This window comes from Hyperolius riggenbachi, chromosome 2 (assembly GCF_040937935.1).
Source record: "Hyperolius riggenbachi isolate aHypRig1 chromosome 2, aHypRig1.pri, whole genome shotgun sequence".
Lineage (NCBI taxonomy): Eukaryota > Metazoa > Chordata > Amphibia > Anura > Hyperoliidae > Hyperolius > Hyperolius riggenbachi.
The window spans coordinates 500410123-500471070 of NC_090647.1; the positions used below are offsets into that span (position 1 = coordinate 500410123).

Below are 60948 nucleotides of genomic sequence, written 5' to 3' on the forward strand. Positions count from 1 at the left end.
TGCAAGCGCCAAGGCACTCTGGAGAAGCTGTGGGTGTGGCTTTATTAGTGTATAGGAAATTAGAGTATTAAAACAAAACAAAACAAGTATTTGGCTTGAGGAATGCCCTATAAACTATATGTAAGGAACACAATTATGCAAGGAGTAAAAGTTCATCTCGGATCCACTTTAAGTATGGATCACACTTATTTGAACTGCATGAGTTCTGCCACATAGTGGAAAATGCATGTGAAATCTCATAAAATGTGTTTCAAATCAAAATGCGATTTTATGTGCAATTTGAAATCCCACAGCAAATTCCTTTTTCCCACATACTGTATGCAAATCGCATAGGATTCACAAACAATACTTTCCTATAGAGAAGACATGTTACACTTACAAGATTATTAAAAATACCAAATGCAAACGCATACAAAATGCATGAAAGATGCCAATACAACCACAAACTCATCCAAAAACGCAAATCCAGAAATGATGAGAAAATCAAAGGAATTGACACATGCCTGAAAACCAGAGCCCCAGGGTCCTAAACTCCTAATCACTTAAAGCGGCCCAAACCAAACATTTTTTTAATTAAAAAATATTTAGTTGCACCACTCTGACACATACAAAGATAAATAAACACTCCTTCAAACCTATGAGCATTTCAGTGCATGCTTTTCACCCTTCTCTTTTCATAGCTAGGGTTATACTGGGGGCAGCCATTAGCAATTCCTCCATTGCCGGATACCATCTACTCCACCAGTTTGCCGGAAAAATCCCGGCAATTTGAAAGGAAGGGAGGAGTTCCTCCAATAAATGTAAAATATTTTATATTTGTCATCATGCAGCTGAAAAAAGGTTGCTATTTATTATTATAATTTAGAAAATAGATTTTATTTCTGAAATCTTGTATTTTTAATTTGGGTCCACTTTAATCTCTAGTTATCTGGCTTGCATTCACTGCCATATATCCCCTTTGCTTATTTCTCTCTGCTTCAAACACAATAGGGGAATGGTAGCTGAACGAGTTGTGTGCCCCCTCCTACACTGTGCCCCGAGGCTGGAGCCTCTCTCGCCTGTGGCTTGTCCTGGCCTTGCTGAAAATGCATGTTTTTCTGCACATACTGCATTCTGCACATTGGCCTAGTGCACACCAGAGCAGTTCGGTCGCGTTTTCAGATCCGATTGCGGACGTGGAAACGCTAGGGTAATGTATTTCAATGGGGTGGTGCACACAAGAGCGGGAGGCGTTTTAAACGCATACTCCCGGGCTGCTGCAAATTTTGGATTGCGGAGGCGTTTCTGCCTCCAATGTAAAGTATAGGAAAAGTGCAAACCGCTCTGAAAAACGGCAGTTCAGAGCGGTTTTGCAGGTGTTTTTGTTACAGAAGCTGTTCAGTAACAGCTTTACTGTAACAATATCAGAAATCTACTACACCAAAAACGCTTCCCGAAACCGCAAAATGCTAGCTGAAACGCTACAGAAAAATAAGAAAAAGCGTTTCAAAATCTGCTAGCATTTTGCGGATCTGCTAGCGGTTTTTGGTGTGCACCGGGCCATTCTGCACATTCTGCACAAGTGTTCTCCCAGCATCAGGCTTTCAGATGAGGCATTAGTAAAGTGAGCAATATCTTGATGCCCCCCTCCCCCCAAGGTTTACACCCTTTCGTTTGCCATCCCCTTGTGGCCCCTCACAGTCTGGGGCCCATCTTGCAAGGGTCATAAAACCAGTGTGGCCATCATGATTTTCATACCCATAACAAGTGTAACCATAAAAATATCTGATCTAAAGGATGGACCCCTTTATCAGGGGAAGCGAAGTAGTAGAGTGGCCACCCTACAGCTCTGAGCCCCCCTGCAGTCTCAGGGACTGCTCCCCTAGTTAGGCCCCTGTTCCTAAGGTTTGCTGTTGTTGGGTGAGTCGGAGAAGGTGTACTTACTGTATGATATGGGATTCAGTTCAGGGGATGGTTCTGATTTTTCGGACATCTCATGTGGTGTAGAGCTCTGCACTCTCGCGGTGTAATCTGAGAAGATTTCTGTGAACTCTTTGCTGAGGTCACAGTGGCGGCTTGTGATATTGGAACAGCTAGTGACAGGGTGATACTCGCCACTGTCTCAGGAAAGAGAGGAGAGAAAGTCAGTCACTTAACTGGGAGTTCAAAATTACAGTAGGAAATCTCCAAATTTTAAAGCTGCCCATTTATATTGAGCGCTGTATGTTAAGGGACAGCTGAAGCGAGAAGCATATAGAAACTGCCATACAGTATATCTTTCCTTTGAAACAATACTAGTTGCCTGGTGTTTCTTGCATCAGTAGTGATTAACCCTTTCCTATCCAATTTTGAGATCACTCATGTTCTCACAGCATTTATTTTTCATTCCCTGTGTGGGGAGGGGGACGTGGGTGATCTTTTCGCTCTATGTCTGGGGAAGCCAGTGGGGTCTCCAACTCCTCACACTAGTACGAGGAGGTGACCCATCTACCATGGGGGGCAGGACCAACATCATCTTGCATGCCTTAGCTCCGCCTCACAATGCAGCACGCGTCATATTTAAGTTACGTGGTGCAGTGTGGTGCTGAAGGGCATCAAGGCGGCACCTTGATCAGAAGGTCCTAGATCCAGTGGTGGCATGGCCAAGAGTAGCAGCCATATTGCTCCTTGTCGGACATAGTACGACATCAGGAGCTGGGGGGCACCGTCCACTGTCGGACCAAGTCCAACACTGGGGTCAGAAAGGGTTAAAGTGTCCCTTATTCAATTAAAGTGTGAACAGTTGTTGCCCAAAATGATCTTTGTTATTGTTTCAAGCAGTTTGTTCTGTTCTCCAGTCCAACTGAGAAAGGGTTGAGGGAGGATGAACAGGATGGGTTCACTAGGATACGTAAAGAGGAACTGTAACCAAGGATTGAACCTCATCCCAATTAGTAGCTGATACCCCCCTTTTCTCAAATAGATAATCAGTGGGAGTCTGTATGGCTGATATCACATTAAACCCCTCCCACAGTGCGATGTCAGGACCTAGGATCTGACAGTTTCCTGTCTGTGAACCTTGTTGCATTGTGGCAAAAAACAACTGTTTCCAACTGCCAAGCAACCAGTATGTCCCTCTGTGCATATGTATATCTATAAAAACAACAACCTTTTAGCCTGTTAGTGGGCGTGGTTATAAATAATGGCAGTTGATACTGTCTAGTTTACTTGTCTGCCAGTAATACAAATGATGACTTGCAGGCTCATTGTGGATCAAACATAATGATTAATGAACGAAGTACATGGTGAATATCAATAATTTCTTGATCACTCTTCTATTTTTTAACTTCTCACTTTGCAATGTATTCATTTATTTGTTCCTCCTAATAGCAAGCTGGCCTGGCATGGATTCTCCAACTCAGCAGACTGCTGAAGAGGAAGCCTGCAAAATCAGGCAACATTTGTACACAAAGGGCCATATCCTATTCAAGGTGATAAGTAGCTTGCAGATGCGAGCTACTTATCACCTTGCCATCGCGCGAGGATTACCGGCAAATCCTATTGCCCATATCCTTCGCGCGATGGCCGATCGTTAGGGAGCATTACTCAGGCGAAAGCCTGAGCGATGCTCCCTGTTACCGAGCGATGGGGAGTGAGGTTTACGCTGTGGTGCTGTCCATCAGCACCACGGCCTCACTCCCCACACATGCACACTCGTCCGCCGAACATCGCCGACATCTTCCGCCGCAGCATCTGGGGGGTCTCCTTTAATAAGGAGACCCCCAGAGCTCCCCGTCGGGTCGCCGCACAGTTTAGAAGCCAGCGCGCAGCTCTGCCGGGCTCCTCTGTCATACGTACCGCCGCCGATATCCCGCCGCCTCTCGCCGCAAAATCCGTCACGTAATTACAGTGTATCTAACACTGTAATTACTGTGCGCATAGAAGGAGCCCGGACAAAGCATCTTTGAATCTGCAGCCGGGCTCCCCATTGGTCTGCTGTCTGAACCAATAAAATGGCTCACACAGCAGACCAATGGGGAGCCCGGCTGCAGATTCAAAGATGCTTTGCCCGGGCTCCTTCTATGCGCACAGTAATTACAGTGTTAGATATACTGTAATTACGTGACGGATTTTGCGGCGAGAGGCGGCGGGTGATCGGCGGCGGTACGTATGACAGAGGAGCCCGGCAGAGCTGCGCGCTGGCTTCTAAACTGTGCGGCGACCCGACGGGGAGCTCTGGGGGTCTCCTTATTAAAGGAGACCCCCAGATGCTGCGGCGACGACGTGCGTTAGCTAGTTTAGACCTGCTTTTTGCAGGTCTAAGCTAACGCTCATGTCTGCCGGGAAGCATCGCTTCCCGGAGACATGATAAGGGTAATTGGATTCCGTGTTAAGAACTCGCTGGGCGATTATATCGCCCAAGCGAGTTCTTTTCCGCCTGGGGGGGTCTAAAGTTTAATTAGATTAGGCGATGCCCCCATCGCCTAAGTTAAGAACTCGCCAGTGCTTAGCGCTGGCGAGTTCAGCAATAGAATATGGCCCAAAGTCACCTAACTTGATCATGTTGGACTACAGGATGAGTGTAAAGTAAGTAAAGTAAGTAAAATAGACATACTGTACCTGTCTGCTTGGTATTCCACCTTGTAGTAGATGACAGATTCATTGTTTGGCTCCTCCCACGTTAGGATGTGTTTGAAATTTTGGGATGTAAATGTGAGATTTTTCGGTGGAAGCAGAACAGCTGACACTGCAGACACAAGGACAAAGTCACGTACAGTTTACTAGAGAACCAGGCAACACACCCAAGTCAGAAAGTAGACAGCAAACCAATATTTCCATATATATTTTGCAAACATTTTACGGCCTTATTAGTTCAATTGTTGCTGGTGAAATACGTATTAACCACTTAGCCATTTCTGTCTTTACAAATGGGACCATATTTAGGTTAAACCCCTTAAAAGGGAACTGAAGTAAGAGGTATACGGAGGCTGCCATATTTATTTCCTTTTAATCAATACCAGTTGCCTGGCAGCGCTGCTGGCCTATTTCTCTGCAGTAGTATCTGAATAACACCAGAAACAAGCATGCAGCTAGTCTTGTCAGATCTGACTTTAAAGTCTGAAACACCTGATCTGCTGCATGCTTATTCAGGGGCTATGGCTAATAGTATTAGAGGCAGAGGATCAGCAGGGCTGCCAGGCAACTGGTATTGCTTAAAAGGAAATAACGATATATAGAGAAGAAAGCGGGTTGGCACTATGGATGTGGCAAGTGTGCTTGAGTAGTCTTTCAGGTGCCCTATTGCAGCTGAGCGTGCTCTGGTATAAGATTATGCAGAGTGGCAGGGAGGATAGGCAGGCAAAGGAAACCGGCACTGCAAATAAGTTGCGTTTATTCTTGGCTTCATGCATAGAAAAATATAGGCATACATGTAAAAGCGTGGCTGGTTTGCACAATAGGAGAATAAAGGTTGAAGTGGGGTACCTGGTGGTGCGGTGGGTGCTGGGTGGTTAAGCCTGACGGCTGTTTCGCGCACGTCTGCGCATCTACGGAGCTAGCATAGTGGAGCCGCTGGAGCGCACATGCAGGAGGCGGGGGAGTGTCTGTACTTCTGGCGTCATGATGCGACGCCAGAAGCGAAGATTACAGGACATACTGCGCATGCGCGGCGCAGTATGTCCGGGTCAGGGGTCAGGAGAGTCGGCCAGTACCGGGAGCTGTGGCTGACGAGCGGGACCCGATGGCAGGGAGCGAGGGAAGCAGTGAGTATGTCCTTTTCTTTCCCTACACAGTCCAGGTTTTATCTCTCCGCAGCCTTTCGGCTGCAGTATCCTTTAAAGTATACTGAGCACCTGGGTGCTCCAAGGATCTATGGACGTAACAATCACCCCTGCAACCCCTGCCATCGCAGGGGGGGCCTGGAGGCTTTGAGGGGCCCTCCTCTTCCCTCTCCCCAACCGCAAGTGCAGCCAATTAGCAAAAATCCCCTCCTCCCGCCATGCAGAAAAGCAAGAAGCGGGAGCAACTAATTTTTCCCTGCTTCCAGGTGCTGCTTCATAGCAGAACACTCTGTGCTGCGATTCGCCGACTCCCGATCAAGTGACCCGCAAGGGGTTTGAGGACTAAGGTGGACTTATGCTATCATTTTTGCAGGGGGACTCTTTAAAGTCTAGTTACACCCCTGCAAGGGGCTAAAATCTTTTCAAACGAACCGCCCCATAAGGGAGGTGTGTTATTTGTGTGTTCTTTTAGGGGGCAGCGTGCATGTACTTAACTATGGGGGCTGTAGCTAATTAAGTTCAGGGTCACCATGAGCTGTCCGGGTATTCCTTAGTACTGGTCCAAGTCCTATACCACCATATCAATCCATACCAAGCAGTATTGAGGACCAAAAAGCCCAAAACAGGCTGTATGCATGCTGAATTGATGTGGCTCTGTAAAATCTGTTTGCTACAGGCTCACTATACACCAGGGGTCCTTATTTTCAGGGACCTAAAGAGATGATTTGAATATTCAGTGATGCATCAAGGGAAATCACAGTTGCTCACTTAAAGCTGAATTACTACAATTACTCCTTTTAAAGAATACCAGTTGCCTGACTGTCCTGCTGATTCCCTGCTTCTAATACTTTTAGTCGTAGCCCCTGCACAAGCATGCAGATCAGATGTTTGACTGCATTTGACGCATGTTTGTTTCAGGTATGTGATTCAGACGCTAATGAAGCCAGAAATATCAACAGGACACCAGGCAACTGGTATTGTTTAAAAGGAAATAAAATGGCTGCCTCTGTATCCCTCTTACTTCAGGTGTCCTTTTAAATGTTTTTGTGTGTAGCCAACATTAATTCTCATACACAGACACTAACCTAGCAGTGGCAGATGGCAGAACTGCAGTACAGTGTGTAGTCGGCTCATTCCTGACTCCTCTCGAGGAGAATCTGCGTCTTCAGGAAAAACATGGCACGAAAACATTTTATGAATGTATAGGAAGGCAATAAAAACACAAATGTATTCATCGTTATAAAATATGTCAGTTAAAATAAAACAAAAAATTCCAACTAGAGTTTCAAAGACAAAAAAAAGGGCAAGTAGGAAATATTGACCAACATTTACAGCCAATCACCTTTTACTAGTTCCATGCTTGGTTTTTTTAAACTAAAAGTGTGTACACACTTGAAAGATAAATGAAAGATCTTAGACCAATTTTACTCACTTCCATGTAGTATGAGAGCCATACCTACACAGTCTATTCTATGGAGCTGAACTCCCCATCAGATAAAATTATTTGCAGCACACACAGATGCTGTACACATTTAACAGATCAGTATCTGCAAAAGATCTGTTCCTGCAAAAGATTCGTTCCTGCAAAATGGATTCATAGTCTATGATATCTGCAGATCCTCATACACACCTTGTTTAACAGACATTCATCTGCATATCTGACAATCATCTGCAGATCTAAAAATCCATCCTGGTGGATCTGATCTGCAGATGATCTGCAGATGAATGACTGTTAAACAAGGTGAGTATGAGGATCTGCAGATATCATAGACTATTAATGCATTTGCAGGAACGGATCTTTTGCAGGAACGGATCGTTTGCAGGAACGGATCTTTTGCAGATACTGATCTTTTGAATGTGTACAGCGGTCTTTGTGTGCAGCATCTTGCAAAGACTTTTATCTGATGGGGAGTTCAGCTCCATAGAATAGACTGTGCAGAGTATGGCTCTCATACTACATGGAAGGGGGTAAAATTGGTCTAAGATCTTTCATTTATCTTTCAAGTGAGTACACACCATGGTTGCTTACACACATCCAATTTTCATTGGCCAATCACTGACTGATTTTACCACCTCCATGTAGCATGAGTGCCTACAGATTTCGAATACTATGAACAGACTGTGTAGGCAAGCTCTCATATTGCATGGGAGTGGTAAAATTGGCCAATCATTGGGCAATCAAAATTGGATTTGTGTATGCACCCTAAAGCCTGGTACGCACATACAATTTTGTTTGGCCATTAATTGGCCAAATTTATCCACTCCATGTAGTATGAGAGCTTACCTACATAACCTGTTTAGAGTATTCAATATGTGTTAATCCTCATACTACATGAAGGAGGTAAAAATGTTCAGTGATTGGCCAATCAAAATTGGATGTGTTTACCATGGCTTAAAGTATACTTTAGCCCTTAAAGAATTCTGTAATTGACACCATGTCTGTGTGTGTGTGTGTGTGTGTGTGGGGGGGGGGGGGGGGGGGGTGGAGGAGCGCATAGGCTTACCGCATCTCCCGTGGCCCGGCGTCTGTCTTCGTTCATCTGCAAAATGTCCCAGTCCAAAGTAGTGGTCGATGGGGTCAGCACAGGGGCAGTATGTCTCCTGCAGAAAGATGTAGCCAGCGTGGGTGCCCTCTGACCCGGACACACTGCACTCTCCCTGACACCCTCTGGAGGACATAGACGCCGGGCCACGAGAGGTGCGGTAAGCCTATGTGCACCTCCACACACACAGACATGGCATCAATTACAGTATTCTTTAAGGGCCAAGGTATCCTTTAAAGCCCAAGTCAGGTGGGGGTCACAGGCACGGACACTGGTGCACAGGTGCGCCACTGTTCTCTAGCACCCGTTGTGTAACGGGCTAAATTACTAGTAGGCTATACACATAAACATCGGTACTGGACCATGGAGCAATGGAAGAAGATCACTTGGTACATGAATCCTGTTTTCTTTGATGTTCCAACTCTCTAATTGTCATTCTGAATGAGAATCTGTGTGATGAGCTATGAAAACAAGTCTGATCAATCAAGGCCCTAAATTAGACCAAGAAATAGATCCCTCTCTGATCGTGATCTGACCAGCGTCAATGCGCTCCTCCTGTGTCCTGTCTCCATACCCACTAGCTGCCCCTTTTCCTGTGACCCCGTGGCAAGTACATTATGTGACTATATACATGCTGCAGGGTTACTGGGGGAACAGGCAGCTGGTGGGGATGGATTCAGAACACAGAAGCGCACTGGCAGACAGGTTAGTCTGCTTCACTGCCAACACTGTACGGGGCAAGGGAAATAACTATTTTAGATGAAAGAGACCTAAGGGCGGAGTCCGTTGATTGGATGTAAATCTACCGCCTCTGCTGCAACGCACGTGTGGCCTTTTTGAGCATGGCCCTGTTTGGGCATCAATATCTGGCAAATTTGATTACAGTAATTGAATCTGCTGAGGAAAACCAATAAATGGGCTTCCTTATGCTATAGTCTAACTAGGTCTGACCAGGGCAGGATTTCTAAAAAGGCCACAAAGGCCCGCGACTTGGGCTGCAGCTGGCTGAGGGGCGGCTGGACATGGAAGAGGGGTGCTGAAAATGGAATACAGAGGTTGCAAATAAGGAGCAACAGACAGAAATAGGAAGCTGCAGCCCAAGGGATTTGTATATATTAAAAGGGGGCTGCTGTACTGGAATGTTAGACATAAAGGGGTCTGCACAAAGAATAGGAGGAGGGTGCTGCACATGGAAGGGAAGCTGCAAGGAAGTTGTCCCAGAGGCACAAAAAGTATAAGTCCGGCCTTGGGTCTGACGTGAGAGAAACGGATTCCATCAACTTTTTGTGTCATGGAAGTTCTAAAAAAAATCTGATCATTATGCTACATTTGAGTCACTGTTACTACTACCAATTCTGTACCAATGTCTACATTTTGTGTATACCATTGTCAGTATTATCATGTATCCCATATTTGTTTCTTACGCTGTACACCGCCACGGAATATGTTGCGTTAGAAATCAATAATAATAATTTGCATAACTTTTTGCATAACTGAATTCTGAACCCTTACAGCAAAATATAAAGCGGAACGTAGCCTAGTTATATGTATGCTTGGCACTGTATATGTTTATCTCATCATGACACATGTCATTTCAGGTAGCTTTTAAAATGTGAGTTAAAACAGGTGGTAATTGCACCAGAAAAGTATGCAAAATTGTACAAAAAGCCTAAAAAAGGGAGAAGTTGTGGAGGAAAGTGTGACAAGGAATTTGACTTCTGACAGTCTTTGCAAAACATTTGGATCTATGGACTCCTGATTGCTGGTGGGCTGTACTGCGTGGTAACAATGCAATACAACCCTTCATCTGACACATTATTTACATACATTTAGATGGACTTTATACCTACATCATACTGCATTGTACCTACAGTGACAGCTGTATGCATTGCATTGTACATACAGTGACAGCTGTATGCATTGCATTGTACCTACAGTGACAGCTGTATGCATTGCATTGTACCTACAGTGACAGCTGTATGCATTGCATTGTACCTACAGTGACAGCTGTATGCATTGCATTGTGCCTACAGTGACAGCTGTATGCATTGCATTGTACCTACAGCGACAGCTGTATGCATTGCATTGTACCTACAGTGACAGCTGTATGCATTGCATTGTACCTACAGTGACAGCTGTATGCATTGCATTGTACCTACAGCGACAGCTGTATGCATTGCATTGTACCTACAGTGACAGCTGTATGCATTACATTGTACCTACAGTGACAGCTGTATGCATTGCATTGTACATACAGTGACAGCTGTATGCATTGCATTGTACCTACAGTGACAGCTGTATGCATTGCATTGTACCTACAGTGACAGCTGTATGCATTGCATTGTACCTACAGTGACAGCTGTATGCATTGCATTGTACCTACAGTGACAGCTGTATGCATTGCATTGTACCTACAGTGACAGCTGTATGCATTGCATTGTACCTACAGTGACAGCTGTATGCATTGCATTGTACCTACAGTGACAGCTGTATGCATTGCATTGTACCTACAGTGACAGCTGTATGCATTCTCTCTTTCTGCCAGGACCCATTTTATACTTTTTGATCTTATAGGTCAATTATCCTGTGCCACCCACTTCTCTTGTGTTGCCCCCCATCTTCCATGTACAATAATCACTTTCTTCCATGTGCAGCAACTTCCAATGATGTGTGTGCATCAGAAGAGGTTTCCAACTGAAGACAATGACCAATAAAAGAGGTAACAAAGGGTCAAAGTGTTCAAAACCGGAAGTGACTGCTGTGAATGAATGACGAGATCACCAACCCTTAAGGCTCTTAGATTAAACCCACAAACATTAAATTGGAGTGGCAGCATTTATCACTGGCCCTATCACTGGCTATTGGGGCATTGAGGCATGTTCCCGACAGGTAGGGGAGTAACTAGAGGGGAGCAGTCCCTGTGACTCCCTCTGATAAGTGGTCCATCCTTCAGATCCTTCAGATCAGGTGATATTGTGGCTACACTTGTTATGGGTGTGAAAATCATGGTGGTCACCTGTGTTTTATGATCCTTCCAAGATGGGCCTCCAGGCTCTGAGGATCTCGAGGGGTGGGCAAGTGAAAGAGTGTAAACATTGGGGGGCCCCATCAAAGTTTTGCTGGGGGCCTTAGAATTTATAGTTACCCCCCCCCCCCCCCCTACCTACAGGCATAAAAAGTGCAAGCTAATAATTTTCCGGGATAAAGAATCATGGGCTGGCATGGGTCTTGAGGCACGATTTCTACCCTTATATAACAAACTGAAAACACAAACTGAAAACTGAAAGTCCGCTGTCAAGAGAAATAATGACTCACCTCTCTGATTACTGCTGCAGTTGATGCTCAGGGTGACACCCACTCAGTATGCAGTTCTCTGCTGCGATACGTCTCTGTCAAAAAGGAGTTCTGTATATTGGTACCTGCCAACAGCCAAAGGATCCTCTACAGGGTTCTAGGACACAATCATAGCAGGGAAACCAGCTACTTGGTCGCAGCAAGCAACACCTGTCTTCAAGTCCAGATGCAGTCTGATTTCTCTTTCTATTCCTCTCTCTTTCTCTTTACCCTCCTTCTTCCAAGCTGACTCATTACCATCCAGTTCCTGAGCTTGAACTCTCTTAACTTCCTCATACCTCCACAAGTCCCCCAGGCTCTGACACCCAGCCCAAGACATCAGTCACTGTCCTAGTACCAACAACAAGCATTCGTAAAGCTCTTTTCTTCAGTAGGACTCAGAGCACTTAGCATCTCTCAGTGCTGTCTTTGCTGGTAGAATGAATTTTGTCACATAGTAGAAACCTATGTTTTTAAGTGCCAGACTGAACAAGCGGGTTTTAAGTCTGGATGGATGTACACACGTTCAGAGATGGAGCAATCCTAACTGAGTGTGGTAAGGTGTTCTGCAGTGTAGGAGCTGCATGGCAGAACCCTCTGGTTACATAGGCTTGGAAGTGGGGCTAATTAGATTATTGGACCCTGATGATCTTTAGTGCAGCTACAACAGTTCCAGCAAATTGTTTCATTGCAACAGTGGCGTAGCTAAGGAGCTGTGGGCCCCGATGCAAGTTTTACATGGGGCCCCCCAAGCACTGTATACATGACAATTGATACGGCGCACCAAAACCTGCCAATGGCAACTACAGTGTCAGAGATGCAAGAAGGGGATGGGGAACAGTTTGTTAGCGACTACCACGATTCAATGTATCTATAGAAGTGATTATTATGAGCACAGGACCAATAGAGAGCTAATACTGTAGTTGAGGGTGGGCCCTTCGGGGCCCCTCTGGCCCAAGGGCCCTGATGCGGTCGCTACCCCTGCACCCCCTATTGCTACGCCCCTGCATTGCAAATAGTCTGTTGAAATTAAACCAGAAAGATGGTTGCAGCTTACTTACTACTTCTATGTAATGGTGCAGAAAAACTGGTTTGGTAGCTAAGTTGTGCCATCTAGGAAAAGAAAAAAAAATCAATGAACAAATCCCACATTTGGCATCAGGTGTGGTATGTAAGAGGTGTACATTCAGCAGCGTTAATTAGTATTCCCCCTCCGAGTTATAGCAACCTGAATTACATTGCTGCCCGGCCATAGACATAGTAACATTATATAAGAACAGCTTGGGGAAGAACGCATGCCGAAATGCCTCGGTGTGAGAGGGACTTTGCTGCCTTGTCCTCACCTGCCCTTTACATGTGCTGTTTATTATCTCCATGGATATGTACAGGGCCGGAGCTTCCATAAAGGAGGCAACTGCCCCAGGGATCCAGAGCCTTTAGGGGCCCCAAAGGTGTGTGTCCCCTCCAGCTATGGTGACCTCATACATGCCTGCAGGGAATAGAGTGTAGAGTAGAGATGGCTCAAACCTCCGATTTTCAGTTCGCAAACCGCGAACGCGAACGTCTGCAAAAGTTCGCGAACATGCGAACTTCCGCGAACTGCAATAGACTTCAATGGGGAGGCGAACTTTGAAAACTAGAAAATGGCCACATGCTGGCCACAAAAATTATGTAAAAGATGTTTCAAGGGGTCTAACACCTGGAGGGGGGCATGGCGGAGTGGGATACACACCAAAAGTCCCCAGGAAAAATCAGGATTTGACGCACAGCAGCGTTTTAAGGGCAGAAATCGCATTTTATTGCTAAATTGGAGGCCTAAAGTGCTTTAAAACATCTTGCATGTGTATACATCAATCAGGTAGTGTAATTAGCGTTCTGCTTCACACTGACACACCAAACTCACTGTGTAACGCACCGCAAACAGCTGTTTGTGTAGTGACGGCCATGCTGGACTAGTGCGCACCATGGCCAGAGTGCAGGCCATGGCGGTTTTCAAGCCCATATGGTCGGGCTGAGGTAGCTCAATGATAGAACAACAGTGACTGAGTGTCCAGCTGATCGAATTTGGTCTGTCCACAATGAAGCAACGACCTTAATATCTATCTTCTTGGATCAGGAGGTGTGCCCCCCATGAACCTACAAACCCCCACCGAACCGCACTGCAAGTGTGCTGGCTGGCCCAGCTGCCACTTCTCCCTTACTTCCTTTGCCCTTTATAGGCAGTTACAGGTGCCCCTTAGCATGAAGTAGCCAGAGTTACCCTCAGTATTAAGTGGTAGCTACTAGTGCCTCAGACTGGAGGGGGATCCCATCAGTGGAATGCCGAGAGCTGGGCACCTAACCTTTCATGTAAGCTCTGCTCGGGACTTTGCATAGGGAAAGAGGGAGGGAGGCACTCAAGGAGGGGACTGAGCCGCCTTTCCATCATCAGGTGCCTGTAGGCATGTGCCTACAGTACCTTATGATAAATCCAGCACTGATCAAAAAGATCATATTTATTGAACAACCTTAAAGAGACTCTGTAACAAAATTTTCAGCCTTATTTCTTCTGTCCTATAAGTTCCTATACATGTTCTACTGTGGTCTGTCTTACTTCAGCCTTTCCTAGTTGCACAGTGGCTATATTATCTCTGTTATATAGTCTAATCTTCTTTCCTTTGACGGCTCTGTCGGGCTCAGGCACTCAGGCAGGAATGTGCTACTTTGTTTGTGATTAGATAGAAGCTATACACACCCTCTCCAGGCCCCCTGCAGGCTCTGTATGAGTCACAGTCTGAGCTCCTCTCAGCCTATCACATGCCATGTCTTTTGGTTGTAAACAAGCCAGGATTGCAGCAGGGAGTGTCAGAAACAGCACAGAGGGGCCCAGGAGAACATAATGAATAGAATTGTATGCTTTTTATTGTAAGAATTTTAGAGTACAGATTCTCTTTAAAAATAAATGTAGAGGTGCTGGTAAAGCAACCCAATGGAGTCAATTCGCAAAACTTCTCATAAAATGACTTGTTTTTTAGAGATGGCTCGAACCTCCGATTTTCGGTTCGCGAACCTCGAACGCGAACCTTCGCCAAAACCGCAATAGACTTCAATGTGGAGGCGTACTTTGAAAACTAGAAACATTTATGCTGGCCAGAAAAGTGATGGAAAAGATGTTTCAATGAGTCTAACATCTGAGTTTTTGCATGGAGGAGTGGGATACGCACCAAAAGTCCCGGGGAAAAAACTGGATTTGACGCACAGCAGCGTTTTAAGGGCAGAAATCACATTGCATGCTAAATTGGAGGCCTAAGGTGCTTTAAAACATATTGCATGTGTATACATCAATCAGGGAGTGTAATTAGAGTACTGCTTCACACTGACAGAACAAACTCACTGTGTAACACACCGCAAACAGCTGTTTGTGTAGTGACGGCCGTGCTGGACTGGTGCGCACCATGGCGAGAGTGCAGGCCATGGCTGCTTTCAAGCCAATATGGTCGCCGGGCTGAGGTAGCTCAATGACAGAACAACAGTGTCTGTCCAGCTGATCGAATTTGGTCTGTCCACAATGAAGCAACGACCTTATTATCTTTGGTGTGCCATCCCCCGAGACACTCATATAGCTAGCGGTCATTGCTTCATTGTGATACGCAAGCCCCTTCAATTGACACATGTACATGCCTTTTGTTTTGTAGTTGCAGCTGCAGTGCAGGCAGAAAAATTAGGCAGGCATGTACACGCACCAGAAAAATTATTATAGCGGCCACTGCTAGCAGCCGCCTTAAAAATTCAGGAATCCGCCTGAAGTCCTGGACCCTGTTGGTGGTGGCGGAGAAGGTAGCCAAGTGGCCTGCAGGCAGAGAAGCTGCGTGTGGGGACTGACTTAGTCTTCGGGCAGGCCTGACCGTGCTTTGCAGACCACGTGGTCAGATGCACCATTGACCCAACGCTGTGTGCCAGAGAGGACACCACTTGACTTACAACATCATGGTACAGTTTGGGTATCACCTTTTTTGAGAAATAATTGTGGCCTGGTATCTTCCGCTGCGTTGTGTGGCTTTGCTTTTGTGTGGCTTTGCTTTTGTGTGCTGCTTTTCCTCAGGTGGTCATCCCATTGCAGTTTGTGCTTTGTCATCATGTGCCTTCGTAAGGAAGTTGTCCCTACGCGGGTATTGGTCTTTCCATGGCTCAATTTTTGGTGGTAGAGAGTACAGATGGCATTGCTCTCATCTGAGGCAGACACACAAAAACATTTCCACACCGCTGAGCCCCGGGGTGATGGCACTTTGATGGTGGCGGCCGACTGAGTGTTAAGTGGGGTGCCAGAATCAGAGCAGGAGAAGGAAGATATGTTACGCTTCTGTGCGGAAGCTTAGGAAGATGAGGTGTTCTGTGTTAAATAGTCAACTACGGCCTGACAATCTTGGGGGTTGATGGCACGCGCCTTCTGAGCACTGTACTTTGGTCCAGGGCTGCACGAAATTACGACATCACAACCTCGAACAGACCTGCCGGGTGGCCTGCCTCTGGGTCTACCTATGCCTCTGCCTCTACCTGTTTTGTCCATATCGGGGGGGGGGGGGGGGGATGAAGTGAAAGCTATGCACTGACTTGACTAATACAATGTGCAGTAACACAGGAGCAGTTAACAGGTTTGCACGGACTGCTATACTAAACAGCATGCGGTCGCGCAGGTGCAGTGAACAGGTATGCAGGGATTGGTATTACAAATGTGCACCTGTCACACACACACACACACAGGTACCGTGCAATGACTGGTGGTATTAACAATCTGTGCGCTAGGTAGGTAGGTGCACTGAATAGTGAACAGATGCAGTGATTGGTATTACAAATCACCTTAAGAACACTTTCATTAAACAAGGATACAGTCCTCCCATGGCTGAGGCCCAAATCAGGAAAGCCAGCAACATCCCCAGGACTGAACTCCTGAAATATAAGCAAAACCAGAAAGAGGAACGTGTCCCTTTGGTTGTCACCTACAACTCACACTTGGAGATCTTAAGGAGGATTGCTAAGGAACTTCATCCCATTTTACACAAGGATCACAGACTGAGAACGATATTCCCTAAACCTCCACTCTTGTCATATCGGCAACCACACAATCTAAAACAGATGATTGTCAGGAGCTCTTTGAATAGGCCTCAACAAAACGGAACATCACCCTGCCGACAAAAAATATGTGGGACCTGCAGACACATTTACTCCACTGACAGGGTAACGATACCAGGTTCACAACAGGAGTACAGAGTACAAGGTAAATTTTCCTGTGGGTCCACCAATCTGGTATATCTGATCATGTGTGCTAAATGCCCCAATGTTATGTACGTGGGAGAAACTGGACAAACACTGCGCAAACGTATGAATGGACACAGGCACACTATTAATGATACCAAATCTGGACTCCCAGTTGCTACTTGCTACACACTTTCGGTCCAACGGACACAGCATGGATGATCTTCATGTCACTGCCCCGAAGGGCGGCTTCAAAACGTCAAATGACTGATTAATAGCAGAAACAAAATTTATAAATTGGTTTAAAGCTGTGCAGAAGGGTTTGAATAAGGACAACAACTTTCTATATTGGTATGAGATTGATGATATATGAACTGTCTAAGCCACTCTAGCTTAACTTGTGAACTAAGAATTTACGATACCTCTGGGTCAATCCTAATACCAGGTCTGTGAGCAATAGAGTAAACAAGGATCCTTATCTTACCCCATTTAGATGGTCTGTTTGTATTTAGGCATCTTAATGACGTATTTATGCTTGAAAAAAATATCTGTTTTTCCTTTTGATTTTGCATGTATATAAGCTGTCTGTACCACCAGCTTGCAAACTAACAGGATGTAAACCTGACGAAGGCTGCAAGGCCGAAAGCTTGTTTATTCTTATTCATTTGTAGTTAGCCAATAAATGGTATCATCCTGATTTAAAACTTCTTGCTTTTACTGATGGCTAACACGGTACAATACCCTACTGCTACTACTATGCTTGAAGATACCGCAATGTACCGCACTTTCCTGGAACTAAAGAAAGACCTGAAGAAACTTGCACAACTGGACAGCGACATCTTTTTCCTGACTACATGCAAAAAGGAAAAACTTATACCTCAAGGACTAAGGATACAGAATCCCACCCTGCATACATACAATAGCAGGTTTGCAGAAGAAATCTGCAGGAGGAGCTCGGAGAGAATACGGAATAACCTTTTAAGAGTCTGCTATAACCGTAAGAGAATTACAAAGGATGAGATACAGAGCCTGAAACTGTCTCTGAATGATGACTCCACTGGATATACATGGGATAAACTACAAACCTTCTATGGGAAACTACAGAGATTCCTAATTAATAACAAAAAGAAAAAACTTCAGAGACTTAGAATTAAGAGTGGACGCCTGGATGCACAAGCAGCAGAAAAAGAGCAACCCACAGGTGTAATGAATCTTTCCACTTATCAGGTTACTAAAGCTGAAATGTCAGTACTCTCCAAAGGCCTGTCATTCTGCCCTGCGAGACCCATAGACAGGATTGCACTCTGTGGAGATATGGAGGAATTTTTCAGAAAGCTGCGACTCCAGGAACACTACCATGATAAGGAAGCCTGTGATACAATGGATAATGGACCAAAACGCACCAGATCTAAAAAGAAAAAAAAGAAAAAAAGATGGACCCCCAAAGAAGGAAAAAACCCGGCCCTGGATAAATACATAAACAAATTCAGACGCAGAATCTCTGACAGGATCCTGAGTAAAAGAAAGACACTGGCCCAGAACATTACACCACAGGAGTAACAGGCCATCAGATCCCTTAAGGAGAATAAGGACATTATTATTAAACCAGCGGATAAAGGTGGTGCCATAGTCATAATGAACACCGGTGACTACATCCAGGAGGCACAAAGACAATTATCCAACACCGCTCACTATGCCAAATTACAGGGGGACCCCACAAAAGGCTACAGGATGGCACTTAATAGGATGGTTAACAGATTGCCTGCAAACATCAGACTACATGTAAGGACCCTTTTCCCTGAAGAGCCTAGAACAGCCTGCTTTTACATGCTTCCCAAGATCCACAAAGAGGGAAACCCAGGCAGGCCCATAATCTCAGGGAGCGGAACTCTTACAGAGAACATCTCAGGGTGGCTGGAACACATCTTGAAACCTCTTGTCTGTAAAAGACCCAGCTACTTACAGGATACCACCCACCTCCTGAACAAACTGACAGCCATCGGCCCAGTACCTGAGGGAACCATACTGGCCACGATGGACGTGGAGTCCCTGTACACGAACATTCCCCATGATGATGGTATTGCGGCCTGCCGTAAATATCTTCAGGGTCAGGGCATACCTGTAAAGCCTATTACTGGACTGATCAAATTCATTCTCACTCATAATTATTTCACTTTTGGACAGGACCTCTATTTACAGCAGATGGGCGTGGCAATGGGTTCGCGATTCGCTCCACAGTATGCAAATCTATTCATGGCCAAAATCGAAGAGGAATACCTCAATGCATGTGGCATAAAACCCTTGGCGTACTTCCGCTTCATTGATGATATTTTAATCATCTGGTCCGCAAGTGAGGATGATCTTCTCCAGTTCCACAGGAACTTCAATGCCTTCCATCCTACAATCAAATTGAAACTTACCTACTCTCACACAGAGATTAACTTTCTGGACACCACCATATACATCAGGGGTAACAACATACAAACCTCTGTGTATCGCAAACCTACAGACCGTCCCACATACCTAAGATATGACAGTTTTCATCCCAAGCACATTAAGAACTCTATAATTTACAGCCAAGCTATAAGGTACAACCGGATTTGTTCTGACAGGATGGACAGAGACAAGCACCTGGATCACCTTAAGAACACTTTCATTAAACAAGGTTACAGTCCTCCCATGGCTGAGGCCCAAATCAGGAAAGCCAGCAACATCCCCAGGACTGAACTCCTGAAATATAAGCAAAACCAGAAAGAGGAACGTGTCCCTTTGGTTGTCACCTACAACCCACACTTGGAAATCTTAAGGAGGATTGCTAAGGAACTTCATCCCATTTTACACAAGGATCACAGACTGAGAATGATATTCCCTAAACCTCCACTCTTGTCATATCGGCAACCACACAATCTAAAACAGATGATTGTCAGGAGCTCTTTGAATTCCTCAACAAAACGGAACATCACCCTGCCGACAAAAAATATGTGGGACCTGCAGACACATTTACTCCACTGACAGGGTAACGATACCAGGTTCACAACAGGAGTACAGAGTACAAGGTAAATTTTCCTGTGGGTCCACCAATCTGGTATATCTGATCATGTGTGCTAAATGCCCCAATGTTATGTACGTGGGAGAAACTGGACAAACACTGCGCAAACGTATGAATGGACACAGGCACACTATTAATGATACCAAATCTGGACTCCCAGTTGCTACACACTTTTGGTCCAACGGACACAGCATGGATGATCTTCGTGTCACTGCCCTGATGGGCGGCTTCAAAACGTCAAATGACGATTAATAGCAGAAACAAAATTTATAAATTGGTTTAAAGCTGTGCAGAAGGGTTTGAATAAGGACAACAACTTTCTATATTGGTATGAGATTGATGATATATAAACTGTCTAAGCCACTCTAGCTTAACTTGTGAACTAAGAATTTACGATACCTCTGGGTCAATCCTAATACCAGGTCTGTGAGCAATAGAGTAAACAAGGATCCTTATCTTACCCCATTTAGATGGTCTGTTTGTATTAAGGCATCTTAATGACGTATTTATGCTTGAAAAAAATATCTGTTTTCCCTTTTGATGTTGCATGTATATAAGCTGTCTGTACCACCAGCTTGCAAACTAACAGGATGTAAACCTGACGAAGGCTGCAAGGCCGAAAGCTTGTTTATTCTTATTCATTTGTAGTTAGCCAATAAATGGTATCATCCTGATTTAAAACTTCTTGGTATTACAAATGTGCACCTGTCACAAAAACACACAGGTACCGTGAACAGGTGCAATGACTGGTGGTATTAACAATGCGTGCGCTCACGTAGGTAGGTAGGTAGGTGCACTGAACAGTGAACAGGTGCAGTGATTGGTACTTCAAATGTGCAGCTGCCTGTCACACACACATGTAGTCACTGAATGTGTTGGGCCAGGCAGTGGCACAGTAGGAAATTACCACCAAGGGGCCAAAGGCCAGCTGCGACTGACAGGGCTGTATACAATGCAAGTAGGCCACACACACAAAAAAAAATAGATAACAAGAACAAGATTAGCTCTCAAAAGAGTTGTTGAGGGGTGCTTTTTTAGCAATAAGAATCAGCAAGGAGCAAGCTAACAAGGCTACAAGAGCCTAACTAAGCTTTCCCTATGTGAGTCTGCAGCAGCTCTCCCTTCTCTAATTACTGCAGGCACACGAGTGATTGAAATGCCTGACGCTGTCTGCCTTTTATAAGGGGGGAGGGGCTCCAGGAGATAGTGTAGCCTGATTGGCTACAATGTGCCTGCTGACTGTGATGTAGAGGGTCAAAGTTGACCCTAATGATGTAGTATGGGGCGAATCGAACTTCCGGAAAAGTTTGCAGTTCTCCGCGATCGGGAACCACGGAAGTTCGCTGGCGAACCGTTCGGGCCATCTCTAGTGTAGAGCATGGTGCTGCCCCCTGTGCCCTGCCTGGATTAGGTAAGACCCCAATGTGTGTACACTCTGGATTTACAAGGAAAAGGGTGAGGGGAATAATGGGGTCCCTAACAATGCTTTTGAGGACATATGGCGAGTTACTTTTTCCCCAAGGCCCTATTGTAGCTAGAACTGTCCCTGGTTATGTAGGACAACAGTGGGCTCCATTCATTGTTGAATCTGAAAAATTAATACACTTTTAAAAATATATTTGCAAAGAATATGAGATAAGGAGGAAGCCAGTGAAGACTAAATCAGAATTGTAATTCTTTATATCTAAATACCATTAAAGATTATTATTCAGTCTTAATTTTTAAACTGTTTTTATCTTGCGCTTGCTATAATTATGTTTTGAAACCCTGGCAACACATACCTAAAATCCTCTTTTCTTTGTTTACAGTATGTATTTGGTTCACACTTTTGCACAAAGCAGAAGGTAAAGTGTATGGCATCCATCTATAATTAAGTAATCACTCCTATCTCAGTAACAGCTGACAACCATGTGAAGAAGCTTTTAGAATGAAACATGGAGAGCTTCACGGTGCGTACTTAAAACACGGGAAACACATGGAGCCATATGCAATTCACCTTTTCACCTGAGTTTTCTCCTAGGAGATAATTTTTCATCTCCTATTTAAAATAACTTTCCAGCACTTTTTAACTAAAAAACTACCAAAAGTAAATGAAAAAGTAATATCATAAATTATTTTGAGTATTTTCTTGCTTTCTGGTGGCTTAAAGGGCATTTTATTGACAAATTTAAAAATATCACCTAGGAGAAAACTCTGGAGAGAAAGTGAATGGGCCCATATGCAATTCACTTTTTCTTCTTAGTTTTCTCCAAGATATTTTCACACCTTGTCAATAGAATGCCATTTAAACCTCCAGCAATCATAAAAATACAAAAAATAATAATTTTATTAATACTTTTTCTACCACTTTTGGTACTTTTTTTTTAATAATGAAATGCTGAAAATGTATTTTAAAGATAAAATTTAAATGTATCACCTGGGAGAAAAAGTTAATTGTATATGGGCTATAGTCTTAGCTTCAGTAGGATTGACACACCATAAGAACTTTGATAAACAAACACATTTTTGATAGTTACTGAAAAGGTTAATAGACTGTGTTTCCCTTTGCTCAGGAGCACATCAGTTATGGAACAATGTTGAGGTGAGCAATGAAGTAAAAAATAAATTCTATGAAATGGTGTAGAAAAACTGGTTTGATAGCTATGTCATGCCATGTAGGAAAAGAAAAATATCACGTCAGGTGTTGGGTTTGTCTTGACAGCAGAAATTCACTCCAAGATGATAGCCCCAACCACTGCCTGTCACTATTACGTACTAAAAAGTCTCACTTCCTTGGCTGCTGCAGCTACAGCAACAGGGATGCAAGACTCACATCCGTGCACATTGCGGGGCTGCGTGCGCGATCATGTAGGCAGAAGCCCACAATCGCTATGGTCATGGCAACAAGGGGATTGGTGGCAGGAGACAGAAGTCCCCTGAGCCAATCCGGGCTTGTCCGGCGAGAATGATCACTGTTTTTGTTTAAAACCAGTGATCATTCTCAAATGCTGCCGCCATGCCCCCTCCTGCTCGCTTGTTACCGCCGCTCCTGCTGCCGTTAGATTAATTTATCTCCCCTCAAGGCCCCTGTAATTGCCAGCATCAATTAAATGCCTGTGTCACTTCCAAAGTAACACAGCCACACATTACTTCCTATTTAGCGTACTTATTGTACACTAATAGGAAATAATGCACAAGGAAATCTTGTGGCCACATAGTAAAATTACACCTAAAGACATAAGGGAATATTTTTTTTTAAATATGTATGTCAAGAGGGTATATTATTAAATTATGGGCTTGTGATTAGTGATGGATGTAAAACTAAAAAAAATGCACATTTATTTCCAAATAAAATATTGTCACCATACAATATACTAGGGATATAATTTAAACATTGCAATAACTGGGACAAATGGGCAATTTAAATGTGTTGCTTTTATCCACAGTTTTACATTTTATTTAAAACTATAATGGCTGAAAACTAATAATGAATGTTTTCCTTTTTTTTTATTATTCCCATTAAAATGCATTTAGATTAAAATAATACATAGCATATTGTACCACCCAAAGAAAGCCTAATTGGTGGCAAAAAAAACAAGCTATAGATCATTTAACTGTGATAAGTAGTGATAAAGTTATTGGGGAATGAATGTGAGAAGCGTTAAAATGTGAAAATTCCTCTCGCCCATAAGGTGAAAAGAACCCGCAAGCTGAAGTGGTTAAACTGAAGTGATATTCCAGCCAAAATGTTTACTTTAATTTGAGAAAGTAATAATTAGACACAGGGCCGGATTATCGACCAGGCAACAAAAGCAGTCGCTTGGGGTCCCATTCAGAGTCAAAGGGGCCCCATCAGCACATAAACCAGCCCTCGCCATCCTGTCAGCGGTGGCTGGATGGTATAATGGTTAAAGAGACTACGAGCAGTGCAGTAACTATGGAAAGATGCATATCATTGTAAAGCTCTCTTTCTCCTCTTTCCAATGATATATAAACGGCTGCCCTATGCCTTTTAGTTTTCGCTATTTTCGCAATCAAAATCGCGGCCACGGCAATTTCGATCGCGAAAATAGCGAAAACTAAAAGGCATAGGGTGACAGTTTATCATTGGAAAGAGGAGAAAGAGAGCTTCAAAATGATATGCATATTTCCATAGTTACATTGTATTACACAGGACGACTTTTCTCCAAAGTCGGCAGCTCGATTCAGCACAATGCAATGAAATACAAGGAACCCAGGGGGATATAAGTACAAACATCATGCTGGTAGGTGTGAGGATGTAATTAATTAGTTGTGGGCATGCTTAACCCATTCAGGTTCCGTCGTTTTCACGTGAGAAATGTTCACCTCCCATTCATTAGCCTATAACTTTATCACTACTTATCACAATGCACTGATCTATATCTTGTTTTTTCCGCCACCAATTAGGCTTTCTTTGGGGGGTACATTTTGCTAAGAGCCACTTTACTGTAAATGCATTTTAACAGGAAGAATAAGAAAAAAATGGAAAAATTCATTATTTCTCAGTTTTCAGCCATTATAGTTTTAAAATAATACATGCCTCCATAATTAAAACTCGCGTATTGTATTTGTCCATATGTCCCGGTTATTACACCGTTAAAATTATGTCCCTATCACAATGTATGGCGACAATATTTTATTTGGAAATAAAGGTGCATTTTTTCCATTTTGCATCTATCACTATTTACAAGTTTAAAATAAAAAAATATAGAAATATTTCATCTTTACATTGAAATTTAAAAAGTTTAGACCCTTAGGTAAATATTTACATGTTTTTTTTTTTTTTGTAATGTTTTTTGTTTTTTTTATACTAAACATTTTATTTGGGTACTTTTGGGAGGGTAGGAGGTAAACAATAGATTTATAATGTAAATGTGTGTTAATTCTTTTTGTTTGTTTTTTCAGGTGTAGTATTACTTTTTGGCCACAAGATGGTGGCCATGAGTTTGTTTACATGACGTCACTCTAAGCATAGCACGCGCTTAGAGTGACGCATCGGGAAGGCGACGGCCAGAAAAAGCTCAGCTTCCGAGAGAAGCTGTCGCTTTTTCAGCGGGGGAGAGGAATCAGTGATCGGGCTCCATAGCCCGATACATTGATTCCTTGGCTACCGAATCCCCGGCCGGGAGTGCACGTGCACGCGCACGATCGGCCGCGGGGGCGCGCGGTAGCGCGCATGGTTCCTGGACGTAGAAACTACGTCCAGGAACCAAAATAGGTTAAAGACATACCTACAGCCACTGCTCGGACTCCCTTTAAGGGCTCTGCCTCTGACACAGGAGACTCGAATCTCGGCTCTGCCTGTTCAGTAAGCCAGCACCTATTCAGTACGAAACCTTAGGCAAGTCTCTCTAACACTGCTACTGCCTATAGGGTGCGTCCTAGTGGCTGCAGCTCTGGTGCTTTGAGTCAGCCAGGAGAAAAGCGCAATATAAATGTTATTTGTCTTGTCAAATGATTCCGTGCGCTGCTGATTGTCTTCAGAGCCAGGCTCCCCTCCTAGGTCCCCCTCCTACTACTGTGCGCTCAGCCGCTGCCCACTCCTCCCTCCCTTCCCACAGAGAACCACAGCTGCAGCAAGAATGATAGCAGCAGATGGCAAACGCTCACTCACCTATCCATGATCCAAGCGATAGAGATCCCTTCATCTGAAACCCATCTGTCTCTTCTACAGTGCAGCCGCTCTGAACTTCCTGATTCTCAGATCAGACAGGAAGTAGGAAGTAGTAATAGTAGTAGTAACAGAGCGGCAGCACTCTAGAGGAGACAGATGGGCTCCGGATGACGGGACCTCTATTGCTTGGATTGCAATAGGTGAATTTGAGTCATCTGGTGCTGTCATTCTCCCCCACTGCCTTCTCTGCTGGAGTATCGTATTCACTGGGATGGAGGCTGCATGGTGGCTGTTTAGTTTGGGAAGAAATCGGTTGTTCGGTGGTGGGGGTGGTTATGTAATTCTGTCTGGGGAACGGCTTCCGGTTTGGCGGTGTCCAGAGCTTTCTGCTATTGCCAGGCTGGAGATGCAGGGGAAAGTGCTGCCTGCTGCTGTGATATCTGGTGCCCTCTTCACAGGGGTGCCCCAGCCCCTGAGTGCAAATGTCCCAGCCATTCATCTCTCACTCTGCATTTTGCAGCTGCTATTTCCTGCATTGTGCACCCACAGAGGAAAGCGGGCTGTTGCCCATAGCAACCAGTAGCTTGGCTGCCGCGGTGTGTGCGGCATGTTGCTGTGCAGCTGCATCTTCTGATTCTATTACGACATGATGGGGGGGGGCCCAAATCAGTTACTTTGCTTAGGGCCCCATTTAGCCTTAATCCGGCTCTGATTAGACACTATTGTTCTCTACAATTGCAGTGGCAACTCCTGCCAGGGATCGTATCACCTTGGCTCCCAGTGCTTCTTACCCCCTGTGGTCCACCACTCCACAAGTTTGTGATCAAATCAAATGAAACGAGGGAAGCACTCTTGCTTGGCAATATACCATATATTGTACGCAAAAGCACACAAATGTTTTTGAGCTAATAGCTCAAAAGCATTTGTGTGCTATTGCCTATTGTGTAAAATACAGGTATATGGGGCTTGATTCACAAAGCGGTGCTAACCTAGTTAGCACACCTAAAGACTTTTGGGCGTGATAAGCATTGCACTAAGTAGGTCAGAACCGCTTTGAGGGAAAAACTTGCGCGCAAAGTCCGGTGCGCACGAAAAGGGTTTAATGGCGTTGCACGCGTAAACTTTGCTCGCGTAAAAGTTTACGCACGTAAAACTTTATGCGCAAAACTTTGTGCGCGAGTTTATTTTATCACGGGCTTTTCACCAACATGGCTTTGTGAATCAAGCCCAAGGTATATTGCCAAGAAAGAGAAGCCTCATTTAATTTGTATTGTTCTCTACAAAACTATTGTAGTTTTGCCTTCTTAAAACAGAAGTTATTTTGTGATAAATAATTCAGCTTTAAGTGATCTGCTGTGGTTTCCCACGATGCATCACTACTGCAATCATATCTTCATGATCCCAAAAAGCAAGACTGAATATCCAGAACTGGATTTAGACCAAGCAGGGCCCTAGGGAAGGAGACATAGAGACATATCTGGGCCTCTGAAGTGTAAATATTCGCCGCAGTTCCGGAAGGATTTACGCCGCTGCCATGAGACCGAGGAGGACGGGGAAGCCTCAATAGGATCCGGAGGCTTCCCCCACCCGAGGTGAGTACCCCCCAGGGGAGGTTTTTTCATTACAGGTTACACTATTGTCCTTGCAGTTATATTGCAAATAATTTGTTTCTCTGCTTATTATCTGCTGATTTATTCAAATAGGTCAGATGGACAGCTATCTAGAGAGAGTGTTTAAAACCTGCTCTAGTGAGACCTTGTAAAAGCTAAATATGTTTATAAAAAGTATCAATTACAAATGTTATTCCTGCTAATAACCCCAAAATAGAAAGCCTTTCATACCATTGTCAATGGACATCAGCCTCCTTGTTTATGAAGTTTATCCACACTGCACTGGTTAGAGGGGAATTCAACACCTGCTCATATTTATTAAGTAATGAAAATTCATCTCATTAATAAGAAACAATAAACGAAAAAAAATTTTTTATTATGAACATTTCCTCCTAAATAACATGGCTTCATCTTGCAGTTCATTTGTTTGAAAATAAATGTCTATTAAATGTGTATAGAAATAAGTTTAAAAAAAAATATAAAAATGTGCAGCCACCCATTTTTAACACATAATACAGAACATTTGCATTTAATTAGCAATGAACAAAGTTTTGTGTATTCTATTATATTTTATATTCAAAGTACCAATTTGGCCTCTGGTAAGGAGTATGTAGTAGCTCTTTATTGTCAATAGAGTAGGTGTTCCTTTCCAGCTCTGTGTGGCCTTCACAGCAGTTACTGTTTAGTAGTACCTCCCTGCTCAATGTATAATGAGGCATTTAAAATGAACCTGAGATGGTACACTGGGCTTTATTTATATTTACCTGGGGGCTTCCTCCATGAGTACCGTGGCCTCCCTTGGCTTCCTCTTCGACCCCTCCGTTCTTGCGCTATGCCTCCCGGTATTCCAGCCAGCCGCACAGTTCTGCGCATGCATGACTCGGCCGCGCATGAAACCCCTCATCACGCTCCCACCATTGGGAGCGTTCTGCTCCTGTGCAGTAGTACTGCGCAGCCGCAAAAGGCTCCCGAGGATAGGAGCATGGCAAGGGCACACGCGGCTGACTGGATTACCTCCAGAACGGAGGGGCTGAAGAGGATGACGAGAAAGGCCACAGTGCTCATGTGGCTGGAGGAAGCCCCAGGTAAGTATACAATAAATTAAACCCAGTGTACCATATAAGGTACACTTTAACTTTCTCTCCACATCTTCCTAATGTGTGTGTTTATATTTAATGCATGTTTTTTATGTGATGTGTATTCCTCTCATTGCCCTGCAAGAAACTATTTCTCACTGGTCACTGGTCATTTATTAAACACACTAGGGAGGGTATGGGAAGGATAAATGCTTTATTACGCACAGAACAGGGAGGATCTAGATAGGAGGAACTAGATAGGAGGAGCGAGATAGGCGGAACTAGATAGGAGGAGCTAGATAGGAGGAGCGAGATAGGAGGAGCTAGATAGGAGGAACTAGATAGGAGGAACTAGATAGGAGGAGCTAGATAGGAGGAACTAGATAGGAACTGATTTAGAGCATTATCTGCAGTGCAGGCAGGTTTCCATTGAGCCGAGATGGGTGCATATAGGTATAATAGGTACATACAGTAGGTGCATAGGTACATACCTACCTAAGAAGAGGGAAGCCTCTGGATCCTATAGAGGCTTTCCTCACTGTCCTTATGTCTCCTGTCCCCCATTGTCATGTGCAACCCCCAAAGAGTTCCGAAAAGGGCTTGTTGGAATGAACACTGGGGCCGCGCTCCTCTTCAGATTCAAATGCTGCCATGCTGCTCCCCCGTACGTATGGCAGCGTCTGCGCAGTAAGCCAGAAGCCAGTTTTTATGGCTATAGCTGTGCTCAGTAACTAAATAGCGCGTTGGCAATAATCAGAGATCAAATTAAAAAAAAACAACGAGGTAATCCTGTGACCCAGCAGCATGTACATACTCATGCTGGGTCACTGAGATCATATACCTTGCACTTCAGTTGTCCTTTAAGCTGCATTTGAAATTCCCACTGGGAGTCAATCTTGGAAGCTCAGCAACCCAGGTCATAAAAAGTAATATTACAAAACCATGAACAAATCTGTATTGTAAACCAGGATACACGCCACAGTCACAGAATATGCATGAAAAAAAAAGAGAACTAGGACTTTTTTTTAGAATGTGTCCTTCTGCAGAGCAGAGGAACTAGGACTTTATCCACGAACCTTCATACTTGTCCTTTACCTAGGTGGAAATCGGTCCCTGTGGCTCTCCAGTTCCACAGACTGTGCTTCCAGTAGTTCTGTATTACAGGAACAAGTCTTGGCAAGATGATAAAATATCAGACAGTAATCCCATGTTTGGCATCAGGTGTGGTGTGTGACAGCGTCTCTGCCATCTTCTCCTGTCCTTCCATCACAGGTGTTGCCTCCATGGGTATGTAGAACACTAGAGGGCTCCATTCATTGTTTACATCTGAAAATCTCTTGTACTTTAAAAAATACATTGGGAAAAAATAAGGAAACAAGGAGAAAGTTAATGAAAACTTATTTAGAACTGTAACTATTTGCAATTAAATGCCATTAATGATGATTTTTCAGTCTTTATTTTTCCCCAGTTTTTTACTCCGTATAATTGTTCTTTGAAGCCCTGCCAACAGATACCCAGAATCCTATTCTCTGTTTTATCTTTGGTTCATACTTTTGCACAAAGCAGAATGTAAACTGTATTGCATCCCTCTATTATTGGAGGTAATCACTCCCATCTTAGTAACGGTTGACAACCATGTGAAGAAGCTTTCACAATTAAGCATGGAGAGTTTCACAGTACAGTTTACTTGTTTACTAAAGTACTCAGAAAACATAGCCATGCTTCGGTAGGATAGCCACATCATAAAAACCTAAATGAACAATTATTTAATAGTTACTGAAAAGGTTAATAAACAGTGTTTCACTTTGCTCAGGAGCTCATCAGTTACAGAAAAATGTGTTCGGTAGCTGGGATAAGCTGGTATGAGCACCTTGAGGCACTCACACCTGCTCACCTCAGCCACCTGGCACATTGCACTGTTGTTATTGACCTGAAGAGGCAGGGGACACCTGTGAAACGCGTTGTCCTATCTTTTGTGTGCATCAAAATGATCAGTTTGGTATATGCTATATAGGAGAGAACAGAGGCGCCAAAAGGATAAAAGGGGTTTTAAATGAGCTTAAAAGCCAAAAATTTGGTAATTAGAGGAGGCAGTGGTGGACTTACCTCCTCCAAGCAGACACAACACGACTGTACATTCAGTCTATTTATTAACGAACTCCAGATAAAACAAAGCTACGCGTTTCACGGGTCAGTGCCCGCTTCCTCAGGCAATAGAAAAAGGAGTTACAGCATCTAGCAAAACAAACAAGGTGCCGAGTGTTGTTTGTTTTGCTAGATGCTGTAACTCCTTTTTATATTGCCTGAGGAAGCGGGCACTGACCCGTGAAACGCGTTGCTTTGTTTTATCTGGAGTTCGTTAATAAATAGACTGAATGTACAGTCGTGTTGTGTCTGCTTGGAGGAGGTAAGTCCACCACTGCCTCCTCTAATTACCAAATTTTTGGCTTTTAAGCTCATTTAAAACCCCTTTTATCCTTTTGGTGCCTCTGTTCTCTCCTATATAATATTGTATCCACCCTGGGTGGAGGGTTGCGATCCTTTTCTACTATCTACAGAGAGTGACTTCTTATTCCTGAGTGGGGTCAGGATAATCTCCCCACCTGCCTTTACAGTGGTTGCCTATTGGTGACCCATGCTTGTGAGTATAACAACTATTACTCTTTGTCATTATCCCCTTTGTCAATACATACTACACTATTGGGGCTCTTGGTGTTCCTCTGTTTATCTCGTTTGCAAGTTTGGTATATGCACAACTGTAATCCACAGATCACTGTCCTGGGGTGACCATACCCTGATAGTGGCTGGTGCTTGTACTGTCTGGTGTCAAAGCCTTAGCCAGATTGCTCCTACGGTTTGGGTGTCACACCCAAAAAAATAAAATAAATATAAAAAAGCGACATTTCACTGGCTTCAACACCTGTCTGTAACATGTAGTATTTCTCTATTGCTACAAGTAAGTAACTCCATATACCCATCCATCCACCCACCTCTACTTTGCCCATCCTTCTATGCATCTATCCATCCACACCCATCCTTCTAAGCGTCCATCCATCCGTTCATCCATCCACACACACCCATCCTTCTACCCGTCCATCCGTCTATATACCCAACCAGCAATTTAGCCACCCACCTATCCATCAACCCACCCAACCATCCATCTATGCACCCACCTATCCATCCATTCACCCATCCATTCATCCTTTAATCACTTCAGTACCAGCAGTCTCTGGCTCCTTAAGGGCCAAAGACCACTGGCACCAAAAACTGGGGCTCGCTGACATCACGCTGCACCAAATCACCGCTAACGCCGCTCACCCATCGGTCGCCCTAGTCCACTTGTTCTGCCGTCGCTATGACGGCAGAGCTCTGTGGACCAGTGAGGAGCAAATTTCATTGGTTTGGCATTGATTAACTCACAGAGATTACAGGGTCAGGAGCCAATGAAATCGGCATTAGCGGCGAGAGCGCATGTCGGCGTTGAGTGAAATCTGCACCCTGGCAGGGATAACAGCTTCCAAACAGGGTGTAGATTTCAATTAGTGTCATCTAAAAGTGGTTAAACATAATAACAGAAAGCTGCGGGCTGAGATAAAAAATATTCTCTCACCAGAGTATTTGGGCAGAAGAGATTCTTCTTGCAGGCTTGTACTGCTGCAGGAAGAGTATTTGGAAAAAGCACCAGTCCAGCCACAAGAACAAAGACTGAAGCTATGACCACGATCCAGGAGAGATTTCCATCCCCTGGAAATGAGAAGAAATGTGTGAACTGATCACCCACCGTGAACACATAATATCCCCTCATTATACATAATGCAGTTCATGTGGTTGCTGACAGGAAATTATAGTTAGATGCAGAGAAGTTCTATGACCATCTCAGCACATGATCACAAAGTCTGCACTTAAGAAAAATTACAATTTTGTAATTTTGTTTTAAAAAATATTGTTTCCCAGTATCTTTTTAACATATCCTGCAAATTAGGTGTTGCTAGGATGTAAGGGGCCTTTGCTATTAACTGCTAAAGTCGGAGGGGGGGGGGAGGAATTGTTTCCCTAAGAAGTGTCATTATGCATTTAAATGTAACTTTTTTCCTTTGAAACTTTAAAATTTTCTCAAAAAGTAGAAGATCTTTTTGAAAACATTTTTTCCTCTTGTTCCCACTGTTCTTCTTAACATTCCCTGCAAACTTGGTGTTTCTAGCTTTTAAGGGGGCTTTTCCAAACGGCAGCAAAGCAGGGCTTAAAATGATAAATAACATTCAGGCAGGACAAAAAAAAAGCAGGTTTTAAAACGATAAATTACATTCTCAAGGCCTGCGCCGTTAAAACGATAAATATCGTTTTAAACAAATATCGGGCAGAAGGGGGCGCCATTATTTAACCGGCGCCATTTTTCACTGTACGCACTCACCTAAATTTTAGAAACTTATTTATGATACATTTGCCCATTTAAAATATGAACTTTTACTCAAGTGTGTTTAAAATGTCTGGGTATTAGGCCCTGATCAATATTGCTATGTAACTGCAGTATTGGCTTTTAGCTCCATTGTATAATACTGGCTCCAGCACAAGAAGTATAAGCTTCCATTCTCTACATACACTGATTATAAACCAGCTACAGTGTGTGCCGATCTCTTCTTGAATATCTTTTGTTTGTTTTGACTATGTAATCTGCCCTTCTGTTCACATTGGGTCTAGTGTTTTCAAAACATTTTATTAGGTGGCATAGTGAAATATAACAGTAAATTAAAAATATCAATAGTAATTTACCACCAATTTTAAATAAAGTGTATATTAGAGAGACAAAAATCAGCATACCAAATATGAAGGTAATTTTACATTGCAGTTTGAAAAATTGTGGTGGAATCTAATAGAACAATGGATTGGAGACACCGCAACAACTCTCCAGCGCCCCATTGCCACCCGGGCACTGATCAAGTTGGGAGCCCTGGCTTGAGCAACTTTGCATTTCTTAATGGGGCTCCCCCTGAGTCCATTGATGTGGACCAATGAAACATTTTGGCAAGGATTATCGTTAGTTCACATGACTAGTGTAATAGGAAGCACTACAGGATATTCAATATTGAGGTGAAGACAAAGATAATGAGAATTACAATTTTTGGGACAAGCTGTGCAACCTGAATTACAGTGGGAAACATTTCCATTCATTCAAAAACATTTTCTGGAATATGTCATTTTTATATTTCAAGGTGTCGTGTTTTTTTTGCAGATTCCACCATGAATTCCTCTGAAACCATTACCACCATTTCTCCTGTGGAATGGAGGTGGAGAAGAGTTCTGTGTCCTTACTACAGAACACGTGTTTTTTTTTTTTGCTAAGCCATGAAAAGAACCATATGGGCTGGTACCATACAGATTCTGTACCCCTGCACTCATGAGCTCAGCCTTCCTGGGCAATAGCAGCCTGCATGGTAGAAGAAGCTAAAAGACCTGTATGGAAGGGGGGTTGTAAGGCATGGGGAGTCCTAACTACTTCCCAATCGGGGTCAAGGTAGGAGGAATACTTGTAGTATGTAATTTGGAGTATATGACTTCTGTTTTGTGCCTTCCTCGGCAGACATACTGTATTGTCTCCTGTACAGTAAATCAACCTATACTGTACTTCCATGAGACTGATTTCACAGCACAGATAATGGGCCCGATCCAATTCACTTTTCTCCTAAGTTTTCTCCTGGGTGATATTTTCACATCTTATCAACAAAATGCCTTTTAAGCCACCAACAAGCAAAAAAAAATTTTTTTGACAGAACTTTTTCACCTACTTTCCCAAATGCAGAGTGCTGAAAATTTATTTTGAAAAGAAGATTAAAAAATGATCTCCTAAGAGAAAACACAGGAGAAAAAGGGAATTGGATTGGGCCCAATATGTGTATTGAATCAGGTATCAAATGTGGAAAGGTGATGCAGTAGAAATCAGATTTCTTTCACACAGGCAATCATGTCTATTAACCTCCCCAGCAGTAATCCCGAGTGTGGCTCGGGGTTAATTTTCAGTTCTTAACAGGGCCGGTTTAAGCAACAATGGGGCCCCAGGGCAAAATAAACCTGGGGGGCCTCCCCAACAGATACTCCTGAACAAAAATCAGCATTAAGGGACCTTTTTTGCAGCTGGTATAGTCGGGGTGTGAAGCCCCAATCGGTCGGAGCTCCACATTCTGGCTATCCCAGCCTGCATGGGGGACAAGGGGTTAAAAAGTTTCAGGAGGGGGGACCCCACATAATTAAAAATAAAAAAATTCCCAGAGGGGGGACCCCACATAATTGAAAATAAAAAAAATTCCCACACTAAACATAAAAAAAATTGGGAAAATGGGAAAAAATGCCAGGGATCTTCATACAGCCATATTGCGGCTGTATAGAGATCCCTGGCCAAAGCACTGCGGCTGCGAATGGACCCCCTGGAAACCAGAAAATGTATTGCTCTTTCTTTTGATACATGTAAAATTACACTACCGTTAGGTTTGCTACTAAAAGTGACATTTACCGCATTTAAAAGTATACTTTTTTCCTTTCAAACTTTAAAATCGATTTCCTCAAAAACTATAAGGTCTTTTTGAAAAATTGTTTTTGCCTCTTATTCCCAATGATCTCCTTAACATATCCTGCAAATTTAAGGTTTCTAGCATTTAAGGTGGATTTGCAATTAACCGTTAAAGTTGGCGGGTTTTTAAATGTGTCTTTTTTTTCCTTTGAAACTTTAAAATCAATTTTCTCAAAAACTATAAGCTCTTTTTGAAAAAAAATGTTTTCCTCTTGTAGCCACTGGGGCCCCTACAAGCTCTGGGGCCCTGGGACAATTGCCTCCTTTGCCTCTATGGTAGCGCCGACCCTGGTTCTTAAAGCGTTAACCCAAAGTCACACTCTGAGAAACTGCCATGTTGGGGCATTGCAGAGAGTGTGGTGAAACAGTTTACAACTCGCCCAGGATCTCTGATGACAGATGGCACTCACACCATAGAGATGGGTATGGTGGTGAACTCTTTGGCTACCTATACTGAAGAGGGTCATTCTCTGGTTACTTATACTGGGGGAGCACTCTCTGGTTACCTATATTGGGGAGCCTCTCTTACGTGGGGGAAGGGCACTCTCTGGTTTTCTACACTGGGGGGCACTCTCTGGCTACCTATACTGGGGGGGGCACTCTCTTGCTATTCATAACAGTGAAAGGGGGGAGGGGACATACTCTCCGACTACCTATACTGGTTGTTTGATTATTTTTGTATTTTTAAAAAAAGTAGGGGGTAAAACTAAATCCCACTTTACATTTAGCAATACTAAAATAATCTGACTTTTGGGAAGTCATTGCTTAATTTGAACTGTGTGTGTGTTACATGGCAGTAATTTGCAGTTTTTTTAAACAGAGCTAAATGTAAGTATATTAACACAAAATAAATTTTCTATTGTGCTAAAAAAAGTAGTCATACTATAGATGTGCAGGAAACACAGTTCCATGCAAAAAAAAAAACCCCAACCCTTTTAATTCCAGAGGGCTTTTATCAGTTCATGAATGATTTAAGTCTTCCAAAACAAAACCTCCAACACACAGGAGGCAATGTAAGGACCAGACTTCAACAATTTCTGTGCAAGGTCATGGCTTTCAAGTGAACCCTAGCGTAAATCTTTCATTCCAAAGTGCTAAGAATGTATGTTCCTGAGATGATCAAAAGCCTGTGTTTTTGTTTACCTCCCCCAGGCATTTTGTAATGAAAGATTTACACATGGGCTCACTTTAAATCTACCAGGGACCTTGTAGTCTTGAAGTGTGAGGAGTGCTTAGAGCATTTGTGGTGGGATTGTTTTTGAACATCTATATACTGTAATTCAGGAACTAACAATACACTCTGTGATTTTACCTGTAGATGATATACAGCAGATCGAATCTGCTAGAAATAATTAAGGCAAACGTTGCCTGATCGATCGATTTCCGTCTGCATCATTGCAGCGGCTGACGTTGGGCGAACATCCAGAAGTTCGGGTTCGGGGTCGTTCGACCGAACATGCCCCCGATATTCGGCATGTTCGGGCCGAACCCCGAACCCAATGCTAGTCTATGGGGACCCCAAATATGTCCCTTTGGGGCCCCCTGTAGGGTCCCAGCATAAAGGGAGAGCATGCCCCGAGCGCGCGCGGGGGGGGTCGGAAATGCCCCCCACCCCTCCCCGCTAAGCTCTCCCTTCTGCTGGACCCTATAAAATTAAATAGAAGTCCCCCGAAAGTACCTTGTAGGCTGGCAGGAGGAGGGCAGGAAGAGGGCAGCTGGAGATCCTAGGCGCTAGTACCATCTGGTACTTCTGCCCTCTCTCTCTCTGACGCACTTCCTGTTTACATTTGAAGTCGCGTCAAGAGAGAGCAGAAGTACCGCGATGACGCGTACGAGGGTACGCGTCATCTACATGATGACACGTACCCTCGTACGTGTCATTGCGGTACTTCTGCTCTCTCTTGACGCGACTTCAAATGTAAACAAGAAGTGCGTCAGAGAGAGAGAGGGCAGAAGTACCAGATGGTACTAGCGCCTAGGATCTCCGGCTGCCCTCTTCCTGCCCTCCTCCTGCCAGCCTGCAAGGTACTTTCGGGGGACTTCTATTTAATTTTATAGGGTCCAGCAAAAGGGAGAGCTTAGCGGGGAGGGGTGGGGGGCATTTCCGACCCCCCCCCCCCCCCCGCGATCGGGGCATGCTCTCCCTTTATGCTGGGACCCTATAGGGGGCTTTGTTCGGCCGGACACGGCTGTGTTCGGTTGAACACAGAGGGCCTGTTCGGGTTCGGGCAGCGTGGCCGAGCACCCTCCCGAACACCATGAGGTGTTCGGGGGGTGCCGAACCGAACCCGAACAGGCCAAAATCCGGGCGAACCCGAACAGTGGCGAACACTGTTCGCCCAACACTACGGCTGAGCCTTACACTGTCATTTCTGGGAGAGGGCATGATGGCGCCCACTCCCTCTCTTCTCCACTGATTGTTTATTACAATTACACGACTGGAGATGTTCCTTGGAATAGAATTCCACTTGTCCCCACACATTATGGATTCATCCCAGTTCCCAAAAATGGGGTGGACTGATCCAAACGAACAAAGATGGGTGAAGATTGCAGGAGATTCTGTCCCAGTGCACATTTATACTTCCCTAAGTATATGTTGGATCAGTACAGGGGCATAGGGAGCTGTGTAGGGGCTGTGGGTGGAGTCGGAGTTGGGGCACAATAACCAGCACTGAAGCGGTTTTAAGGTTATTGGCTGTGAGATTAGACAAAGAAGCCATACAACATCTGAAGCTTAAAGAGGAGCTGTCAGCCATACTATCTCAGAAAACACCCACATATATAAGTAGATAAATACTTGCATTTTGATTTTAGTGATTTATCTACAATAAAAAAGAGAAAATCCTTCTTAGCATTTCCCATTTTAACTATGACTATTTTGAAGCCAATCCTGATGTCATTTCCTCCCTTACTCTCCTCTGCCTGATTTTGTATGCATTGCCTGCCTTTCACTATTGAAAGTGCATTGTCTCAGCATGAGAAATATTGGCCAATTAGAGAGGAACAGAGATGTGGGAGGGGAAAACAGGAAGTAAAAGAGGCTTCAGCCAATAAGGCTGTATTAGTGAAGTCTGAGGGTAAAGAAGAGAAGCAAAAAAGGACAACTCAGCATGCCCTGCAACTTCCTTTTTGTGTACCAAACTGTATGTGTATCAAATAAGCGTCATGTAAACTGGGGAATGATAATTTATCAACAAGAAAAGTAATAGTGATTTTAACTTTTGAAGTGCCTGGTTAGCATCCTTATTATGGTACTTATTTACCAGATAAAAATAAAGAATTGATTTTTGATTTTATACCAGACAGTTACACTTTAAGTCTCCCATGGTGAGTATGGAGGTGTGTGGTTGGGAAGTGTGGGGTTACAGTGCCAGGTTACTTAGAAAAAAACAAATGTGGTATTGGGGTTGAAAAGAGCTCATTTAGCGCTAGAAAGTAGGAAAAAAACAGCCTTTTCTGCACCTTTCTTTTGGTTTGTTTAATAAGCACCTCTTATTTATTTTTTAAAGTAAAACTGTAAGGAACTGTAATGAAATTGAGACATGCATTCTATGCTTACCCCGTACTTTGGCGGCTTTTGTGAAGACACATTTCTCAGGAGAGGCCACTGAATGGTCGTTAAACATAGCGGATGCGTTCACAGAAACACAATACCGGGTGCTGGCCAGAAGCGTTGTTATGGGATCAGTGAAATTTTCTTCATAAACTTGAATGTTGTAGACTAAGGTCTGTGCAAATGATATTCCAACTTTGTTAAAAAATGTCTGTCTCTCACATGAGTCACTACTACACAAGTCTTATTGTAATTGAATGTAACTAAAACTATATTTCAGTTTGCAGCCTGTCTGGAACATCTAAAAGTGCCATTAACCACGTTCTGGTCTGAGTACAGTATATCTTCGCCCCCTGAGACTTCATCCAAGCCTCGGGGATGTAGATACTCGTACTCTACCGCGATCGCTTGCTTTGTGCGCACATGCACTCCCGCGCTCTTTCTCGTCGCCACCTGTTAGTGCACTGATCGGTGAATGGAAACAGGTGTGCCCAAAGCCAATCAAATTGCCTGAAATCAATGATCACCAGCATCTCAATAGCAAAGTGAAAGTAACACACAAAGACACACAGGAATAAAGTGAGGCGACATCTAGTGGGCAAATAGTAAAAATACACCTACATACTTTTATTTTAAAAATAAATAAACCCCCCATTAAAGGGACTCCGAGCTCTAAATAAAAATGAAATTGGTACTCACCTGGGGCTTTCTGCAGCCCACCGTAGGTTGGGAGGTCCCACGGCGTCCATCTGGCTCTTCTCCCAGGGCCTGGACAGAAATGGCTCCCCGGCGACACTGGGCCTGAGTGTCGGGCTACTTCTTCCTGAAACGTCACGTCTGTCGTCACCACGGCGGCTGCCTCGCGTCATCACGGTGGCCGGCGTGACAGTACTGCGCATGCGTGATTAAACCACGCATGCGCAGTACTGTCACGCCGGCCGTCGTGATGACGCGAGGTGGACGGCGTGGTGACGACAGACGTGGGGAGCCATTTCTGGCCAGGTCCTGGGAGAAGAGCCAGATGGACGCCGTGGGACCTCCCGACCTACTGTGGGCTGCAGAAAGCCCCAGGTGAGTACCAATTTCGTTTCTATTTAGAGCTCGGAGTCCCTTTAATTAACCCCTTACCACCACCACTCTCCCTTAGTTACCACAATAAAACACGCAAAATATATAAATAGTTACCTTAGGGACTTATTTCTGCAAATAAGGGCTTGTAATTAGTGATATACCGGTAGTTAAAACAAATGCAAAACTGAACAAATACACTTTTATTTGCAAATAAAATATTGTCGCTATACATTGTACTAGGGACATCCTTTAACTGTGGTAATAACCGGGACAAATAGGCAAATAAAATGTGTGGGTTTTATCCACAGTAACACAGTTTATTTTAAAACTATAATGGCTGAAAATTAAGAATTAATTATTTTTTTTCAATGTTTTTCTTATTATTCCCATTAAAATGCATTCAGAATAAAATAATTCTTAGCAAAAAGAAGGACACACAGAATGCCCAATTGATGGTGAAAAAAACCAAGATCATTTTGGTGTGATAAGTAGTGATAAAGTTATTGGCGAATGAATGGGAGGAGTGCTGAAAGGTGAAAATTGCTCTGGCCCCTGTAGTGGCCAAGTGGTTAAATCAATTATTTGACCTGCAGCCTTCTAAAATCCTCATGTCCCTGAGCACTTTTGAAGACAAGTGGACCCAGAGCCTTTCATCTTCTTAGGTGAGTATCTAAGTATCTAAGACTTTATTTGCAAGTCACTTCTGGGATGCTTTAAAGAGAAACCGTAATCAAGAATTGATCTTCATCCCAGTCAGTAGCTGATACCCCCTTTCCCACGAGAAATCTTTTCCTTTTCACAAACAAATCATCGGGGGCTCTGTAAAAAAATTTTATTACATTATTTTCACTGGAGTTCCTCTTTACGTTTAAATAGCACTTTTTTTCTAACTATAAAATCAGTACATTGACAGGTTATGTCTAAAGTAGACTGTTCCATGACACTGCTGTAACTTCTATAATCCTGCATCAGTAGTTAGCCACTTCTCCAGCAGCAAGATTTAGCTATGGCCCTAGAGAGGATTCTTCAGAAAGTGCTGCTGATGCTGACGTACATCCCAAAAGGTTGATCCAAAGATCCCACCATACCCATCCTGAGAAACAAGCTCTTAAAGCCAACCCGAAAATACTTTGTGGGACGGGTGGTGTGTTGGTTAGTAAAGGATTAAAGATGGCCACAAGCAGTGGTGTAACTACAATTCATGCCTTTATGCCCCCCCCCCCCCCCCAGTGAAACTTTAAAGGGGCCCTCCAATGTTCACAGCCCTTCCCTTGCCTCCCCTTGGTGCCTTTATGGCTTGGGGCCCATCTCACAAGGGTCATAAACCAAGTGTGGTCATTGTGATCTTTACACCCATAACAAGTGCAGCCACAAAAACACCTGATCTGAAGTATAGTCCTCTGTATCGGAGGAAGGGAAGGTTAGTAGTTGAGGCCCCCCATTTCTCTGCCCCCCCCCCCCCCCCCATGATCACAGGGGCTGTGCCCCTCTAGTTACGACCCCGGCCACAAGCAAGCTGGGAAGGAGTTTGGGATGTAATGGTAAATGTTAGGTTAGGTGTGAGAGGTTAAGGTGAGAGGGTGTTAGTTTGGTATATTAGTGTTTATTTCTTACTCACCTTCCTGTGTGAGAAAAGCACCATACAAATGTTTATTGTTATTGTTTACCTGCGTTGGGCGAGCCAGCAGAATTCTGTACGTCATTATTGGATAGACATCGTCACTCAGCATGGTAACATTGCTTTGTTCCTTTTCACTCCATAAATAGGAGACTGGCGGGTGGATGGATATCTGGATTCCAAGGTCATCTGCAATCACATCCACAACTGGAGGCCCCAACAATGCTGGAAAAGACAAATACAAAAACTGTTTTATTAGCATTGTGCACTTGAAATCTTTTAAATGGGAAGCTGTAGCATATTTTCAGTGATTTCAGTTATTACAATCAGGGCCGGTTTAAGCAACAATAGGGCCCCAGGGCAAAATAAACCTGGAGGGCCCCCCAACAGATACCCCGGAACAAAAATCGGCATTAAGGGACCTTTTTTGCAGCTGGTATAGTCAGGGTGTGAAGCCCTATTCGGTCATTCTGGCTATCCCAGCCTGCATGGGGGACAAGGGGTTAAAAGGTTTCAGGAGGGGGGACCCCACATAATTTTAAGAAAAAAAATTCCCACACTCTAAACATAAAAAAATTGGGAAAATGGGAAAAAGTGCCAGGGATCTTCATACAGCCATATTGCGGCTGTATAGCGATCCCTGGCCAAAACGCTGTGGCTGTGTATGGACCCCCTGGAAACCCCGTCAGGAAATGTATTGCTCTTTCTTTTGATACATGTAAAATTACACTACCGTTTGCTACTAAAAGTGACATTTACCGCATTTAAAAGTATACCTTTTTCCTTCAAAACTTTAAAACCGAATTTCTCAAAAACTATAAGTTCTTTTTGAAAAATTGTTTTTACCTCTTATTTCCAGTGATCTCCTTCACATATCCTGTAAATTTAGGGTTTCTAGCATTTAAGGTGGATTTGCTATTAACCGTTAAAGTCGGCGGGTTTTTAAATGTGTATTTTTTTTCCTTTGAAACTTTAAAATCAATTTTCTCAAAAACTATAAGGTCTTTTTGAATTTTTTTTCCTCTTGTAGCCACTGGGGCCCCTACAGGCTCTGGGGCAATTGCCTCCTTTGCCTCTATGGTAGCACCGGCCCTGATTACAATATCTAATTTTGGTGTGATGTAACAACACATACTTACCAAAGAAACCTTGTGGAATAGCGGTTTGCAAGTTTCAAAACAAGGCTGCATATGGTAGGAGGCTGCTGCTGTATGCTGTAGCTTCAGATAGAGTGTGTGTGTAGGGGGGGCTGCTGTACATGGAGGAGGAAGTCTCTTAAACATGAAAGGGTGGGCTGTTTATGTAGGATGAACATAGAAGGTAGGCTGTTGTACTGTATATACAGAAGGGGAATGCAGTACATAGAACTTGTGATTGTTTGTCTTGGGGGAGGGAAGATAGAAGACAGAAATGCTGCGGCAGAATAATAGGACTGCACTGATACTGTTGGTAGAGATTTCACGAACATAGAAGTTTCTGCTCATGAACAGCGAATGTGAAATTCTGCAAATGTTCGCAAATATGAGAACCGCCTTAGACTTCAATGGGCAGGCGAATTTTAAAACCTACAAAGACTATTTCTGGCCACAAAAATGATGGGAAAGTTGTTTCAAGGGGTCTAATACCTGGACTGTGGCATGCCAGGGAGGGGGATCCATGCCAAAAGTCCCACCAAAAATTACAGAGTTGATGCAAAGTCGGGTTTTAGTCCCTAAAGGGCAGAAATCACATTACATTCCTACAAATAATGCACTGGAGTGGTACTGTGCGTGCAACTTAATGTAGCAACAATAGCAGTAGTGTGCACAGCTCTGGGTGTCAGTGGGCTGTGGAGTGTCACTCACACAGAAATGCAATAGTACTATCAGAGTACAGTGAAATAATAATGCACTGGAGTGGTACTGTGCATGCAACTTAATGTAGCTACAGCAGTAGTGTGCACACAGCTCTGGGTGTCAGTGGGCTGTGGAGTGTCACACACACACACAAAAAACAAAACAAAAACAGGAGGTTGATGTACTAGCCCTCAAAAGGGCTATTTGGGGCGCTTTCACAGCTAGTGAGGAACAAGAACAAAGGCCTAGCTTATGCTTTCCCTACCTATCTGCAGCAAGTCCGGGGTACATATTATCTGGGAGCCGCTCAGTTCGGCACGGGGAGAGCCGAATGACCGCTCTCCCCGCTGTCGCTAAACTCCAAGGCGGCGTTAACTACTGTTCCCCCTCCGAGTTGTCGCAACTTGGAGGGAGATGTAATTCAGGGTCTGGCAGCCACCAGAGCCCCGAATTACCGCTACGTGGGGCGTGCATCATAGCATTGCTGCTATGACGGCGCCCAGTTTTGGAGCGCGGTTCTCAGAGTCACGCACCGAAATGAACTGATCCGGCAAGTCTGACCCTGCTCTCATTAACAGTTAGAGATGGCCCGAACCTCCGATTTTTGGTTTGAGAACCGCGAACACGAACTTCCGCAAATGTTCGCGAACCGCAATAGACTTCAATGGGGAGGCGAACTTTGAAAACTAGAAACATTTATGCTGGCCACAAAAGTAGTGGAGAAGATGTTTCAAGGGGTCTAACACCTGTAGGAGGGCAAGGCGGAGTGGGATACACGCCAAAACTCCCCTGGAAAAATCAGGATTTGACGCACAGCAGCGTTTTAAGGGCAGAAATCACATTTTATTGCTAAATTGGAGGCCTAAAGTGCTTTAAAAAATCTTGCATGTGTATACATCAATCAGGAAGTGTAATTAGAGTACTGCTTCAGACTGACAGACCAAACTCACTGTGTAACGCACAGCTGTTTGTGTAGTGACGACCGTGCTGGACTGGTGCGCACCATGGCCAGAGTGCAGGCGATAGCAATTTTCAAGCCCATATGGTCGGGCTGAGGTAGCTGAATGACAGAACAACAGTGACTGAGTGCCCAGCTGATCGAATTTGGTCTGTCCACAATGAAGCAACGACCTTATTATCTATTTTCTTGGGTCAGGTTTGCCCCCCAACCCCAACACACTCATATAGCCGTCGGTCATTGCTTCATTGTGATACGCAAGCCCCTTCACCGCGGCAAGGTAATGATCACGAAGGGGAATTGACACATGTACATGCCTTTTGTTTTGTTGTTGCAGCTTCAGTGCAGTCAGAAAAATTAGGCAGACATGTACACGCACCAGAAAAATTATTATAGCGGCCAATGCTAGCAGCGGCCTTAAAGTGAACCTCCGGACTAAAAATCGACTCAGCAGCACTGAAAAGGCTTTGTGTTTTTTTAACAGTTTCACAGCATCAGAACTTTGTTTCTCTTATACAAGCCTCATTTTTAGCTGCACAGAAGAAAACTGCCCAGGCTTTTTTCCCCTGATGCTGTGCAAAGCATGATGGGATTTCTGATTTTGTTGTTCTCGTTCCGCTGTTTTGGTGCAAATTTTTTTTTTTTACATTTTGAATTTGACATTTGAAGCCTAGCGTGTGCAGCTGGGAGGGGTAATCAGGACACAGGATAGTTGGAACTGTGTCTCCTGCTCCTTGTCACCTCCTTTCAACCAAAAAGATGGTTGCCCCCATGACAAAGATGGCAGCCCCCATGAATCACAAACATTTGCCTGTTCTTTTAAAACAGGGTGGGTAAGAGATTATATTACCTATCTATTCAAATTAACATAACTAATGTAACTTGATGACAGTATGTTTGTTTAGGCTGAAGTTCCCCTTTAAGGAATCCGCCTGGAGTCCTGGTGGACCCTGTTGGTGGTGGCAGTCAAGCGGCCAGTAGGCAGAGATGTTGTTTGGGGACCGACTTAGTCTTGGGGCAGGCAGCCAGTCACATGGCGTGCAGGCAGAGATGCTGTGTGTGGGGACTGACTTAGTCTTTGGGCGGGCAGTAACCCTCCGGGATCCATGCCTCATTCATTTTGATAAAGGTGAGATACTGAACACTTTTGTGACCTAGGCGACTTCTCTTCTCAGTGACAATGCCTCCAGCTGCACTGAAGGTCCTTTCTGACAGGACACTTAAGGCAGGGCAAGACAGAAGTTGGATGGCAAATTGTGACAGCTCTGGCCACAGGTCAAGCCTGCGCACCCAGTAGTCCAGGGGTTCATCGCTGCTCACAGTGTCTACATCCACACTTAAAAGGGATGGGGATTGGGGAACTATATAAGTGATTATTACCAGCTCAGGACCAATAGAGAGCTAATATTGTGGGTGAGGGAGGGGCTCTGGTGCAAGGGCCCGGTGCCGTCGCAATCTCTGCATCCCCTATTGCTATGCTGCACTGTCTTATTTGAAAAAAGTAAATTTGGGCCAACCACAGCCACCGGGGCTATGCGCTATACAAACTGCAGCTACAAATAGTGGGTGCCTATGGGGAGGAGCAGTTAGAGTTAAGCATGAGTGGGGGGTCGATTAGGGGTTAGGTATAGGTAGCGGGGTTGGTTAGGATTAGGCATAGGTAGGGGGTTGGGGAGGATTAGGCTTAGGTAGGGGGGTTAGTTGGGTTAGGCATAGGTAGGGGGTTGGTTAGGGTTAGGCATAGGTAGGGTGGTTGGTTAGGATTAGGCATAGGTAGGGAGTTGGTTAGCATTAGGCATAGGTAGAGGGGTTGGTTGGGTTAGGCATGAGTGGGGCATAGGTAGAGGGGTTGGTTGGGTTAGGCATGAGTGGGGCATAGGTAGGGGGTTGGTTAGTGTTAGGCATACGTAGGGGGGTTGGTTAGAATTAGGCATAGGTAGGGGATTGGTTGAGTTAGGCATGAGTGGGGGGGTTGTATCGGGTTAGGCATCGGAGTGTTTGTGTTTGTGGGGGGGGGGGGGGGGTCAGTTAGGAATATACATCATGGGTGTTCAATTAGGGTTAGGCATCAGTAGAGGCATCATGTGAGAATAGGAGAATAGGGTTAGGTTTAGCAATAGTAAAATATTGGCAAAATCTATTGATATTTTACTTTTGGAATTACTACTGCCTAATAGTAGAATATCGGTAATTTAACCAGCGCCCAAATTTCCAAGGCACCCATTTTGCATGTACACATCTTATTACTCTTTGGTTGGGGACTCCACTTTAACGCAGAGCTATAATTCCTAGGCCCAAACTAGCCATATATTTAATTGTTTGTCATATACTGTATTTTGCATATAATTCACACTACTTTCTACATGTTATAAGTTATGTATCTCTTTAGGCCATAGAGTTACAGCAATGCCAGGAACATTTCTTGCTACATCAGTAATATCATTAGGGTAATGGGCAAAGCCTGGTTAGAAAAAGCTCTGCGCTGTCATGTGATCAGACAGACAGGAAGTGTAATGGCGGCCTCCCAACAGACTCTTGTTATATTTCAAAATTGTAAATAGTTATTTTTAAAGCAAGTCTGAAGGGGGGGGGGGGGGGGGAACAGATACCCTTCTAAGGAGACGGAAGGCTCTGGGTTCTATAGATCCTTCCCTTAGCCCATTCTCCTCATGGCCCCCTCGTTCTCCTGCAGGTTTCACTTCATGCACGAGTGTGCAAGAGCATGTGCATGTGCTGTGCAGAGCGGCGCTTCTTTGGGAACTTGAGTGCTTCTGAAGACTCCTGAAGCCCACCTGATGCGAAAGAGAGCAGTCTACGAACCATTGGTCGTAGACTGCTAACGGGGGACCCAGGTGAGGGAACACAGGGACAGTGAGGAGAACAGGAAGGCTCTATAGGACCCAATTTTCTCCTGGTGGACTCAAAGTGCCAGAGCTGCAGCCACTAGGGCAAGCTCTATAGGCAATATAAGTGTTAGGGAGTCTTGCCCAAAGTCCCCTCACTGAATAGGTACTGGCTTACTGATACTGAACAGGAAGAGCCAAGATTTGAACCCAGATCTCTTGTGCCAGAAGCAGTGCTCTTAACAAGTACACTATCCAGCCACTTTATTGGTCCCAACTTTTTTGGGAAGAAGGCAGTAATTATTCCAGTATTCTTTTCAAAACTGGTGGGAGTTTTAGTTTGGGCACCTCCTTGCATGGATGTCCAGGATTTGTACTTACTCTGTGCAATGGGGTTCAGGTTAGCTGATATTATTGGCAGTGAGGAGTCATTGTGAGTGAAGATCTGGACTTTTGCTTCATAATTTCCAAAGATGTCAGTGAAGTCTTTTGTCAGGTCACATCGCGCAACACTTATATTGGAGCAATATCTGGTGCTGACAAATGGCCTGCTGACACAACAAAAAGATAGGAAGATGATTGTTAGCAGAAGAAACAATGGGTTTGATTCACAAAGCTTATCTCATAAATTATATCAACTTACTCAGGGTTTGGTACACTTGCTGAAGTGGCTGGTGGGGGCCCTCTCTTCCAATAGTGTAGCATACATATGCTAACCCTGATATCTCAGAAAGATATTCAGACTATCAAATCTTCTCTTCCTTACACCTCCCACTCTGTTGGGCATGGGCACAGCACTGTCGTCCCTACAGAACCACCACCATAGAAACAGAACTGGATCCTCTGGGCAACCATGAAGCCACCTGAACCCTGGGATCCAGACAACAAAATCTAGTGAGCAGGGTGGTCCATCTAAATAGCAGAGTGGTCGTAGCTGGAAACAATTACCTTACTTATTCCAGCGCCGTGTCCTCGCTTCTTCACTGTAGCCCATCTCCATTCAGAGGCAGCTCTTTGTAGGCTCCCGATGCATGTCACCTGATGCTTCTGAATGGTGAGAAGCTGCAGTGTAGAGGAGAGAGGACCTGGTGCTGGACCAGGTAAGGTAATCATGCTTCTGCTGTGACATCTCTACTATTTAGATGGTGGAATGGTGAGGAAGAGAAATAGGTGGGCCCTCGGCAAAGGGCCACCTCTAGGCTTGTGGTGGAGAAAGATTAGGTGGCCACTTTGCACATCAATGTCAGTATACTATCTTATGCACGGTAAATGGCCACATCCGTTGCGGACTCTGCATAACCGCCTTGTGCTCAAAAACCAAATGTTTGACTTTTACTGAAATTCACCACTGCATTTTGCCTCCTCCCCCACTGCAGACAGTGTCTACTAGTAACGCACGAAGTTGCTGGCACAACACATAGGCGCGGTGTCACTGTGATGGGAGGCACTGGCAGTGACGTGTGCAGCCATAGTGACCAGGTCGTCTCTCGGTGAGTGCATGTGGTGGCCTCCCCGGGAATGGTGGCCCTATGCATGTGCACAGATGGAACATGCCAAAGGCTGCCCCTGCTCGGCATCTCTTATCCTTGGGGAAGAAAGGGGGGGTGTTTGGCCTAGCTTCAGGCAGCAAACCATTTAGAACTGACCCTGCATAAAATACAGTGTGACTTGATCATAAACCCCTGAAACCAGCACAGGTACCCCTTTGGATAGGCAGGACATGTTGAGATCTTATGACCCATACTCACGGGCAACTTTTTGGCCTGTCGCCAGCACACGTGAGCGTGTGCGCGACAGGCCGGCGACAGCTCGTCGCCAGGTCCCTCCGCATACACACGGCGGAGGGACCTGGCAACTGATGCGGCGGAAGCTGTCGCTGTTGCTCCTCCCCCCGCCGGAAGCCCAATGCATTTCTTATCTTGTTGCTGTCGCTAGTCCGCGTACTGTGGAAAGAATTATTAAAATTTATAATTAATTTCATGGTATATTTTTTATACTCTCACGTGGCTATAAGAGTCACATTTATATAATCAGACCAGTGTGCTAGAATGACGCTTTGAATGGAGAGTTATCACAATATCACTGAATATATGTTATATATGTTTTTGAACCATTTTACTGTGCACAGTTTATTATGTCCTTTGCAGTGGAATTCCAGAACGACCTCCCTTCCCCCTCGTGTCATGTTGTACTAGGCACAAAGAAACAACTGTTTGAGAAGCAGTTTGAACCAGATTCTGAGGGCAGGTCTGACTTTGAAAAACAAAACAAGGAACTGACTTCAGAAGACTTCCTCCAAAGTTGGCTTTCACTTTCATGGAGGACAGAGAGAAGTCAAGTAACCCCGCCCAAGAAAGGAGGACTGGATCACCTTGATATGATGCTAATTGGACACTTACCAGAAAGAACTGCCTGAAAGGAGGAATATTTTATCATATTAATTAGGGTTTAAAAGGACTCTGCACACCAGGAAAAAAACACTTTCTCCTGCTGAGCTGAGCTGTGTTATCTGCGGTTTTATATGCTGGCTGTGGGAAAGTCCTCGGCGGAGTAAATAAAGATTTCATTTTCATTGGCACAAATTGGAGACGTCTCATGTTGTAAGTTAATTTTACTTTAACATCACTCACGCGGACTAGCGACAGTTCCGGCGGAGTTGCGGCGGCGACTGTCGCCAGGCGATTGAGCGGTTCAATCGCCCGCGGACATCAGCGACGAGCGACGGTTCGGGGTGCGCGCCCGTGCAACGCCGCATACTCACGGGCGACCTGTCGCTGCAACACGTGCGCGCCGCGTGTTGCGCCGACATTTGTAGCCCGTGAGTATGGGCCATTAGAACTTATTGAATCCCTGCTATGGAACCAACATGGATGACTGGAGACATCTCAGTAAATCAAGCCCAGATTAGAGGCAGAGATCCCCCACCACAGATAGGCAGGTGAAGTAAGAAATATGATTAAAAATGGCAGTATTCATGTGTCATTCACTTCAGATGTCCTTTAAGGCGATGCAATAGTGTGTACACCTACTAGTCCTGGGAATATTCCACTTTGTAGTAGATGGACGGCTCATCGTTGGGGTCCTCCCATGTAAGGATATGCTGAAAGTTTTCGGAAAAGAATTTCAGGCTCTTTGGAGGCAGCAGAACAGCTGAAACTGCACACAGAACAGCAGGAGTAAAACAATTACATTCAAATTCATATTAAACCAATAAATATGAATTCTGACATGTATGTGAGTTCTTGTTATCAAAAAAATTCTGAGTACAATTTTATGAAAATGTTCAAGACATTAACAGAAGTTTTAAATTGTGGAATAGGATTCATGACACCTTATTTAACATGATTAACTTGGCTTCATGATTTTCAAAAATCTTCTGGATTTCATGTATACTTGCTTGAGCTCACTGGCTCCAGCCAACTGACCTCCTGACATCCAACTGCTAAACAGTAACCAGCACAACTGTCATCTTCATGTTTACTATTTACCTGCTTCAATGCTTTTTTTTTAGGTGGCTACACACCATATAATTTTTTAAATATCTGTTCAATTCAAGAATAGCAGTCAATTTTTCTGACAGATTGTAAACAATTCAAAAATCTGACCAATATACCACACAATGTTTTCCCCGATCATGTATAAAATAATTGAAAGCTCAGAAAAAAATTGATTGGAACTGTGCATCAAGTAATTGTCAATCTTCACACACCATACAATTCTTGATAAAGTTGGTCTAAAATTTCCAACATGTCCAATCTCCAAAAATAAAAAAATGGGAAATTTGATTGAATTTATCGATCAAAAACAAAGAAAAGTTCTCTATTTTTTGGGGAAACCGATCAAAATGATCGAATTGTGAAAAATTGGATCTTTTAATTGTATGATGTGTGCCTACCTTTTTACTTCAACTAACATCTAGAAATATGCCTGAAGAAGGGGACTAGATCCCAAAATGTTTGCATAATTTAACTCTATCACTTAGCCATTTAAAGGTATTACTTTTACAAAACTTTGTTTTCTTTCTACCTACATAACAAGGACCTAGAAAGAAATAAAGAACTGATGGTGGTTTTAACGGTTACCCATTGAAATTGAAATCTATATGTTATGGCTGGTGTAGTAGCAGTTTAATAGCAGGTGAAGCAGGATATGTTGAAGAGCGGATGTGCTGGTCAGGTGACTAGAACATTATGGCTGAATTATTTGTTTGCACATGATCAGATCTTTACTGGAATTGTACAAAACTGCTTGGATGATTGAAATGACATAAAGGGCAGCACATACCGAACAGAGGAAGACACGAAAGCTGCAGTAGAGTTTGTAGAATGATCATCACTCCTGTACCACAGCAGAAACTCTAATAAATATAACTGAGAAAACACAGAGTTAGGGCACCATCCAAAAGTATTCCTTTGTGAACCCTCTCAAGGACATCAATGTACATCAGTTGATGGAGGGTGAGAAGCCAAGCGGTGGGTGTGAGGCAGTAAACGGATGGTGGTGACAAAGAAGAAACTACGGAAAATATGAAAATTTTCAGTAACATATTAAGATGTATACAATAATGTTATGCAGTAAACTGATATGTGATATAGGCCTCAATTCACTAAGCTTTTCTCCTGTCTTTAATAACTCTTCTAGAGTTGTTACCATGGTGATAAGGCATGTAGTATTCAGGAAACATTTTACCTCAGGCAAGCCTAAAGTTAACTCTTCTGTCTTTAAGTTAACTCTTCAATCCTTAAAATAACTCCAGAGTTAAAGACAGGCTTTTTATTAACTACATGTGAAAATAACTACAGAGGAGGTAAATTAACTACAGAGGAGGTAAAATAACTACAGAGGAGGTATCTTAACTACAGAGGAGGTAAAATAACTACAGAGGAGGTATCTTAACTACAGAGGAGGTAACTTAAGGAATGAAGAGATAAGATAACTCTCTCTTATGTGGAGGTAAGTTTTCTCTTGCCTTATTATCTCCAGCATGATCTTAGTGAATTGAGGCCATAGTCTTATCTGAATATGTCCACAATGCAGTTTTGAGGTCGCACACCATGAAGTGCTGAACAAAAAGAACAAAACAAGTTTAACCTGTAAGGTCGCTAGTTTAAGCAAAACATAAAAATGAAAAAGGTATGATAGAGTATTGCACTGATATTGAACTAAATAAATAATTCATAAATTATTAAATAAATAAAACAAGACCGTAATAATTGCCATTATATCAATATCAAAAAGATCTTATTTATTGAACAACCTTAAAAAGAAATAAAGAGGTGCCAGTAAACTGTGGTGCTCGGATAATTTCCGTGACAACGGAATAGCAGTGATTCATGAACATTTTTCCACTATTTATCTTCAGTATTCGGAATTTGGTCACAGGGCATGCCGTGATTACAAATATTCGGCCGTGATCATGATCGTGATCGCGGGAAAAACAGCTGTGATTAGATAGGTCATGATTGGCCGGAAATGATGTCTCTGGGCTGATCAGAGGCCACCAGCCAGGCCCTAGCAACCAATCATAGGAGCGGAGGCTATGCCCTAGCAACCAATAATAGGAGGGGAGGCTAAGCCCTAGCAACCAATCATAGGAGGGGAGGCTATGCCCTCCCCTCCTGTATATAAAGCATCGGCCATGATGAAAAGCTTTGGCCTTGCTAGACTGGCACTGAGAGGCTCATCTCCAGCCCATTTGTTGCTAATGCAAGCGCGTTTTTTGTCAATAACAAAGCGTTGTTACTCCTAACAGTGCTCTTATACTGTACTATATACTTGTATTCAGCTAGCTAGCCAGTGAGTGATTACTAAAGTTAGTTTTAGTCAGTGTAGTTCAGTGAGAGAGTGTAGTGATTGATAGCTAGCACTGCTGTGCTTAGTGCAGTGCAGGCACTGGCAGGCTCACTGATTCTATCTACTACTGCTCTGACTGTATACTTGTATTTAGCTAGCCAGAGAGTGATTATAAAGTTACATTTGGAGGATTGTAGCATGTATGGGGGCTTAAGAATAACTTAAACGCTATTCTGTGATCGCGGTCGTGATTAGGCATGATTGCCTCATTCACGGAAAAAAATTCGAGTCGAATTCGTGAGCCGTCTCAAATCCGGAACATCAATCACACCATTTCCGGATTTTTTTCAAATCACGGCCGAATACCGAATCTGTGATTGGGGGGTATCTGAGCAGCACTGCCGGTAAAGCCTTGTATCAATTAAAATTAACACAAAAACAAGCAAAAAATAATGAATTTTTTTTATCAGAAAATAAAGCTTCAATATGAAACACTCTGGTTATCTGAGTGATTCTTCAGACATCTTGATTTATGATGATGGACGTGGTGTAATCACGAAGGATCGGGATTTCAAGACAATTTTACGATACAATTTAGTTTGGGATCTATTTCCCCTCTTTTTTTTTTTTTTTTTTTTTCTTTTCATTATTTTTTGTTTTTGTGTTGATTTTCAGGCAATTTTATGATACAGGCAATTTTATGACACAATTTCATTTGTGGTTTTCTTGTTCTACCCTCTTTTTTTTTTCTTTTAATTATTTTTTTTTTGTGTGATTTTTCTTTGTTCTTGTGTTTATTTTGATTGACATTAGGTTGCTATACCAGCACCCTTTTATTTCTTTTTAAGATTGTTCAATAAATAGGATATTTTTTTATATTGATATAAAGGCAATTATGGTGTTTTTTTTTATTAATTATTTAGTTAAATATCAGTGCAGTACTCTATCGAGACTTTGCTTATACTTATTTAGTTTTTTTGCCAATAGTCCCAAACATATATACAGTATGTCAATAAATACAATTTTTTTGTGCAGCCTTTCTGTATATTTTTTTTCTTATTTGTCTCTGGTTCAAACACAATAGGGGAATGATAGCTGAGTGAGTTGTGCGCCCCCTCCTACACTACAACCTGAGGCTAGAGCCTCTCTCGCCTCTGCCTCGGCCCAGCCCTGGATGTGAGCCAGGGAATAGGACAGTGTAGGCACAGGAGTTCCACAGTTAGAGTGGATACCCTGAATACTTTTCTACTATTCTACATTCTACTATATGCTGATATACAGCCTATATGCTGATATACAGCCTATTCAACCAAAATAATAACAAATGAAAGAAGTGAAATTCTAAGCAGGATTTGCACTATATAAGCCTTCATCTCAACATGCATCATGGCGTTTCAGTGTCTCTTTTGGCTGTATTCACTTCAGTCAACAATAGTGCAGGGAGGCGACACTATCTGTAGTCTTCAGGGCACAGTTGGAAGTAATCACTGTACACAGCTGTACGTCGCTGAGGTAAATCATCACTTGTACATGATTTAGCCAATCAGAATCAAAATGTGTGACCCCAGCCTTTAAAATAACCAGATCTAGGAAATGTTGTTAGAAAAGTCATCTTATATACTGGAATAAAACAGAAAGCGACCGTGATGTAAAAAAAGAAAAGGAATGTAATCAGAAAGAGAGCGAAAGAAACCAAAGTGATTACCTGTGCAGGAATGTTGTTCTGCCAGGATCTGTCACTGCTTCTGTGGGGAGGAAAAACTCCTGTGAACTCCTCCGCCTGCTTCACAGCCCAGCCTTAGGAGAGACAATGCTGAGACGTGGGAAAGTGTCTCCACAAAACAACCAATCAGCTCCCAGCAGGGCAGTCACAGAAAACAGCAGGTGAAGGGAGGTTCAAAGGCGGAACTTTAGCCACAGCAGCTGTGGTGACTGCTATGGGGCCCTTTAGCTGTGGGAGCCCAGGTGGTCCAAAAGAGAACCTGAGATGAATAGTTATAAATGATTTATACATACCTGGGGTTTTCCTGCAGCCCCCTCCACACCGATCCTCCCACGCCATCTTCCTCCGCCTCCTCTTTCTCCTGGTAGAAGCCCCATTAGCTTGGCCTGTCGGGTCAGTCTGCACATGCGCGGCCCAGCTGTGTACATGCGCCCTGTCGTGCTCCCATGGCCGGGAGCACTCTGCGCCTGCACAGTACTAGCAGCAGGAGGAAGACAGGGGAGCGCACGCAGCCGCACTGCGCATGCGCCCACTGGCCAAACTTACAGAGCTTCTGCCAGGAGAATCAGAAGGCGGAGGAAGAAAGCTTGGGAGCAATTGCTGCGGAGGGGCTGGAGGAAGCCTCAGGTATGTATCTTTGTCTCTGGTACACTTTAACCACTTCAGGACCACAGTCTTTTCGCCCCTTAAGGACCAGAGCCTTTTTCTCCATTCAGACCACTGCAGCTTTCACGGTTTATTGCTCGGTCATACAACCTACCACCTAAATGAATTTTACCTCCTTTTCTTGTCACTAATACAGCTTTCTTTTGATGCTATTTGATTGCTGCTGCGAGTTTTACTTTTTATTATATTCATCAAAAAAGACATGAATTTTGTCAAAAAAATGACTTTTTTAACTTTCTGTGCTGACATTTTTCAAATAAAGTAAAATTTCCTATACATTTGAGCGCGAAAGTTATTCTGCTACATGTCTTTGATAAAAAAAAAAACATTCAGTGTATATTTATTGGATTGGGTAAAAGTTATAGCGTTTACAAACTATGGTGCCAAAAGTGAATTTTCCCATTTTCAAGCATCTCTGACTTTTCTGCGCACCTGTCATGTTTCATGAGGGGCTAAAATTCCAGGATAGTACAAATACCCCCCAAATGACCCCATTTTGGAAAGAAGACATCCCAAAGTATTCAGTGAGAGGCATGGTGAGTTCATAGAAGATTTTATTTTTTGTCACAAGTTAGCGGAAAATGACAGTTTGTGACAAAAAAAAAAAAAAAAAAAAAGTTTCCATTTCTTCTAACTTGCGACAAAAAAAAATGAAATCTGCCACGGACTCACTATGCTCCTCTCTGAATACCTTGAAGTGTCTACTTTCCAGAAAGGGGTCATTTGTGGGGTGTGTTTACTGTCCTGGCATTTGGGGGGTGCCTAATTGTAAGCACCCCTGTAAAGCCTAAAGATGCTCATTGGACTTTGGGCCCCTTAGCGCAGTTAGGCCGCAAAAAAGTGCCACACATGTGGTATTGCCGTACTCAGGAAAAGTAGTATAATGTGTTTTGGGGTGTATTTTTACACATACACATGCTGGGTGGGAGAAATATCTCCGTAAATGACAATTTTTTTATTTTTTTTACACACAATTGTCTATTTATAGAGATATTTCTCCCACTCAGCATGGGTATGTGGAAAAATACACCCCAAAACACATTATACTACTTCTCCTGAGTACGGCGATACCACATGTGTGGCACTTTTTTGCACCCTAACTGCGCTAAGGGGCCCAAAGTCCAATGAGTACCTTTAGGATTTCACAGGTCATTTTGAGAAATTTCGTTTCAAGACTACTCCTCACGGTTTAGGGCCCCTAAAATGCCAGGACAGTATAGGAACCCCACAAATTACCCCATTTTAGAAAGAAGACACCCCAAGGTATTCCGTTAGATGTATGGTGAGTTCATAGAAGATTTTTTTTTTTTGTCACAAGTTAGCGGAAATTGATTTTAATTGTTTTTTTTCACAAAGTGTCATTTTCCGCTAACTTGTGACAAAAAATAAAATCTTCTATGAACTCGCCATTCTCCTAACGGAATACCTTGGGGTGTCTTCTTTCTAAAATGGAGTCATTTGTGGGGTTCCTATACTGCCCTGGTATTTTAGGGGCCCTAAACCGTGAGGAGTAGTCTTGAAACCAAATGTGGCAAAATGACCTGTGAAATCCTAAAGGTACTCATTGGACTTTGGGCCCCTTAGCGCACTTAGGGTGCAAAAAAGTGCCACACATGTGGTACCGCCGTACTCAGGAGAAGTAGTATAATGTGTTTTGGGGTGTATTTTTACACATACCCATGCTGGGTGGGAGAAATATCTCTGTAAATGACAATTATTTGATTTTTTTTACACACAATTGTCCATTTACAGAGAGATTTCTCCCACCCAGCATGGGTATGTATAAAAATACACCCCAAAACACATTATACTACTTCTTCTGAGTACGGCGATACCACATGTGTGACACTTTTTTGCAACCTAGGTGCGCTAAGGGGCCTAACGTCCTATTCACAGGTCATTTTGAGGCATTTGGATTCTAGACTACTCCTCACGGTTTAGGGCCCCTAAAATGCCAGGGCAGTATAGGAACCCCACAAGTGACCCCATTTTAGAAAGAAGACACCCCAAGGTATTCTGTTAGGAGTATGGTGAGTTCATAGAAGATTTTTTTTTTGTCACAAGTTAGCGGAAAATGACACTTTGTGAAAAAAAAAACAATACATATCAATTTCCGCTAACTTGTGACAAAAAATAAAATCTTCTATGAACTCATCATACACCTAAAAGAATACCTTGGGGTGTCTTCTTTCTAAAATGGGGTCACTTGTGGGGTTCCTATACTGCCCTGGCATTTTAGGGGCCCTAAACCGTGAGGAGTAGTCTTGAACCCAAATGTCTCAAAATGACCTGTGAAATCCTAAAGGTACTCATTGGACTTTGGGCCCCTTAGCACAGTTAGGCTGCAAAAAAGTGTCACACATGTGGTATCGCCGTACTCAGAAGAAGTAGTATAATGTGTTTTGTGGTGTATTTTTACATATAACCATGCTGGGTGGGAGAAATATCTCTGTAAATGACACATTTTTTTATTTGTTTTACACACAATTGTCCATTTACAGAGAGATTTCTCCCACCCAGCATGGGTATGTGTAAAAATACACCACAAAACACATTATACTACTTCTCCTGAGTATGGCGATACCACATGTGTGACACTTTTTTGCAGCCTAGGTGCGCTAAGGGGCCCAACGTCCTATTCACAGGTCATTTTGAGGCATTTGTTTTCTAGACTACTCCTCACGGTTTAGGGCCCCTAAAATGCCAGGGCAGTATAGGAACCCCACAAGTGACCCCATTTTAGAAAGAAGACACCCCAAGGTATTCCGTTAGGGGTATGGTGAGTTCATAGAAGATTTTATTTTTTCTCACAAGTTAGTGAAAAATGACACTTTGTGAAAAAAACAATAACAATCCAATTTCCGCTAACTTTTGACAAAAAATAAAATATTCTATGAACTCATCATACACCTAACAGAATACCTTGGGGTGTCTTCTTTCTAAAATGGGGTCACTTGTGGGGTTCCTATACTGCCCTGGCATTTTACGGGCCCAAAACTGTGAGTAGTCTGGAAACCAAATTTCTCAAAATGACTGTTCAGGGGTATAAGCATCTGCAAATTTTGATGACAGGTGGTCTATGAGGGGGCAAACTTTGTGGAATCGGTCATAAGCAGGGTGGCCTCTTAGATGACAGGATGTATTGGGCCTGATCTGATGGATAGGAGTGCTAGGGGGGTGACAGGAGGTGATTGATGGGTGTCTCAGGGGGCGGTTAGAGGGGAAAATAGATGCAATCAATGCACTGTGGAGGTGATCGGAAGGGGGTCTGAGGGGGATCTGAGGGTTTGGCCGAGTGATCAGGAGCCCACACGGGGCAAATTAGGGCCTGATCTGATGGGTAGGTGTGCTAGGGGGTGACAGGAGGTGATTGATGGGTGTCTCAAGGTGTGATTAGAGGGGGGAAATAGATGCAAGCAATGCACTGGCGAGGTGATCAGGGCTGGGGTCTGAGGGCGTTCTGAGGTGTGGGCGGGTGATTGGGTGCCCGCAAGGGGCAGATTAGGGTCTAATCTGATGGGTAACAGTGACAGGTGGTGATAGGGGGTGATTGATGGGTAATTAGTGGGTGTTTAGAGGATAGAATAGATGTAAACAATGGATTTGGGAGGTGATCTGATGTCGGATCTGCGGGCGATCTATTGGTGTGGGTGGGTGATCAGATTGCCTGCAAGGGGCAGGTTAGGGGCTGATTGATGGGTGGCAGTGACAGGGGGTGATTGATGGGTGGCAGTGACAGGGGGTGATTGATGGGTGATTGACAGGTGATCAGTGGGTTATTACCCGGAATAACAGATGTAAATATTGCACGGGCAAATTGATAAGGGGGGGGGGTCTGAGGGCAATCTGAGCGTGTGGGCGGGTGATTGGGTGCCCGCAAGGGGCAGATTAGGGTCTAATCTGATGGGTAACAGTGACAGGTGGTGATAGGGGGTGATTGATGGGTAATTAGTGGGTGTTTAGAGGAGAGAATAGATGTAAACAATGGATTTGGGAGGTGATCTGATGTCGGATCTGCGGGCGATCTATTGGTGTGGGTGGGTGATCAGATTGCCCGCAAGGGGCAGGTTAGGGGCTGATTGATGGGTGGCAGTGACAGGGGGTGATTGATGGGTGGCAGTGACAGGGGGTGATTGATGGGTGATTGACAGGTGATCAGTGGGTTATTACCCGGAATAACAGATGTAAATATTGCACGGGCGAATTGATAAGGGGGGGGTCTGAGGGCAATCTGAGCGTGTGGGCAGGTGATTGGGTGCCCGCAAGGGGCAGATTAGGGTCTAATCTGATGGGTAACAGTGACAGGTGGTGATAGGGGGTGATTGATGGGTAATTAGTGGGTGTTTAGAGGAGAGAATAGATGTAAACAATGGATTTGGGAGGTGATCTGATGTCGGATCTGCGGGCGATCTATTGGTGTGGGGGGGTGATCAGATTGCCCGCAAGGGGCAGATCAGGGGCTGATTGATGGGTGGCAGTGACAGGGGGTGATTGACGGGTGATTGACGGGTGATTGACAGGTGATTGACAGGTGATTGACAGGTGATCAGGGGGGATAGATGCATACAGTACACGGGGGGGGGGTCTGGGGGGGGTCTGGGGAGAATCTGAGGGGTGGGGGGGTGATCAGGAGGGAGTAGGGGGCAGATTAGGGACTTAAAAAAAAAATAGCGTTGACAGATAGTGACAGGGAGTGATTGATGGGTGATTAGGAGGGTGACTGGGTGCAAACAGTGGTCTGGGGGGTGGGCAGGGGGGGGTCTGAGGGGTGCTGTGGGCGATCAGGGGGCAGGGGGGGGGAAATCAGTGTGCTTGGGTGCAGACTAGGGTGGCTGCAGCCTGCCCTGGTGGTCCCTCGGACACTGGGACCACCAGGGCAGGAGGCAGCCAGTATAATAGGCTTTGTATACATTACAAAGCCTATTATACACTGTTGCAGCGGCGATCCGGATGCCAGTAACCCGCCGGCGCTTCCGAACGGCCGGCGGGTTACGGCGAATGGGGGGCGGAGCCAGTCCCCGGCGGCTGATCGCGTCACGAATGACGCGATCGCCGCATAGCCACTCCCGCAGCCGCCCCCGCCGATGGGCGTATTGCGGTCGTTTGGGCCCGGACTTTGCCGCCGCCCATCGGCTGGGGGCGGTCGTTAAGTGGTTAAATTGAACCTGAGACAAATGGGACGACAGGACCTTTACTTACGTGGGGTTCCCTCCAGCCCATTGTAGTCCATCTGCTCCCCTCGATGTCCTTCCGGTCCACTCTGTTGTGCCGCTGCCTGTGAAGTATGTGATCCAGCTGGGTTGTGCATACCAACCAACTTTTGGAGCGAGGAAAAAGGGACACTAAGACACGCCTCTGCAACACCACGCCCCTGTTTTTAAAAAAACACGCCCCTGCCTTATACAGTTTCCCGCTCCATCCTATGCAGAGATTGGCGCATGGGGCGATGTTAGGCAAGCTATTTAAAGAATAATGACAGCACACATGTCATAAAGGATATAAATTAGAGTAAACAGCTCTACATGAAAGAGTTATGACTATATTAAATAAGAAAATAAAGACTGAAATGTGCAAAATATTAAATTCTTTATTTCTGGCAAAAAATCTCACCTATCAGAAAAATTAACACAGTGCCTACAAGTTCATAACTCAAGTCCCAGGACTGTAAATGCATAAAATCACACAACTATCCCTAATTAAGGATCTGATATCACAATATGGGTTATTAATAAAAGCAATAGCACAGAGGAATGCAACCAATATGATTGATCCATACAGGATTCTTAGCACTTCACAAGCATATTGAAATATAAGATATCTGATTTACTCCAGCCTCACTTCACGGAATTGTCCCCAGTCCTCACTACCCTGTTCAACCTCTCCCTATCCACAGGCACCTTCCCCTAAGACTTCAAGCAGGCCACTGTACTACCCCTGCTCAAGAAACCCTCCCTCGACCCCTCGCTACCCTCCAACTACCGTCCTATCTCCCTCCTCCCCTTTGCCTCAAAACTCCTTGAGCATCTGGTTGACAAACGCCTGACCCAGTTCCTCAATGCCAACTCACTGCTAGACCCACTGCAATCTGGATTTCGGCCTGCCCACTCAACCGAAACTGCTCTCACCAAAGT

General features: G+C 44.1%; 1 protein-coding gene across 3 annotated transcripts; it reads right to left on the minus strand.

Annotated features, from left to right (window-relative positions):
* Nucleotides 1-27528: 27528 nt before the first annotated feature.
* LOC137547192 (interferon alpha/beta receptor 2-like) lies at nucleotides 27529-54217 on the minus strand. 3 transcript variants are annotated; one of them, XM_068270473.1, is made up of 8 exons: nucleotides 54134-54217; nucleotides 50920-51005; nucleotides 49665-49791; nucleotides 47017-47186; nucleotides 41049-41224; nucleotides 38317-38485; nucleotides 31806-31939; nucleotides 27529-29537 (listed from the first exon to the last, which is right to left on the minus strand). In XM_068270473.1, exons 2-8 carry the CDS (start codon nucleotides 50966-50968, stop codon nucleotides 29388-29390), a joined length of 975 nt encoding a protein of 324 aa, XP_068126574.1. In that variant the 5' UTR covers nucleotides 50969-51005; nucleotides 54134-54217; the 3' UTR covers nucleotides 27529-29387. The 3 variants fall into 3 exon arrangements, with proteins under 3 accessions (XP_068126574.1, XP_068126575.1, XP_068126576.1); XM_068270474.1 differs by having other exon boundaries at nucleotides 50920-51150; nucleotides 54134-54193; XM_068270475.1 differs by lacking the exon at nucleotides 31806-31939 and having other exon boundaries at nucleotides 38324-38485.
* Between the last annotated feature and the right edge of the window lie 6731 nt (nucleotides 54218-60948).

Bases quoted from the DNA above. Each gene is read 5' to 3' on its own strand.
- LOC137547192 (XM_068270473.1), bottom strand. From the start codon at position 50,968: ATGATCATTCTACAAACTCTACTGCAGCTTTCGTGTCTTCCTCTGTTC. The intron at 41,225-47,016 runs GTAAGTACAAAT...TGTCTTTTCCAG, and splicing joins CCTGAACCCCATTGCACAGA to CATTGTTGGGGCCTCCAGTT. The intron at 29,538-31,805 runs GTGAGAGAATAT...TATTTTTTAAAG, and splicing joins TCTTCTGCCCAAATACTCTG to TACAAGAGATTTTCAGATGT.